We start from the raw sequence: 72,089 nt of genomic DNA, 5'->3' as shown, positions 1-72,089 counted from the left end.
AGCGCATACTTAACTTTTGAACTGTGAAGTCTGTCCGGGCTGTCTGGTTCCTGTCTTGGGTTAGCATCTGCAAGTAAAAAAAAAGTGCACATTAGTTCCACATTAATACGACAATTTTGGAAAAAGGGTCCATTAACATAAAGCGCATACTTAACTTTTGAACTGTGAAGTCTGTCCGGGCAGTCTGGTTCCTGTCTTGGGTCAGCATCTGCAAGTAAAAAAAAAAGTGCACATTAGTTCCACATTAATATGACAATTTTGGAAAAAGGGTCCATTAACATAAAGCGCATACTTAACTTTTCAACTGTAAAGTCTGTCCGGGCGGTCTGGTTCCTGTCTTGGGTCAGCATCTGCAAGTAAAAAAAAAGTGCACATTAGTTCCACATTAATACGACAATTTTGGAAAAAGGGTCCATTAACATAAAGCGCATACTTAACTTTTGAACTGTGAAGTCTGTCCGGGCTGTCTGGTTCCTGTCTTGGGTCAGCATCTGCAAGTTAAAAAAAAAGTGCACATTAGTTACACATTAATACGACAATTTTGGAAAAAGGGTCCATTAACATAAAGCGCATACTTAACTTTTGAACTGTGAAGTCTGTCCGGGCGGTCTGGTTCCTGTCTTGGGTCAGCATCTGCAAGTAAAAAAAAAAAAGTGCACATTAGTTCCACATTAATATGACAATTTTGGAAAAAAGGGTCCATTAACATAAAGCGCATACTTAACTTTTGAACTGTAGAGTCTGTCCGGACGGTCTTGTTCCTGTCTTGGGTCAGCATCTGCAAGTAAAAAAAAAGTGCACATTAGTTCCACATTAATACGACAATTTTGGAAAAAGGGTCCATTAACATAAAGCGCATACTTAACTTTTGAACTGTGAAGTCTGTCCGGGCGGTCTGGTTCCTGTCTTGGGTCAGCATCTGCAAGTAAAAAAAAAAGTGCACATTAGTTCCACATTAATACGACAATTTTGGAAAAAGGGTCCATTAACATAAAGCGCATACTTAACTTTTGAACTGTGAAGTCTGTCTGGGCGGTCTGGTTCCTGTCTTGGGTCAGCATCTGCAAGTAAAAAAAAAAGTGCACATTAGTTCCACATTAATACGACAATTTTGGAAAAAGGGTCCATTAACATAAAGCGCATACTTAACTTTTCAACTGTGAAGTCTGTCCGGGCGGTCTGGTTCCTGTCTTGGGTCAGCATCTGCAAGTAAAAAAAAAAGTGCACATTAGTTCCACATTAATACGACAATTTTGGAAAAAGGGTCCATTAACATAAAGCGCATACTTAACTTTTGAACTGTGAAGTCTGTCCGGGCGGTCTGGTTCCTGTCTTGGGTCAGCATCTGCAAGTAAAAAAAAAAGTGCACATTAGTTCCAAATTAATATGACAATTTTGGAAAAAAGGGTCCATTAACATAAAGCGCATACTTAACTTTTGAACTGTAGAGTCTGTCCGGGCGGTCTTGTTCCTGTCTTGGGTCAGCATCTGCAAGTAAAAAAAAAGTGCACATTAGTTCCACATTAATACGACAATTTTGGAAAAAGGGTCCATTAACATAAAGCGCATACTTAACTTTTGAACTGTGAAGTCTGTCCGGGTGGTCTGGTTCCTGTCTTGGGTCAGCATCTGCAAGTAAAAAAAAAAGTGCACATTAGTTCCACATTAATACGACAATTTTGGAAAAAGGGTCCAATAACATAAAGCGCATACTTAACTTTTGAACTGTGAAGTCTGTCCGGGCTGTCTGGTTCCTGTCTTGGGTTAGCATCTGCAAGTAAAAAAAAAGTGCACATTAGTTCCACATTAATACGACAATTTTGGAAAAAGGGTCCATTAACATAAAGCGCATACTTAACTTTTGAACTGTGAAGTCTGTCCGGGCGGTCTGGTTCCTGTCTTGGGTCAGCATCTGCAAGTAAAAAAAAAAGTGCACATTAGTTCCACATTAATATGACAATTTTGGAAAAAGGGTCCATTAACATAAAGCGCATACTTAACTTTTCAACTGTAAAGTCTGTCTGGGCGGTCTGGTTCCTGTCTTGGGTCAGCATCTGCAAGTAAAAAAAAAGTGCACATTAGTTCCACATTAATACGACAATTTTGGAAAAAGGGTCCATTAACATAAAGCGCATACTTAACTTTTGAACTGTGAAGTCTGTCCGGGCTGTCTGGTTCCTGTCTTGGGTCAGCATCTGCAAGTTAAAAAAAAAGTGCACATTAGTTACACATTAATACGACAATTTTGGAAAAAGGGTCCATTAACATAAAGCGCATACTTAACTTTTGAACTGTGAAGTCTGTCCGGGCGGTCTGGTTCCTGTCTTGGGTCAGCATCTGCAAGTAAAAAAAAAAAAGTGCACATTAGTTCCACATTAATATGACAATTTTGGAAAAAAGGGTCCATTAACATAAAGCGCATACTTAACTTTTGAACTGTAGAGTCTGTCCGGACGGTCTTGTTCCTGTCTTGGGTCAGCATCTGCAAGTAAAAAAAAAGTGCACATTAGTTCCACATTAATACGACAATTTTGGAAAAAGGGTCCATTAACATAAAGCGCATACTTAACTTTTGAACTGTGAAGTCTGTCCGGGCGGTCTGGTTCCTGTCTTGGGTCAGCATCTGCAAGTAAAAAAAAAAGTGCACATTAGTTCCACATTAATACGACAATTTTGGAAAAAGGGTCCATTAACATAAAGCGCATACTTAACTTTTGAACTGTGAAGTCTGTCTGGGCGGTCTGGTTCCTGTCTTGGGTCAGCATCTGCAAGTAAAAAAAAAAGTGCACATTAGTTCCACATTAATACGACAATTTTGGAAAAAGGGTCCATTAACATAAAGCGCATACTTAACTTTTCAACTGTGAAGTCTGTCCGGGCGGTCTGGTTCCTGTCTTGGGTCAGCATCTGCAAGTAAAAAAAAAAGTGCACATTAGTTCCACATTAATACGACAATTTTGGAAAAAGGGTCCATTAACATAAAGCGCATACTTAACTTTTGAACTGTGAAGTCTGTCCGGGCGGTCTGGTTCCTGTCTTGGGTCAGCATCTGCAAGTAAAAAAAAAAGTGCACATTAGTTCCACATTAATATGACAATTTTGGAAAAAAGGGTCCATTAACATAAAGCGCATACTTAACTTTTGAACTGTAGAGTCTGTCCGGGCGGTCTTGTTCCTGTCTTGGGTCAGCATCTGCAAGTAAAAAAAAAGTGCACATTAGTTCCACATTAATACGACAATTTTGGAAAAAGGGTCCATTAACATAAAGCGCATACTTAACTTTTGAACTGTGAAGTCTGTCTGGGCTGTCTGGTTCCTGTCTTGGGTCAGCATCTGCAAGTAAAAAAAAAAGTGCACATTAGTTCCACATTAATACGACAATTTTGGAAAAAGGGTCCATTAACATAAAGCGCATACTTAACTTTTGAACTGTGAAGTCTGTCTGGGCGGTCTGGTTCCTGCCTTGGGACAGCATCTGCAAGTAAAAAAAAAAGTGCACATTAGTTCCACATTAATACGACAATTTTGGAAAAAGGGTCCATTAACATAAAGCGCATACTTAACTTTTGAACTGTGAAGTCTGTCCGGGCGGTCTGGTTCCTGTCTTGGGTCAGCATCTGCAAGTAAAAAAAAAAGTGCACATTAGTTCCACATTAATACGACAATTTTGGAAAAAGGGTCCATTAACATAAAGCGCATACTTAACTTTTGAACTGTGAAGTCTGTCTGGGCGGTCTGGTTCCTGCCTTGGGTCAGCATCTGCAAGTAAAAAAAAAGTGCACATTAGTTCCACATTAATACGACAATTTTGGAAAAAGGGTCCATTAACATAAAGCGCATACTTAACTTTTGAACTGTGAAGTCTGTCCGGGCGGTCTGGTTCCTGTCTTGGGTCAGCATCTGCAAGTAAAAAAAAAAATGTGCACATTAGTTCCACATTAATACAACAATTTTGGAAAAAGGGTCCATTAACATAAAGCGCATACTTAACTTTTCAACTGTGAAGTCTGTCCGGGCGGTCTGGTTCCTGTCTTGGGTCAGCATCTGCAAGTAAAAAAAAAGTGCACATTAGTTCCACATTAATACGACAATTTTGGAAAAAGGGTCCATTAACATAAAGCGCATACTTAACTTTTGAACTGTGAAGTCTGTCCGGGCTGTCTGGTTCCTGTCTTGGGTCAGCATCTGCAAGTAAAAAAAAAGTGCACATTAGTTCCACATTAATACGACAATTTTGGAAAAAAGGTCCATTAACATAAAGCGCATACTTAACTTTTGAACTGTGAAGTCTGTCCGGGCGGTCTGGTTCCTGTCTTGGGTCAGCATCTGCAAGTAAAAAAAAAAGTGCACATTAGTTCCACATTAATATGACAATTTTGGAAAAAAGGGTCCATTAACATAAAGCGCATACTTAACTTTTGAACTGTAGAGTCTGTCCGGGCGGTCTTGTTCCTGTCTTGGGTCAGCATCTGCAAGTAAAAAAAAAAGTGCACATTAGTTCCACATTAATACGACAATTTTGGAAAAAGGGTCCATTAACATAAAGCGCATACTTAACTTTTGAACTGTGAAGTCTGTCCGGGCGGTCTGGTTCCTGTCTTGGGTCAGCATCTGCAAGTAAAAAAAAAAGTGCACATTAGTTCCACATTAATACGACAATTTTGGAAAAAGGGTCCATTAACATAAAGCGCATACTTAACTTTTGAACTGTGAAGTCTGTCTGGGCGGTCTGGTTCCTGCCTTGGGTCAGCATCTGCAAGTAAAAAAAAAATGCACATTAGTTCCACATTAATACGACAATTTTGGAAAAAGGGTCCATTGACATGAAGCGCATACTTAACTTTTGAACTGTGAAGTCTGTCCGGGCGGTCTGGTTCCTGTCTTGGGTCAGCATCTGCAAGTAAAAAAAAAGTGCACATTAGTTCCACATTAATACGACAATTTTGGAAAAAGGGTCCATTAACATAAAGCGCATACTTAACTTTTGAACTGTGAAGTCTGTCCGGGCGGTCTGGTTCCTGTCTTGGGTCAGCATCTGCAAGTAAAAAAAAAAGTGCACATTAGTTCCACATATTAATACGACAATTTTGGAAAAAGGGTCCATTAACATAAAGCGCATACTTAACTTTTCAACTGTGAAGTCTGTCCGGGCGGTCTGGTTCCTGTCTTGGGTCAGCATCTGCAAGTAAAAAAAAAGTGCACATTAGTTCCACATTAATACGACAATTTTGGAAAAAGGGTCCATTAACATAAAGCGCATACTTAACTTTTGAACTGTGAAGTCTGTCCGGGCTGTCTGGTTCCTGTCTTGGGTCAGCATCTGCAAGTAAAAAAAAAGTGCACATTAGTTCCACATTAATACGACAATTTTGGGAAAAAGGTCCATTAACATAAAGCGCATACTTAACTTTTGAACTGTGAAGTCTGTCCCGGCGGTCTGGTTCCTGCCTTGGGTCAGCATTTGCAAGTAAAAAAAAAAGTGCACATTAGTTCCACATTAATACGACAATTTTGGAAAAAGGGTCCATTAACATAAAGCGCATACTTAACTTTTGAACTGTGAAGTCTGTCCAGGCGGTCTGGTTCCTGTCTTGGGTCAGCATCTGCAAGTAAAAAAAAAGTGCACATTAGTTCCACATTAATACAACAATTTTGGAAAAAGGGTCCATTAACATAAAGCGCATACTTAACTTTTGAACTGTGAAGTCTGTCCGGGTGGTCTGGTTCCTGTCTTGGGTCAGCATCTGCAAGTAAAAAAAAAGTGCACATTAGTTCCACATTAATACTACAATTTTGGAAAAAGGGTCCATTAACATAAAGCGCATACTTAACTTTTGAACTGTGAAGTCTGTCCGGGCGGTCTGGTTCCTGTCTTGGGTCAGCATCTGCAAGTAAAAAAAAAAGTGCACATTAGTTCCACATTAATACGACAATTTTGGAAAAAGAGTCCATTAACATAAAGCGCATACTTAACTTTTGAACTGTGAATTTATTCTGTCCGGGTGGTCTGGTTCCTGTCTTGGGTCAGCATCTGCAAGTAAAAAAAAAGTGCACATTAGTTCCACATTTATACGACAATTTTGGAAAAAGGGTCCATTAACATAAAGCGCATACTTAACTTTTGAACTGTGAAGTCTGTCCGGGCGGTCTGGTTGCTGTCTTGGGTCAGCATCTGCAAGCAAAAAAAAAGTGCACATTAGTTCCACATTTATACGACAATTTTGGAAAAAGGGTCCATTAACATAAAGCGCATACTTAACTTTTGAACTGTGAAGTCTGTCCGGGCGGTCTGGTTCCTGTCTTGGGTCAGCATCTGCAAGTAAAAAAAAAGTGCACATTAGTTCCACATTTATACGACAATTTTGGAAAAAGGGTCCATTAACATAAAGCGCATACTTAACTTTTGAACTGTGAAGTCTGTCCGGGCGGTCTGGTTCCTGTCTTGGGTCAGCATCTGCTAGTAAAAAAAAAGTGCACATTAGTTCCACATTAATACGACAATTTTGGAAAAAGGGTCCATTAACATAAAGCGCATACTTAACTTTTGAACTGTGAAGTCTGTCCGGGCGGTCTGGTTCCTGTCTTGGGTCAGCATCTGCAAGTAAAAAAAAAGTGCACATTAGTTCCACATTAATACGACAATTTTGGAAAAAGGGTCCATTAACATAAAGCGCATACTTAACTTTTAAACTGTGAAGTCTGTCCGGGCGGTCTGGTTCCTGTCTTGGGTCAGCATCTGCAAGTAAAAAAAAAAGTGCACATTAGTTCCACATTAATACGACAATTTTGGAAAAAGGGTCCATTAACATAAAGCGCATACTTAACTTTTGAACTGTGAAGTCTATTCGGGCGGTCTGGTTCCTGTCTTGGGTCAGCATCTGCAAGTAAAAAAAAAGTGCACATTAGTTCCACATTAATACGACAATTTTGGAAAAAGGGTCCATTAACATAAAGCGCATACTTAACTTTTGAACTGTGAAGTCTGTCCGGGCGGTCTGGTTCCTGTCTTGGGTCAGCATCTGCAAGAAAAAAAAAAGTTCACATTAGTTCCACATTAATACGACAATTTTGGAAAAAGGGTCCATTAACATAAAGCGCATACTTAACTTTTAAACTGTGAAGTCTGTCCGGGCCGTCTGGTTCCTGTCTTGGGTCAGCATCTGCAAGTAAAAAAAAAGTGCACATTAGTTCCACATTAATACGACAATTTTGGAAAAAGGGTCCATTAACATAAAGCGTATACTTAACTTTTGAACTGTGAAGTCTGTCCGGGCGGTCTGGTTCCTGTCTTGGGTCAGCATCTGCAAGTAAAAAAAAAGTGCACATTAGTTCCACATTAATACGACAATTTTGGAAAAAGGGTCCATTAACATAAAGCGCATACTTAACTTTTGAACTGTGAAGTCTGTCCGGGCGGTCTGGTTCCTGTCTTGGGTCAGCATCTGCTAGTAAAAAAAAAGTGCACATTAGTTCCACATTAATACGACAATTTTGGAAAAAGGGTCCATTAACATAAAGCGCATACTTAACTTTTGAACTGTGAAGTCTGTCCGGGCGGTCTGGTTCCTGTCTTGGGTCAGCATCTGCAAGTAAAAAAAAAGTGCACATTAGTTCCACATTAATACGACAATTTTGGAAAAAGGGTCCATTAACATAAAGCGTATACTTAACTTTTGAACTGTGAAGTCTGTCCGGGCGGTCTGGTTCCTGTCTTGGGTCAGCATCTGCAAGTAAAAAAAAAGTACACATTAGTTCCACATTAATACCACAATTTTGGAAAAAGGGTCCATTAACATAAAGCGCATACTTAACTTTTGAACTGTGAAGTCTGTCCGGGCGGTCTGGTTCCTGTCTTGGGTCAGCATCTGCAAGTAAAAAAAAAGTGCACTTAGTTCCACATTAATACGACAATTTTGGAAAAAGGGTCCATTAACATAAAGCGCATACTTAACTTTTGAACTGTGAAGTCTGTCCGGGCGGTCCGGTTCCTGTCTTGGGTCAGCATCTGCAAGTAAAAAAAAAGTGCACATTAGTTCCACATTAATACGACAATTTTGGAAAAAGGGTCCATTAACATAAAGCGCATACTTAACTTTTAAACTGTGAAGTCTGTCCGGGCGGTCTGGTTCCTGTCTTGGGTCAGCATCTGCAAGTAAAAAAAAAAGTGCACATTAGTTCCACATTAATACGACAATTTTGGAAAAAGGGTCCATTAACATAAAGCGCATACTTAACTTTTGAACTGTGAAGTCTATTCGGGCGGTCTGGTTCCTGTCTTGGGTCAGCATCTGCAAGTAAAAAAAAAGTGCCATTAGTTCCACATTAATACGACAATTTTGGAAAAAGGGTCCATTAACATAAAGCGCATACTTAACTTTTGAACTGTGAAGTCTGTCCGGGCGGTCTGGTTCCTGTCTTGGGTCAGCATCTGCAAGAAAAAAAAAAGTTCACATTAGTTCCACATTAATACGACAATTTTGGAAAAAGGGTCCATTAACATAAAGCGCATACTTAACTTTTAAACTGTGAAGTCTGTCCGGGCCGTCTGGTTCCTGTCTTGGGTCAGCATCTGCAAGTAAAAAAAAAGTGCACATTAGTTCCACATTAATACGACAATTTTGGAAAAAGGGTCCATTAACATAAAGCGTATACTTAACTTTTGAACTGTGAAGTCTGTCCGGGCGGTCTGGTTCCTGTCTTGGGTCAGCATCTGCAAGTAAAAAAAAAGTGCACATTAGTTCCACATTAATACGACAATTTTGGAAAAAGGGTCCATTAACATAAAGCGCATACTTAACTTTTGAACTGTGAAGTCTGTCCGGGCGGTCTGGTTCCTGTCTTGGGTCAGCATCTGCTAGTAAAAAAAAAGTGCACATTAGTTCCACATTAATACGACAATTTTGGAAAAAGGGTCCATTAACATAAAGCGCATACTTAACTTTTGAACTGTGAAGTCTGTCCGGGCGGTCTGGTTCCTGTCTTGGGTCAGCATCTGCAAGTAAAAAAAAAGTGCACATTAGTTCCACATTAATACGACAATTTTGGAAAAAGGGTCCATTAACATAAAGCGCATACTTAACTTTTAAACTGTGAAGTCTGTCCGGGCGGTCTGGTTCCTGTCTTGGGTCAGCATCTGCAAGTAAAAAAAAAAGTGCACATTAGTTCCACATTAATACGACAATTTTGGAAAAAGGGTCCATTAACATAAAGCGCATACTTAACTTTTGAACTGTGAAGTCTATTCGGGCGGTCTGGTTCCTGTCTTGGGTCAGCATCTGCAAGTAAAAAAAAAGTGCACATTAGTTCCACATTAATACAACAATTTTGGAAAAAGGGTCCATTAACATAAAGCGCATACTTAACTTTTGAACTGTGAAGTCTGTCCGGGCGGTCTGGTTCCTGTCTTGGGTCAGCATCTGCAAGTAAAAAAAAAGTGCACATTAGTTCCACATTAATACGACAATTTTGGAAAAAGGGTCCATTAACATAAAGCGCATACTTAACTTTTGAACTGTGAAGTCTGTCCGGGCGGTATGGTTCCTGTCTTGGGTTAGCATCTGCAAGTAAAAAAAAAAGTGCACATTAGTTCCACATTAATACGACAATTTTGGAAAAAGGGTCCATTAACATAAAGCGTATACTTAACTTTTGAACTGTGAAGTCTGTCCGGGCGGTCTGGTTCCTGTCTTGGGTCAGCATCTGCAAGTAAAAAAAAAGTACACATTAGTTCCACATTAATACCACAATTTTGGAAAAAGGGTCCATTAACATAAAGCGCATACTTAACTTTTGAACTGTGAAGTCTGTCCGGGCGGTCTGGTTCCTGTCTTGGGTCAGCATCTGCAAGTAAAAAAAAAGTGCACTTAGTTCCACATTAATACGACAATTTTGGAAAAAGGGTCCATTAACATAAAGCGCATACTTAACTTTTGAACTGTGAAGTCTGTCCGGGCGGTCCGGTTCCTGTCTTGGGTCAGCATCTGCAAGTAAAAAAAAAGTGCACATTAGTTCCACATTAATACAACAATTTTGGAAAAAGGGTCCAATAACATAAAGCACATACTTAACTTTTGAACTGTGAAGTCTGTCCGGGTGGTCTGGTTCCTGTCTTGGGTCAGCATCTGCAAGTAAAAAAAAAGTGCACATTAGTTCCACATTAATACTACAATTTTGGAAAAAGGGTCCATTAACATAAAGCGCATACTTAACTTTTGAACTGTGAAGTCTGTCCGGGCGGTCTGGTTCCTGTCTTGGATCAGCATCTGCAAGTAAAAAAAAAGTGCACATTAGTTCCACATTAATACGACAATTTTGGAAAAAGAGTCCATTAACATAAAGCGCATCCTTAACTTTTGAACTGTGAAGTCTGTCCGGGCGGTCTGGTTCCTGTCTTGGGTCAGCATCTGCAAGTAAAAAAAAAGTGCACATTAGTTCCACATTAATACGACAATTTTGGAAAAAGGGTCCATTAACATAAAGCGCATACTTAACTTTTGAACTGTGAAGTCTGTCCAGGCGGTCTGGTTCCTGTCTTGGGTCAGCATCTGCAAGTAAAAAAAAAAGTGCACATTAGTTCCACATTAATATGACAATTTTGGAAAAAGGGTCCATTAACATAAAGCGCATACTTAACTTTTGAACTGTGAAGTCTGTCCAGGTGGTCTGGTTCCTGTCTTGGATCAGCATCTGCAAGTAAAAAAAAAAGTGCACATTAGTTCCACATTAATACGACAATTTTGGAAAAAAGGGTCCATTAACATAAAGCGCATACTTAACTTTTGAACTGTGAAGTCTGTCCAGGTGGTCTGGTTCCTGTCTTGGGTCAGCATCTGCAAGTAAAAAAAAAAGTGCACATTAGTTCCACATTAATACAATTTTGGAAAAAAGGGTCCATTAACATAAAGCGCATACTTAAATTTTGAACTGTAGAGTCTGTCCGGGCAGTCTGGTTCCTGTCTTGGTTCAGCATCTGCAAGTAAAAAAAAAAGTGCACATTAGTTCCACATTAAAAAATCTAAAAATGTTTAGATTCAGCATATCAAAGAACTCCAAGAATTCAACTTTTATTGAACTCAAACTAAGTTTAGTTTTTGACACTTAAGACCTAAATGTAGACCAAATTGAAAACAGGACCCAAAATTGAAAATCTAAGTAAAAGCTTTGACTCAAATAATTTATTTTTTGAGGAAATCAAACATAGTTTAATTTTAGACCCTTTGAACCTCATGTGGACCAATTTAAAATGGGGCCCAAATTCCAAAAATTTAATATACGATTAGATTTAGCATATCAAAGAACCCAAAGAATTCAAGAATAAAACCTCATTGAAATTAGTCAAGAACCAAGAAATTTATACAAAATATTAGAAAAGTATTGTTTTTGGCCCCTATAATTCCTAAACAGTTTGGGCCCTAACACCAAAATTTAATCCCAACCTTCCATTTTTGGTATGGAACCTTGTGGTTCAATTTTAGAAAGATCTGTACACTTACACACAAGTTATTGTCTGGAAACTTGAAAAATGCTTATTTGGACCCCTTTTTAGGCCCTGAATTCCTAAATTGTTGTGACCATAACCCATAAAATCATTCACTTAAACTTAAATGATTGTCTGGAAACTTAAGTGTCTTTGGAAAACACAGACGGCTACAATGTTATACCAAAATTTGTTTGCTGAACATTATATATAACAATCTGTCAAAAAAATTGCTGTAAGAGCGCTAACGCAGCCATTTTCCATAAATTTGTAATTTTCAAGGGGTATAACTCTCTTCAAAAAAATTTGAGATCTCTGATGATTTGTGATTAGGATATTTTGACAAATCACCATCAAATTTTAACCCACTTGACACTTACTTATTAGTATGTAGTAGCAGAAAATGAATGCTTGACAACTGAGTTAAAGAACATTTCTACCCTCTATATAAGGGAACAGCAAGTCTCATAAACTACATAAAATTCAAAAACTGAAGTGAGATGAAAATTATCATGAAAGTCAGTGAAGTTGAAAATTAAGTAAAAATGATGTTTAAAAATGAAACATATTACTGTGTGTGTGTAAATACTGAGGCCAAATTAAAATCTGTGTGGTTCCAGTTACCCTACCTATTTTACATTTTAGTCTTAATAAGAGCCTATCCTAAAGATTTAATGGGGGGATTTTTTATTAAGTCAGAATAATTGCTCCCATATACTCAATGTAAAATAAAAAAAAACATCCCTACCTATCTACAACAGTCAGGGGCATTACTTAAACAAGTAACTTTTTTTAGTTACTTATATAGGTAATTTTTGTTTTTAAAAAATATAAAATTACTCAATAGAGTTATTTTAAATTTCAATATAAGCAAAAAATTAAGGACTAAATGTAGTTTTCATGAATTTTTACATCATTTTATATCATAAATTTAAGAATTTGTAAGATTTGAGAGGAGAATAGACATAAAGGGTTACTTTAAAAATAATGACAAATATGTTACTTGAATAAGTGATTTTGTACATGTATCTTTAAAAGAATTAGTAATAACACTTATTTAAGGAACATATGTAATTGTTTTGGGCTTCAAATTATAAATAACTTCAAGTCTTAATCAATTCATAAGTTTCTATCTATGCATATCTGTTTACCTTCAAGATTTTGAAGGAAAACGATATTTTAATAGTCCCAATTAATAAGAGCTCCCAAGAGACCAATTTTTGACCAAGAAGCATTAAGATATCAAAGATAAGTGCGTCAGAAAAGCAATTAGTGTTTCAGAAGGATTAGATTTTATATTTCATGGGAAAAATAACCAGATAACTGTAAAAATTCGTTAAAACTAGTAAAATTTGTATAATTTGTCACCTATAAAAATAATATTTAGAAAAGTTACTTATATAAGTAATTTTTAAAATAGCCTCGTTTTCAACATTACTTATATAGGTAATTTTAAAAGTTACTTGTCTTAGTAATGCACCTGACTGTACAATGTACCCTACCTTTTGTTTAGATGTAACAAGTTGGGCTGAAGTCAGAATAAATAGCTGTGCCATGAGTGCATGATATGCCCTTCGTCTTGTGTAAAAAAGTTTTATGCAATAAGCAGGAATAGTTTCTGAGATACAGCACGACATGTGAAAAAAAGAAACTCTAACTCTAAAATAAAATTTTGAATCATCACCAAAAAATATACAGATCTTTAGATTAATATAACTAAGAAGTGTGTAAAGTTTTAAGCAATAGTCATTAATGGTTTTTAAGATATGATGAAACACGTGAAAGTCCCACTTTTTTTACAAAAAACTCAATAACTCTAAAGTAAAATTTTGAATCACCAAAAAGTATACAGATCTTTAGATTAATATAACTAAGAAGTGTGTTAAGTTTTAAGCAATAATCATAAATCATTTATGAGATACAAAGTGACATTTGAACCCCCCCTTTTATACAAAAAACTCAATTACTCTAAAATAAAATTTTAAATCATCACCAAAAAGTATACAGATCTTTGGATTAGAATAAATAAGAAGTGTGTGAAACAATAATCAGAAATCATTTTTGAGATACAGCGCAACATGTGAAAAAAACACACCCCTATTTTAGTTCTAGAGTTCCGTTACTCAAAAAGTTTGAATCCTATTTTCACCAAAAAGTATACAGATTGTTTGACCATCATAAGAAACAACTGTCTTCAGTTTCATGAAATTTGGACAAGCGGTTCTCAAGTTACAGTGCGACATGTGGATGCCGGACAGACAAAAAAGTCATGTACGTAACGGACAGACGGACAGAGGGAAGCCAGGCATTTGTATTCCGTTATATGTCATGTCAAAATTTTGACGTGCCTATAAAAAGTGGGGTATTCCTAGTTTAAGAGTGTACCAGTGTTTAGAAAAGGTATACAGGGACTTCCTTTTCCTATCAAAATTTATGGTATGAAATTTACCTATGATCATTTAAATACTTGAAGCATTTCAGGAACAACAACGCATGATTAACTGAAGCATTGTTTTTTTTCTAGAACTAAAAAAATGCAAATATTTTATTTAGAAATCAATTGATCAAGCTACATGCTCCAGGTGTAACTGACCAGAACTGAATTATGTTCACTTCTATTGAAAAAAAATCTATTGGTCGAATTTAAATGTCTAAGTGATTAACTATCTTTTTGTCATCTCATAATTGATGAAAGATCAACCTTCTTTCCTATTGCTTCTTCTGCTTCTGTCAGGTAATAGCTATAATCAACGAACTGATTATACTGCCATGGTTTGGTGTGCATATTAGATCACCCCTCTCCCCAAAAATTTTTAAATTTGATTCAGCTTTGTCATATCATACATATACATGCCTCATACATTTCAGATCTTTTCATTCATTCATTTCATTCATTTATTAATATATAAAATTGTGCAACATCTTAAACTGTCTTTTAATAATGTTAATAATTTTAAAAAAAAATGAGGACAACAGAGTGGATTGGGCGTACTGTGTTTTAATATTAATCGGTTAACTTTCATCCTAGCAATTACCGGTCTACTCTACTCATTTGAATTTGTCAACTTTTATTGGCATGAGAAATTTGGACTTGAAATGCATATGGTGGATCGAAGGTAACAATAAAAGACATTAATCTAGCCCTAAACAGAAGGGATATGAAAAGTCTGCTTAGCAAAATACAGGTTAAAGTCGCTAAATATACTTACTTCGTTCTTCTTCTTTTTGTGGTATCCACATATCCATCAGATTGTTTGGTGTTTACTTACTACTGCGCATGCGTACTAGGATAAAAAAAAATAATTAAAAAAATATTTATAAAAGAATAGTACCAGCAAAAATAAATAAATCCTAACATGACATGTGGTTAAAACTATTTACATACCTACTAAGGTTTACTGTTCTATATTGTAGATAATTGTAGGTGTCAACTTTTCTCTAAAATATTTAGTGTAGCGGAAATTAACGTGGGAGGGGGAGGAGGAGGAGGTCACATTTGGAAGCAGTTAATTCCATTGAGTAATTGTTAAAGGAAAAAAGGAATAATTCTAACAGCATTTCAGGAACAACAACACATGATTAACTGAAGCATTGTTTTTTTTCTAGAACTAAAAAAATGCAAATATTTTATTTAGAAATCAATTGATCAAGCTACATGCTCCAGGTGTAACTGACAAGAACTGAATTATGTTCACTTCTATTGAAAAAAAATCTATTGGTCGAATTTAAATGTCTAAGTGATTAACTATCTTTTTGTCATCTCATAATTGATGAAAGATCAACCTTCTTTCCTATTGCTTCTTCTGCACATGCTTCTGTCAGGTAATAGCCATAATCAACGAACTGATTATACTGCCATGGTTTGGTGTGCATATTAGATCACCCCTCTCCCCAAAAATTTTTTAATTTGATTCAGCTTTGTCATATCATACATATACATGCCTCATACATTTCAGATCTTTTCATTCATTTCATTCATTTATTAATATATAAAATTGTGCAACATCTTAAACTGTCTTTTAATAATGTTAATAATTTTTAAAAAAAATGAGGACAACAGAGTGGATTGGGCGTACTGTGTTTTAATATTAATCGGTTAACTTTCATCCTAGCAATTACCGGTCTACTCTACTCATTTGAATTTGTCAACTTTTATTGGCATGAGAAATTTGGACTTGAAATGCATATGGTGGATCGAAGGTAACAATAAAAGACATTAATCTAGCCCTAAACAGAAGGGATATGAAAAGTCTGCTTAGCAAAATACAGGTTAAAGTCGCTAAATATACTTAAACTTCGTTCTTCTTCTTTTTGTGGTATCCACATATCCATCAGATTGTTTGGTGTTTACTTTAATACTACTGCGCATGCGTATTAGGATAAAAAAAATAATTAAAAAAATATTTATAAAAGAATAGTACCAGCAAAAATAAATAAATCCTAACATGAAATGTGGTTAAAACTATTTACATACCTACTAAGGTTTACTGTTCTATATTGTAGATAATTGTAGGTGTCAACTTTTCTCTAAAATATTTAGTGTAGCGGAAATTAACGTGGGAGGGGGAGGAGAAGGAGGTCCCATTTGGAAGCAGTTAATTCCATTGAGTAATTGTTAAAGGAAAAAAGGAATAATTCTAACAGTAATTTTTACGGCACTGCGACAATATGGTCACGTGAACAATTCAAACGAGAAAACTAAAGGCCTTTATTATGTCTGAGACTACTATAACACACTAGTAAATTAATCTCAGTTTATTAAGTACATTATGAATTTAGTTGTTTTGGGTTTTTTTTAAGTCTGCGTTGTTGTAAGAAAGGAAGGCCATTTAAGAGTATTTAGCATGCCTGTCGCACTCCAGGTCATCTCAAGTTTATTGTATTGTTCACCAGTATGAGGGTCCAAACCAAGCAAGCCGCATATTCTAGTGGTCGAACATGTACAAGTGTCGTAAGTAGGTATTCCTGAGACTTAATGACGTCCTTTATGTTTGGGATAGATGTTTTGATATTTCTTTTAACAAAGTCTATGCTTTGTTTGCATTTGCAATAATATTTTTTGTGTGTTGATCAAGTCCATTTTAAATCAGGTTGGAGAGTAATATCAAGATATGATGAAGAGATGATTTTATACAGTATGACTGCGACGAATGTAATTATGTTTGACGGTAGCTTTCTTGTTTGAGGCAGTGAGAACTGTATATTGTCAGGATGAAAAGCCATCAGCCAGTCATCTGCTATCAATGGTTGTATCATATACAGTATAGTCTTCCTGTGTTTTAGAGCTTTTTCCTAAAGCATGTAGTTTAAATGTTTTGTTGGCTTGTTTGCGTTGTTTGAATAAACTTTTTCTCAAGCATCAAATAACATGAAACAAGCTGCAGCCCCACCTATATATTGTAATGTGCAATGTAAATCTTAATTATAATGCTTGAGCAAACAGTTATACAAACAAATCAAGCAAGTTCATATCAAAACCTTTAAACTACATGTTTTTAGGAAAATAGCTGTACGACATTTAAGATCACTATAAACCTATATATATACCTTCCAAATACCGTTTCGACCCCTAACATCACTGAAGAGACATTTATTGTCGAAATCCGGATCTGGTGTATTAAAAAAAATATTGACACCGTATGTTTGTGGCATAACATCGTGGCCACAAGTTAAATTTTTTTCTGTTTAGTAGTAAATTTATATTAAGATCCATTTTGTTACATCTTGTGATTAATTTTATTTGACAATCGCCAATGGCAGTCAGCAGGGTTAAAGAACATCAGTTGTTCGACCTGTTAGTCAAATGCGTTTTGTTTAAATATACTTTTTCACTTTTTTGGTCTTTTAGAAAATGCTGTTTGTGCTGTTTTTAGACCCTTCTACAACGAAATTTGTTTTTACATGCACACGTATAAAAATTGCGGTTTTTATCCAACGCAATCATAGGTTTGAACGTAGTTTTCAATTTAGACTCGTTTATATATATACGTTCGCGTGTAAAAATCAAATTTCGCCGTAAGTTACAGCTAGGGGAAGAAAAAATAAGACGATTGATAATATAAGGAAGTTCCAATCATGACTTTTATAGTAAAATAAATAACCATTTACCCGACAAATACAATACTACTACCAATAAATAGATAGCCGGCCTTTATTAACCACGAATCGGGAAATTAAGGACGAACTATAAAACAGGACTTCACTAAAACTTTAAACTGGGACTAAATATTGAGCCATAGACTATAACTTATGTCAAAATTAGTTTGTCAATAGTCTAGGTCGACTCAGTGTATTCAAATAAGAGGGGGGAAATTACACACGGCTTCCGTAAGACAGGTAACGGTCAAGGATTTGGAAAACGGTCCTCGGACAATCCAATTTTGAGATTGAAGTGTACATGTGATACAGATACTTGTTAAAAGAGTTTGCAGCTGCGGACTAAGGAGAGGGGATCATGTTGCCCGTCCCGTTTTTATTGTGGGGGAAAAATGGTTGATTATTCAGGGAATCACTGTTAAAGCATGACTGGACCGGGCCTCCTTTTAAGCAGTCAGTAGGCTGTCAACGTATATTTGTTCCACCTAACAGAAGTTCCACTGGAAACTTTGTTATAAACAATGTTATAATACCTATTCCTGTTGGAAAACATATTCTATACCATTTATTCCATTAGGAACATATACTGTAATATGTATTCCTGTGGAAATAATATTTCAGAACATTTTTTCCTTTTGGAACGTTTATTATGAAGGAACTTCTATTCCGTGACAGTCGTCGTCTCTTCGTCCGAAGACACATTTAGTTTCCAATTAATAACTTTAGTTTTAGTGAATGGATTTTTATAAATTCTTAAACAGAAGGTTCAATACCACTAAAGGAAGGTTGGGATTGATTTTGGGGTCGTATAAAGCTGTACCCTGCGGATAATCTGGTTGTAATATGTACAACAATCAAATATCAACCCACACCAAACTGAATGTAATTGAAAGACATCTAGAGGTCAATATACAGTCTCTAACAGAAGACAAAAAAAAATGTATTCTTACATGTACATGCATTTGAAATATTTAAGTTATATTTTTTTAGTTTTAGGTTCCACCTAGTTACCATTTTAGAAAACAGGGATTTTAATGCTAGTCTATTAGAGGGATATTTGATTTTCATTGGTTGTACATGTAGATATGGAATCTAATTTTATCATGAAGTCAGATTTGAAAATGACTCGAGGAATGAAGTTGTCAGTAAAGACCGAATGTCAGTGTTTGTCTTATATATGTACTTTAAAATTTTAGTCTTACATGTATATAATTATGTATATAAAAAAAGAAGATGTGGTATGATTGCCAATGAGACAACTATCCACAAAAGACCAAAATGACACAGACATTAACAACTATAGGTCACCGTACGGCCTTCAACAATGAGAAAAGCCCATACCGCATAGTCAGCTATAAAAGGCCCCGATAAGACGATGTAAAACAATTCAAACGAGAAAACTAACGGCCTTATTTATGTAAAAAAAAATGAACGAAAAACAAATATGTAACACATAAACAAACGACAACCACTGAATTACAGGCTCCTGACTTAGGACAGGCACATACATAAATAATGTGGCGGGGTTAAACATGTTAGCGTTATCCCAACCCTCCCCCTAACCTGGGACAGTGGTTTAACAGTACAGCATAAGAACGAACTATAAAAATCAGTTGAAAAAGGCTTAACTCATCAGATGGGCAAAAATACAAGTGGACGTGGTCCGGTACTTATACATCCCGACACAAAAAAACACAATGAACAGATCTGAGAGTACTTATATCACTGATTCAGTAGCAATGGTAAATAGACACTGACAAGTCTTAGATAAAATTTTATAGTTCTGAATGTTTGTTCATCAGTTGACTAAAATTAGGTGGAAGCGTGTTCTTATTTCCAACACTGAGAGGGGCACTCCACCTATATCAATTTGTGCATGAAGCAAATTGATAGTTGCTAGATACTGAATGATTATACCACAAGAAAGTTTTAACCTGTGCATATATACTTAAAATACGATAAAAAAAAATCATGTCTTTTTCAGGACTTCCGATCCAACCATGTAGTATGGCATGTTATTGAGATATGGTTTTGGTCGATGGATGTTCGTGAGGGACCTGTAGTACAAAGTATATCACTGGATTTAGCTCTTTGTCTAAGTGTATTATTAAAGTACTTTGCTTTGAGCTCAGTTCATTGTTATGCAGTTTATTCTTTGTGAAACAAAGATTTGATTGACAACTCTCATGTACAAGGATTTGTCAAAGAAGTATCACCTATGTACAATGTAAGTAATAGGGAGATAAAAGCATTCTATTTCGATTGTTCGTTGACCAAATTTAAAAAAAATTAACTAATGATACTGATGATCCACCACAAAATAATATAAATAGAACCATACAAATAGTAAGTAAAAACATATAAAAAAGATGTGGTATGATTGCCAATGAGACAATTCTCCACTAGAGACCAAAATGACACAGAAATTAACAACTACAGGTCACCATATGGCCATTAGCAATGAACAAAGACAATACCCCATTATCAGCTATAAAAGGCCCCGAAATGACAATGTTAAACAATTTAAACGAGAAAACTAACGGCCTTATTTATGTACAAAAAAATTTTAAAAAAGCGAATATGTAACACAAACAAACGACAACCACTGAATTACAGGCTCCTTATATCATGTTATCAAATCTATTTTATCATCTCCCATTTAGAAAAAAACACATGAAAAATGAACCTATTATGTGTTGGTCTCCTAGCTACAAAATGAATCCAAAATCAAAGATGTGGAACATATTCTATCATAATCATTTGGTAACTAATGTAATTACCGTCTCTTCCATGCCCGTCTTGAACATAAAAACTAAATATTAAATAAACAATATTCCTAATGCTCAGGTTGGTTGTCATCGTGCAACGCAGTTAATAACACGATATAGGAAAACATAGAACTCCCTTTTGTCATAAGACACTGTCAAACATCCAAACATACTATCCACACTCATCTGTGTCCACACTTGTTTAGAATATTAAAATTCTATTTAGGTATTTGCCAAACCTCAGGTAAACAGAGTGAGCGTCTTCTGCTATACATGCCTCGTCCGACAAGCTAATCCATTTTGACTGAGTTAGTTTTGAATTATATGACAGTGAATAGTACACCAAGTTTTAAGATCAGACGTTTTCTTTTTAAATACAAATGTAGAAGACAATACAATCGTATATCAATACAGTTACATAGGCTAGCTATGTTGAGGGAACAACATGGGAACGGGATAACTATCTTGTGGAAACGACAAAACATCTTGAGGGAACAACATAATTGTTCTTTCATAGCTGCATTTTGCCGCCGTAGTTTATATAGTTTGATTGCAGTCAATCAAAATCTGTGCTTTAGCTTTTCAGACCTTTGTTGAATTTGAAAATGTAAATAAATAATAAATAGACGGAACATATCTTATTGAAAGCAAACAATATGTCTACTCTAAGCAGTACTGAATGTTCCGACATTTTTTACATCTAGCACAGATACGGCGTTGTTCTGTAATGTCCCCTGTAATATTGAGAACAGACACTTTTCTTTGAAATGGACCCTAGTTATAACTAGTCCACAACCTACAAAGCTGAAAGGGGCTGTAGGTTTGCACTCCGTCATGTGTCTGTCCGTCTCTCCGTCCGTTATCAGTCCTGTTAATCAGTTTCACGATTTTCCCCCTTTATTTTTGAATGTATAGATTTGATATTTGGTACATAGTTTATCCTGACCAATTATTGCAGATCAAGTAATTTAGTATGTTATATAATGTTGAAAGATTTGTTTAAATAGAAAATTTTAAATCTTGCTCAAAAACGCAAATGGAAATGAATATGCATGAAGAAACATATAAATGTAAAAAAAAACTGCTGTTCCTTGCGGGATAGAGTGCTCAAAAAGGATTCAGAATGAGATGAACAATTGAATAAATATTCCGTGACTTTATTCACTTTATTCTCTTCATTCACTTTATTCTCTTCATTCACTTTATTCTCTTCATTCACTTTGTTCATCTTTAAATGAAATAATAATTAATAGAAGATAATTGTTTGTCTAAAAATCAACCTACATGTTTTTTCATATATTTTCCTGACCATATGAGTATTTGGACCGTAATCGTATGTGTTTATGTAACAAAAAATGTGTTCCGGTGTGACATTTGTTCCACTGGAGCGAATAGGAAATATGTTCCACCGGAAATTATTTCACAGAAAATATGTTCCAGCACTAAAATTTGTTCCGGACCTAATTTTATGATTAAATGAGAAATAAGTTCCGAAACAAAAATCATTGCTCCGTGAATTTTGTTCCGATTAATATTAAGAGTTTTTAAAAAAAGTTAAATAAATTCCTGTGATATTATTTTTAAACAAACATATACATATTTTAAAAAATCAATGAACAAGTTCCGCTCAAACCTATTTTCATAGAAACTTTTGAGAATCAGAAAATAAGTACCTTTGCTTACTTCTAACAAAATTGAACCATACTTGGGCTAGAAGCGAATTATTTCACTATTCAACTTTCATCAATGTTTGGGTAAAAATCATACTTTTGTTTTGTTTTTATCTTGTAAAGCTAGTAGTGCAATACCAGTATGAATGACAGCTGCAAACATTTTTGTCAAGCCTGCGACTATTGGCACAGAAAGGTTGACAGTGATCCAGCAGTGGCGGTGTTAACTAACTTCTTTAAAACTTTATATTTTAGAAGGGTGAAGACCTGGATGCTTCATACTTTGTATATAAATCACTTATACTAAGAAGTTTCCGTCTGTCACATGTCCATTGTCCTTGACCTCATTTTCATGGTTCAGTGACTACTTGAAAAACAAGGTTGAGATTATTTGTAATAATTTCTCTTTTCTTGTGAGTAATTGAATAACTGTATTTGGTATATAATTGTGCGTACCTTGCAAGGTCCTCATGCATGTCAGACACATTTCACTTATAAACCTTAACATCATTTCATGGATCATTGCACAATGTTTAGTTTTGGGGTCAAGTCCATCTAGTATCTATAATACTGTTATAAGCAATAGGTTTAGTATATTTGGTGTATAATTATGTCAATCAGTTTTCCACACTTTTTTCTTTATTCTTGAAGACATTTTTGACCGGTGAACCGTGTATTGCCATGCAATACTCTCAGAATGCTTGTCTTTATTCTTATGAAATAGTTTTACTATGTATATACAAGTATTTGGTGTATGGAATGATTATAAGGTGTACATGTCCAACTGGCAGATGTCATCTGACCTTGATCACATTTTCACGGTTGAGTGGTCAAAGTTAAGTTTTTGAGTTTGGTCTTTTTTTCTAAATCTATATGCATAGGTCAACTTTACCGTCAATTTTATTTGGTGTATGAAAATTGTTTATGAGTAACATGTCAGTCTCTCAGAATTGTTTTTACCTTGACCTCATATTCACAGCTAAGTGTTAAGTTTTGTCTGTTTTTCTGAACATTAAGCAACAGGTTGAACTATATCTATTGCACAGAAGGATATTAAAGTCATATGAAACCTCAAATTAAAAAAAATTATGCATATGTTTTTTTAAAACTAAATGGATAGTTTTCATTATACAACTTATTATGTACATATACTTTTTTCTGAGGAAAATTCTTTAATTTGTCCACATTTAGAAGAAGTTTACTTATTTTTAATTGCTTGCTGCCAGGAAGCAATTCGCCGACATATTTTCCGTATGCATAGTGACCTAAGCGTGACCCTCCTCGTAAAAATCCGGTGATAGCAATACGCATGAATCTGTCATTAAAATAAAAAATTACCTGATTGTATATTTTAAACACGTGCTAAATACCCATGCTTTTTGTTGATTATTTACTATAAGGTGACAATCGGTAAACTTCGGCTTCAAAACACGGCATTTAATGAGTAGCCATATTTGTTAAATCTTAACAGACAGAGAGAAAAAAAAATTGACGATTATACGATATATTTGCGTAAAAAATGATAAAATCGTGCACAGAGGACTAAGTTTATGATATACACATGCATAATTGGTTCAAGAATTGGATAAACATTATTTTTCACCAGTCACTCGTTTCTTATGACTTTAAGCTGAATATGTCTGCTTGGCGTGGTTCAACTGACCTTGACCTCATTTTCATGGTTTATTGGTCAATGTTTAGTTTTCTTGGTAAAGTTTTTTTCTTAGAAACTATAAACAATATGTCAACTGTTTTTAGTGTATTGAATGATAACTTGTAAGGTACAAGGTAATGTGTACATGTATATATATTTTTCGTTTAAGGTACAAAGTAATGTGTACATGTATTTCTCGTTTGATTTTATTGACTTTGACCTCATTTCCATGAATCATGTTAAGTGTATGTGATAGTTGTAATAAAGCTTTATATTTAGGACAATCAATATTACATTAAGGCAAAATAGACACTGTCTAATATTAATGTTTAGTAAAGAAGGCGAGACAATTCAAAATGTGCACTCTGGACTTGTATAATAGTCCCAGGTGCACTCTAGTTTAGCAATTACACTCTTAGGTTAAGTGTGACGTCCATTTTCACCAAACTAGTACAGTTTTATTTAGGGGTGCGGGATTATTTCGCTGCGTTGAAAACCCAATGGTGGCCTTCTGCTGTTTTCTCTGTCATGTTGTTATCTCTATGATATAGTCCCCATTTCCATTCTCAATTTATAACTTTACTAAAATTGTCCGTTTATGAATTTTGAAATTATTAAGAAACTGAGGTTTCAACTCCCTCAGGCAAAGTTGGCTTTAGAGGAATTTGGCTATTCATTTTAGATATTTTAGACATATAGCTCTTCAACGGTTTCGGTACTTTAATATACATCTTCGGATTTCAAATGTTTGGACGGCGTGCACAAATTGAGTCCACAAACGTAACGTCTTCAAATAACTAAAACCATTTACGACGTCGTCATTTCCCCCCAGAAAACAAGCGCGTAACAATAATATCACATAACTTTAAATATTAACGTTCAACGTATTTATTTTTTTGTTTTCGAACAAAAAAGTGCAGCAAATGCACATTCTAGAAATATAAATAAATATATGCTAAGAGCAGTGAAATGGAAATAATTAGCGACTATGTCGTGAACCCTTTTCAGAAAATAGTGTTAAAACGTCATTTCTTTAAATTGTAACATAATAGCTGGATATTAAGGTGTTCAGTCTGGACTATCGAATCATTAATATTCTGCAGATTATTTTAAACCTCTGGTTATGCACATTTGGAATACCAAGTTATTTTGAACATAAAAAGATTACAACTACATATTTTTTTCTTGCCGATTCTTCCATTTCGATTAATAGTCCTTCCAAATTACTACTTCTTACACATAACGAAGATAATTTTAAACTTATCTACCATGATCGTTTTTGATTTTTTTTGCGATGAATTTCGTGTGATGTCCGGGTCCGAATCCGAACAATTCTATAATACGAAAATTCAGGAAATTATGTTAAATTTGTATAAGTTTTGGGTCAAAAACTCTAATTTATGCTTATTTATTAGCCAACTAAGTACATTATTGCCAAAAGTGACTGGTTATTAAAAATAACATATTTTCTGTAATGGCCCTGTTTTTCTGTAATGGCCCTGTTTTTCTGTAATGGCCATGTTATTTCTGTAATGGCCCTGTTTTTCTGTAATGATCCTGTATTAATGCCCAGCTTGTCTGTATTAAGCCCAGTTAGGGTTTTTAATAAAGTTAATTAAATTAAGCTGTAAAGAGTATAATACCTTTTTGTATTTTATTTAATTTAGTAACCAGCAACAAACATTATAAGAACCATATAAAGGGATCACTGTTCATCCTGTTTTTCAACACATAACTTCTTTCAACTTAATATCTTGGATATTTGGTATATTTAAAGCTTGATCATGGTGAAGTAAAAATTATTTTTTTTCAAACTAAACTGTCATTAAAAGAGAAAGAGAGTACATTAAGTTGGCAGCAACACACATACACTTTTTTCAGTTGGTTAATATATGTATTAAGAAATGGGTGTTTTTATAATGGCCCTGTTATATGTCCTTGGTCAGTAATAATGGCCTCGGATGTCTGTAATGGCCCTCGGCGTTGCCTCGGGCCATTACAGACTTCCTCGACCATTATAACAGACCTTGGACATATAACAGGGCCATTATAAAAACACCCATTCATTAATACTATAGTAATGTTACAAGTTACACCGTATTTTTGCCGTTTTCTCTATGTCCGTTTCATGCTTTATAGATTAAATTTACCTTACTAGTAATGTGGATTTTAATGGCATAACATTCATCATTTTATCATAAAAAGATCTTCCTCTTATTCTTATTCAAAAATATTAAAACACGGTTGTATAAAACTATTTAAAAAGCGCATTTTACAGTTGCCGTCAACTTTGTGCACGCCGTCTTGGCTTTGAGCGTTCCTGATGAAGGTAAATCCAGAAAAGCGCTTCGAACGCAAAAAATTGTGCAATAGGTATTGTGAGAGCTAATATCAACAATATTATTCACTCGATAATTTCTTCATAACTATACGAAATTGAGTAGAAATATCTGTGGCAACAATACACCTGAATGCCCTCACGGTCATCCGCTGCAAAATGTAGAAACAGACCAAGCCATTGCATTTACATTTCTCCATTATATATATATATATAGCGTATGTGTCTTGTGCAAATAATATTATACTATAGTGTTATTAACTGGCTGTTTCTGTATTGGTACTGGTATATTGATTCAAGGTTTGCTGTATTAATATTGGCCTCGAGACCCGTAGGGTCGAGGGGCGATACAGCTGACCGAGAATCTATACCAGTTCCAACACAGAAACAGAAACAGCCAGTTCATTACACTTCTATTAAATAATCCAACCTTTTCAATACAGACCTGTTCTGAATGCTGTATTACATACACTAAATGTGAATACAGAGCCGGCAATATTTGCAAAACGGACTGGCTATGAATCCTGAATTACATGCACAATATATGTTTACACGTAATTCAGGATCATCATTGCCAGTCCGTATTGGAAATATTGGACCGGGCCGTAAAGCAATATAGATCACGTGATTTATATGACCAGGACGACGTCACCAGTATGACACATGGCTGTTTTAATCGTATCATTTAATAAAGAACTCTACAAATCGATCTCGATTATAGTTCAAGTTACCGAAAAATACGGGGCAAACAATTAAAGGGCATTGTAATAGAACTACCCGAAAAAGCGTGGACAAAAGACAAAGTGCATTCATTATGGTCAAAAATTGTCTATAGAGGCTGACATGATTGTCTTAGTTCATCTTAAAATGGTTTGAGGGAAAAGAAATTTGATATCGGTCTGGTGGTTAAGAGGAACTCCATAGAAACCCGCATGGCAATATCTATTGACAAAATTTATTCTCTCAAAGATTACTTTAAATTATATATCTGTTTTTGTTTGGTTTTTTTTTGCAAACTGGCACTGTCTTTCTAACACTTGTATTGATAGCATTTTGAGGTCTTTGAATTTTCCGTTAAATTTCAAAAGTGATATTTTTATCATTATTTTTTAATAAAATTCATAATTTCTTTTGTGTATTAAATCTGAATTAAGACCGACAAAATGGCAAAACTCTAAATAAATCTAAAATAAAATATTCATCCCCTGTTTGTGGAAAAAGTCACCGTTTCATGATGAAATTGACAATGTAATAATAAAGCTGTGTTACTATATTTAGGAAATAAATACAACTAGATACTTCCAGTATAAAGCAGTCAATATAGATTGTAGGACGTCATGTCAGCAGTTAAGTTAAGAGGTTGCTGTAAGTTAAGTACTACGAATAAGTGCTTGTATGATTATCTGCCGGAATGTCTTCGTGATCTTACCGGTTGTTATCTGGAGTTTAACATTTGTTAAACGGTGACCTCCCCTACTTTTGGACGTCAAAAATAAACAACAGTTGAAAATGGGCAAGCTCAATGCATTTATTATTCAGCTTCAAAATCAGAATGCAATATTTTACCCAGGACAACCCGTTCACGGACAGGTGTATGTTGATTTGAACGCAGATATGAAAATGAGAGGTATTTTTCATTTTTTTTTCTCAAAATCTGATAGTTTTACAGGTATTGCGAAATGATTTTGATTTCATGTACATATGAAATCAAAATCATTTCGCAATACCTGTAAAACTATCAAATAATTTATTTTTATTTCGAAACCTATACGATAGCACTCATAGATTTTCAAGATTATCAAAAACCGTGTTGAGAATTTTTAGAGCTATAAATAACCAAGCAAACATATCTTGGTCAGTTTGCCCAAAATCACAATCGCTCCCCTTTATGTGCACTCCTTTAAATCATGTTATAGTACAAAATAAAGATAATGAGTTTTTGTATTGTTATAAAGTTAAGTGATATATACATGTATACATGGCTAATACAGTAGATATTAATTACCATGATTTCAGTTGATTAGCTTTTTTTTTAATTTTAATTTGTAATTATAAGTAGCATGTGGCTTACTGCGGGAAAGGCATATATGTCCTTTGTGTAAAAAAAAATGATTATTTTTTCCCTTTCGTAATATTTCTGAAAAAACACTTTCCTTCAATTATTGAATACATTTTATATATTTTATTCATCATGTGGTTATTATTTTTGTTGTTTGGTTTTAGTTCTTGTGCCCAACAATAAATAAATATTTAAAACAAATGTCCTTAACTCTTTTAGATTTGGAGGGACACATATATACTAAGTATTGAACTTGACGCTTGCCTTGGTTTTCTTACAAATTAATTAAACAACGAAAAAGTCTACGTTGGTAAATAAGTCTACAATTAATTTACCGACCCGAATTGTAAAATTGGCATAAAATAGCATTCTGCATTTAAATGGTTTTTTTTATGCATTATTAGTTATTATAAACTTTAGTTTATGTGCAAAAATAGATAGATACTATGGAGTTATTGAAAACCCATTAGGTGCAGGAATCAGCCAAATATTGAGAAAAGCCTTTACCGTAAAGACAGCTAGAGAAGGCCCCGACATGAAAAAAATGTAAAATTAGCATGAAAACTAATGCGGGGTTCACACATTGCCGATTATTGCTCCCGTTTGAGATCATACAGCGATACGACACGAAAAGTGAAAAATTGGATTAGTATCCGCAACAGATTCCTACTAGTCGGGAAGGGTCCGAATAGTTCGGCAAAGCACCCCGACAGTAAGGTGCGTCCCGTAACATTCGGGGAAACTCAGCCGATTTTGTCTAGTCGGATTACAATCGTGCCTATGTCGTGACAGATTCTGTTGTATCTGATCGAATTCCTAACTATGTTCTGTGTATTCGGGACGGTGTCCTGTGGAATGGGAATGATCTGGAGAAATTTTTCATTGCTGTTTTTCTGCCAATTGAGTCCAGATTGCATTCAGATCTTGTAGATTGCGAACCGTTTTTGCCGAAGCAGTCCCGTTATTAATTCTAAATTCGTCAATGATACCCACGTCAGAGTCCAGACAATTAATACAATACGACTGAGACCAGACAAAGCCGTTTGCAATGTGATATAGCAGACCGTAATAGGATTATGTTCCGACAGTACCTGATCATCCCAAGTATGCCGTCAGTTTTCGAACGGATAACTTCCGTCAGCGTCGGTTCACTGTCTTGTCACTATCTGATCTCTGTCGGATTACATTTGGTAAAATTGGGACGCAGTCGTGACAGACTCGGTCGAATTTTACCTGGCGAAAGATACAAATCGGATTAGAAGCGGATTTAGAACGGGATTATCTGGATAAATTCGCTTGGAAATGGTTGAATATCGACGATTCCTGAACAATATCTGATTGTTGTCGTGATTCAATTTTTTTTTTTTCACAAATTTAAATTAAAGTTTGAATTTCCATCCACGATTCATAGGATCTTGATCAGACTTTTGATAAATTTTAATCAGGAATGGTCCTGTCAAGGACGGCAGTAAAAATCGGGAATGTGTGACCCCAGCTTAACGGCATAATTTATAACAAATTAGTTTATGATAAAAACATATGTGACAGACATGATCCAACCACAACCACTGAATTACAGACTCATGACTTGGGACCTAAACAAAAGAGTGTGCTATCTTTATTTTTCCGGTCATTTTTTGCTTGACGAGTGTTGTTACCTTTTGAAATATTTGCTGCTGAAAACTTATGTCTAATTTAATCTATTTCCTGTTAAAGTTTTTTTTGTATCCTGCCTTTCAACCTTTTAAAACAAGTGTTCAAGATTATTATATATATAATTTTATAACGCGTGGATTGTAATGATTCAAAGTTACACCACATTAGAACAGTATTTACACCAATAGAAGATCAGAGTTTTACATTTTTAACGGCAAATTTTGAAATTCCTTTACATTTATTCAATGAAGTAACACCATACGATGTTTACATTTGAGACCAGTCAACATTTTTAAAACTCATATAATGATCTATCCTGCTGATACTGAATACGGTGCTTTAAACAAAAATCTATGTTTTCCTTAGTACAATTCACGTGCTATTTAATTTTTTTGTGGGGGATAAAAATCGAAAGATGTAATAAAATATCTTTTCTAAATATATGTGTAAATATTAGATTGAAGTAAGCATATAAATTCGGAAAGGCCCTCTAATTATTTATCCTAAAAATATATACTGTACATATTGATGTTTACAAATAGTATAAATATACCATTGAACAATAGTTATCAAAGAAATTAAGCAGTTATTAACGAAAATATTAGAACAGAACCTAAAAAAAATAAAAAAACACAAAACATAAACATGTAAAAATACAGCTAATTGCGCACACCACCCACAGATCCCAACACCTTAATGAAAAATAGAGGTATGCAAAGATATTACAGTTAAGAAGGGATTTTATGGTGGTAATTAGTAAGCGTGCAGGTACTAATGTGTGTTTGATTTGGATTTGTCATACGTCAAGCATCAATGTGATATAATAATGAATATGACAAATGAAATATGATATGAATAGATAAAGGAAGATGTGGTATGAGTGCCAATGAGACAACTCTCAATCTGAGTCACAATTTATAAAAGTAAACCATGATAGGTCAAAGTACATGCTTCAACACAGAGCCTTGGCTGACACTGAGGAGCAAGCTATAAAGGGCCCCACACAATTCTAGTTTGAAAAAAAACAACGGAAAAAATAACGATCTGTTCTATATAAAAATCGAGAAACACTTATGAACCACACCAACAAACGACAACTACTGAACATCAATTTATCATAGAAAATAATAAGAGTAGTAAACACAAGAAATATTACAAGTGATGACACTAGCGTCTGTGCAACCATCATCTACACAGAAAAGGGAAAAAGACGATTACAGTTTATCACTGATGGAGGATATTTACGGAGACTAATACATTTTACAGTATACAGAGCAAAACATTTCACAGTATTGACATATTTTTGGCATCTTTAAACATTTCTATTAAAAAAAGGATATATAAAGTGTGCATGTGTAAACACCATTTATCTTAAATGTGTCTTGCTTAAAAAAATTAAGACTGAAAACTAATTGCGTCATAGTTATAGCCAATAAAATGTTTTTTCTTTTTAGGTGTGGCGATGTTTATGTTGGGCACATACATCCTTTATAACATTATATCAACTTGGGCATAGTAAATCTAATAACACAGCACTATTTACATGATTTAACTCAGATTGTTTTGTATAACTTGTTCATCGTTTGGCCTTTAAAGCTTACCTATGCTTTGATATACAAAAATATGAGAACTTACTTCTTACAAATCAAAAATAAGTGCACAATCACTTGCTATTGAAACGGGGTGATACACAGTTAACATAAAGCACTAGCAACTGAAAGTTTCTGTAAATTTTGTGGAGATAACACGTAGAATATTGTGCGATGTCCTTTTATAATGTCCCCAATATAAAAACCTTTGGGAGAATTTATGTTTAAGTTTTCAAAAATTGATTAAAGTTGATGTTATCAAATCAGTATCATATTTAAATGATCAAAATAAAATGGCTGATGCCAACCAAATTTGTAAATATATGAGACAAGCATTTGAATATAAAAAAGGATATGTCAGATGTGGTGTGATTGGCAATAAGACAACTATCCACAACTTTCAAATGGAGTGGATATAAGTACATTGTAATTACACGCAACTGTGTATGTACGGTTATTAACAATGAGAAAACCACAATTTAAAGTTCAAAACAATGCTAAGTATCAGTAAGTTTACCATAAATAATGGAAGAACTATACAAAAGATAGACTTGTAGTTACAGATACAGCATGTAATAAATTTTCTCTTATTTTGCATTATGTTTTATTTACATTATTTGTCATGTTGTATATATGTCATGTTTGTTGAAGTACACTTGGCATACGCAATACCATCTTAATATATATATATATATATATATATATGTTTGCTTTATCCAATGAAATATTTGATTTGATCTAAGATCACCAACCGAAAATAAGTAAATCTGACTTAAAGCATAGTGCTGTTTTGCAAAAACTGAACGTTTTCTTCAAAACACTGCAAAGTGCTTGACTAATTGACAAGCGCGAAACTTCCTTAGGACGTGACGTGATCATCATTATGACGTTACGTCATGTCATATAAATAACATTATTTTTTGTTTTATTTTTTTTTATGTTTAGTAATTCTTCAATTATTTGAGTTAACATGCTGTTATACAAGACTGTATAACAATTTAATGTTTTTGATATTTTTTACTGAAATTGACCCGTTTCTGGACAATGTTTTGAAATTTAGCTACGCACTAAGAGGGTTAAGGGGGCTCGCAGGTATAAATCGATTTTTTTAAGTACAAATGTATAGGATTTCGCTAGTTTTTTCTATAAATGATCTTTGTCATATACTTAAATGTAATAGAAAATTGAAATAAAAAAATGGGGTCACCGTTCATTTAGGCTCACAATCTGCTTTCGAAAGAAGCAATCATTTTCGTTAAGGTACTTTTTATACTACCGCAAAACTTAAAATATTTTGGTCGTATATTGATATCATGTAGTTGTCATCTGCGTAATCATTGTCAGCGTTGTCCGAAGACGTATGATTTCTTGATAATAACTTTAGTATAATTAAATAGAAATCAATAAAATTTTATCACAAGGTTTATAACTACTTTAGGAAGGTTGGGATTGGTTTGGGGTTTTTGTCCTGAACAGCTGAGGAATAAGTGGCCAAAAGGGGCCAAAATTAAACTTTGTTTGATTTCATCAAAAATTGAATTATTGAGGTTCTTTGATATGCCGAGTCTAACCGTGTATTTAGATTTTTTTTATTTTGGGTCCTGTTTTCAAATTGGTCTACATTAAGGTCCAAAGGGTCCAAAATAAAACTTAGTTTGATTTGAACTAAAATTGAATTCTTGGGGTTCATTGATATGCTGAATCTAAACATGTATTTAGATTTTTTATTATGGGCTCAGTTTTCAAGTTGGTCCAAATTGGGGTAAAAAATTAAAGTTTGTTTGATTTCAACAAAAATTGAAAATATGGGGTTCTTTGACATGTTTGATATGTTAAATCTTACCATGTATTAAGATTTTTGATTTTTGGCCTGTTATCAAATTGGTCTACATTGAGGTCAAAAGGGTTCAAAATTAAACTTTGTTTCATCAAAAATTGAATTCTTGGGATTTTTTGATATGCTGAATCAATCCATGTATTTAGATTTTGAATATAGGACCATAATCATTGATTATAGGTGAAGGAGTAGGTCCAATTAGTTTATGTGAAAGATTTTAACCGATTTAGTCATTAAAAATGATCCGATTCAAGCTCAAATATGAAAAATCTACCAAATATGCCGAAAAATGTCACTTTTCAGATGGTTTTTGTCAAAAACAAAAGTGGCCGCATCCGTATTCATCCTCAACCTTTATATATATTATGTATTATCAGAAAATTCAACTTACATTTCAATATTAAGGATGAACACGAATGTTTCGTTTTACCTGAAAACTGTCTAAAATTTAACTAAAATGCTAGAATTGTGAAGAATTCAGTAAATTAGCATGACTTTATGGTTCTAGTACCCGATATATGTGCATTGTTATGTCGAAAACAGCCCATATTTATGTAGCAGAAGCATTCTACTGTCCAATAAATAACTAAAAGTTTACATTTTAACAACTTTGTAAAACTGCTATATTTTGGGGCCAAAAAGGGGTCTTACTGAACCTACTCCTTTAATTTTTTTAAGTTCATTAGACCACATTCATTCTGTGTCAGAAACCTATGCTGTGTCAAATATTTAATCACAATCAAAATTCTTAGATGTATCAAGCTTGAATGTTGTGTCCATACTGGCCCCAATTGTTCTGAGTTTGACCTCTGCAGTCGTATCAAGCTGTACTCTGTGGAGCATTTTATTTTCTGTTGAACTTATAGGAGAAATATTGGTAATATAAGATAAAAAGAGAACTAAATTACAGAGGTCGCCCAAATTTTACAATTGTTTAGTTTAAGTACAGCTTATTTGAAAATAGTAATAATAAAAAATAGGTTATGGATGGGTTAAAAAAGTTGTTTCAATTTGGTATTTTTGAACGGAGATACATGTAATTAAAATTATTTGGAGCTGTTTCAATGATATAAACATTTTAAAAGTGTTCCGGGGCCAAAATTAATTGATTTTTTTGTTGTCGATTTTTGTACCATATCATAAAGTAACAATTGATAGTGTAATAAAAAAAAGTTATAATGAAAAAAAAATGTTAAAAATTTTCTGAAAGTTTTGTACCGTCGAGCCTCCTTAAGTTATATTCTTAGACGTTTAAATATAATCCTAATAGAGAGAAAATTGTGGGATGGGAATGTGTAGGGTGCCAACATGAGATGGGAGGTAACAGACCTGGTAGCTATAAGCAAATGTTCAAAAATTAGATAAAATTCAAAAGCTTTTAGACCATTATTCTTCTGTACACAAGACTGTAGCTTTTTCCTCTTATAAGATATGCATGTCCTAGCAAAATCTATGACTGCTGTGTGTCTTGAGATTTAACCATCCCAAGGGTAGAAATTGAGTTTTAAAAAATTCTGAAATCTAATCTCTTTCCTACTTTCAATTTGGTCAAATCACTTCTTTTTTGTGCCCCATTTATGGGCAGCATGATTTCTGGTCTGTGCTTCCATCTGTTCGTCCCGCTTCAGGTAAAAGTTTTTGGTTGAGGTAGTTTTTTGATGAAATTGAAGTCCAATCAACCTGAAACTTAGTACACATGTTCCCTAATTCTAATACCAAAAATTTTAATACCAAAGTAGAGATTTTACCCTATTTTCACTGTCCACTGAAACATAGAAAAAGATAGTGCAGATGGGGCATCCGTGTACTTGGGACACATTCTTTTTTCGTTCAAAAATCAATTTTTTTGTCATACATGACATGTTTTACTTGTTTTATCAACCATGTTAACAATATGTACAAGTAAGGTAAAGTATCACTAGATAAGTAGGTAAAATCATTGAAAATGTTAAAACTTCAAGGCAAACAGTAGTACAAAAAATACAGGAAATAATACCCCATATTCACAGACCTTGAACGATATAAGAATAAAGATTCACCAAACTTTCGTTTTACTGCATGAAGAATTTTTTTCTCACAGTTGAAAAGACAGGAAATATTTTATCATTTAACAGAGTACTTTAACATGATTAAATTTATAAGTGATGAACCATAGTAATTTTGTTCGTAGTTTTTTAAATGAAACACAAATATAAAATCAACATTACACACATTATAATCTACGTATTTAAATTAATGTTTATGCCATGTAAAAAACGATTAATCATTTCCCCTTACAAAGCCAATTCTGTATCTATCCTCAGCATTAACCCTCTGTGTCAATTCTTTTTGTTTGCTATTTTTTTGCAGATGAAAAAAGAAAGATGATCTCTTTAAAGTGTTTTAACATTGCTAAATTATCATATCTCTAGTTTCACATAGCATATACCACAATGTAAAATGTAAAACTAGAATTCTCTGTTGGGGAAAAATTATTTTTCACTAAAAAATAGAATAAAATAAAATGTTTTTCCTGCCTGTCCACCCTAGTAATTTTCACATGTTAGGGGAAACCAAAAATTCATTTGTCAAAGAGCTTACATATGAACATGAACATGTAATATGTCTGTTTTTCAGATGTTATGTTAAGTTATGATAGTAAGGGGTGCATGTCTGTCTTGCAGAGTTCATCTGACCTTGACATGATTAACAATGTTAATTTTATGTTTACTTGTAGTTAAACCTTCATGATACATACTTTCAACATAAGTTCAATCATAAGAATTTAAGAAGACAAGACATTTCAGTAATAAATGTAGACCTACAAATTTGCTAGTGAATTATTTTAGAAATTTTCATGATTAGAAACATTTCACGAATATAATTGGTATTTTGAACTTGTTTTTTCCTATTTATCTCAATCAAGTTGTTTTAGAATCGTAAAATAAAATCGCCACGAATTGGGCTAGAAAGGGCTTCTAGCAAATTAAAATATCTTTTTTATTCTACCGAAATAAAGTATCCTCAAATAAAGTTGGTTTAAAATATATGTATGTAAATATGAAACTCATTGGTATTTTTTTGTCAAGTTTTTTTTTCTCCTACATTTATCAATGTGTTTTAATATTTATTTTACTTTTTTGTTCATATTTTCTTACAGAAGTTCGACTCAAATTTGAAGGATATGGCAATGTTCATTGGTCAGAACAACACTCATCAGGGTCTGGAAAGAATCGTCATACAAGAACTGTACATTACAGGGCTCGGGAAAACTACTTTGATATTACTGTCGCTTTATATGGACAGTGTAAGAAAAATATGTGCTTATAATATCTATAGCAGCCTTGTTTATTTTTTGACAATTACAAAATGTACATTCCAGAATATACTAGGGATTCATTTATTTTCATGGGTACTAATTTTGGTAGATAAAAAATAGAGAAAAATAGTCCAAAAATATTTTTAAAAAATAGAGATAAATAATTAAATATAAATATTGGATAAAGATCATTGTAAATTAAGAATAGAGAAAAATGTTCAATATAAATAAAGATATATAGAGAAAAATAGTCTAATTAAAAAAGAAAAGAGAAAAATGGTAGAAAAAAAAATTAAGAACAAAGATGAAGGACACCCCAAAAAACAAGCATGAAAAAAGACATGCTTGTAAATCTTGTTGAAATGTACATTTTATTTGAATATGAACAAATAAATTTCAACAAAATTAAGGAAAACTTTCAGCAAGTTCTAATATTCATTTATTGAGGAAATTAACATATGATTTGTATTAAGGACCCAAAGTATGCTCTCCTGGGATACAAAAGTAATTGTTATTTGATATTTGAAATAAATTGTAGTGAATTTAAAAAAGAAAATACATGATCATGTACACAATGGTATTGAATAATAAATGTGTTAAATTTGATATTTTATATTTATTACAATTATTGATTTGAACAAGGTAGTTTCTCGAGCACTGTATTAATTTTATATGATTTTATTGATTCTGGTTATGAGTTATTGAGAGGGGGGTGCATGGTTATTTTAGATAGATTCTGTGATGCAAAGTTTTATGTTTCGACCTTAGTTTCTGAAAATTTTAGAATACTTGCATTATTTCAGAAATTCGTCTCAGATTTCAAGGCAATGCTAATGTTCATTGGACTGAGCAACACGAGACAGGGACAGGGGATGATCGGAGAACAGAAACAGTTACATACAGTGCTCATGAAAAATACTTTGATATTACTGCTGCCTTGTATGGCAAAAGTAAGGCTTGAATCATGACCTTGTCCAACATCAATGTTTTTAAAAAAGCTAAATTTAATGAAATTTGTCATGCGATTAAAACATTTACATTTGCTTGAGAAATGTTAAAAGTGTTAATTCAAATATAAATTTATGATTAGATGCTTTGTTTAAGTTTAGGAATATGTTAGAGTATCATGCATGGAACAGTATTTCATTAAATTTTTTAAGCATTTTCAGTCCTGCTACAAACACTAACAGTTCTATCTTTGCATTTATAAACCCAATGTATCTAAAAATAATTAACATAAAACAAAAATGATTTTAAAGATATTTATAGTCCTTTATAAAGAGATTTGTGATTTTTTAAAATTTTTGCACAGAATGTTTTTCATAGTTTATATTTGTATGTTAGCTCTAGGACATGGTGAGAAGCTGCCTAGTGGACAACATAACTTTCCCTTCCAGTTTATGCTGCCACCCACCTTACCATCTTCATTTGAACACCAGTATGGACAGGTCAGATACATGTTGAAGGCCACCATTGACAAGCCATGGAAATTTGATCATCACACTAAACTACCATTTACAGTTGTTTCTCTGCTAGATTTGAATGCTATTCCAGAAGCTCCGGTAACACTTTTATATATATATGTTTTAATACTAGAATGAATAATGTTAGAATTTTAAAGCTATACACTGTCCACACTAGGAACGAGTATTCTATTTTTAGACAACGGAAATCAAAAGATGATAACTAGACCTATTGCCATAAGGGACTACATCAAAAGTTCAATGTAGGATAAAAAACTTAATTCATATAGTTTTTTCACTGACCCCACCCCCTCTTAACTTAATTTGGGAAAAATTGATTGACCCAAATGGGGTATATGTAAAAATCAATGTCGGATAACCAAATCTTGCAGCCGTTCAACCCCCCCACCCCCAAACTATTTGAATTAAGTTTTTTATCTTACATTGATCTTTTGATGTCGTCCCTAAAAGGTACACTGTAGTTAAAATAACATTATCTAGTAGCTAACAAATTAACAAATTTGATCAAAAACCGTTTATGTAAATAAAAAAAAAAAACAATTAATCATACAGAACTTTTATTCAGCAAATCATCAAAAATTTGAATTGCATCTGTATTATGCCCCACTTGGGAGCATTATGTTTTTTGGTCTGTGTGTCTCTTCGTTAGTATGTTGGTTTGTCTGTCTGTCTCACTTCAGGTTAAAGTTTTTGTTCTAAGTAGTTTTTCATAAAGTAAGTCCAATCAACTTTAAACAGTGCAAATGTTCACTATGATATGATCTTTCTAATTTTGATGCCAAATTAAAGTTTTGATTCCAATTTCACTGTCCACTGAACATAGAAAATCATAGATGGCATGGGACATCCATGTACTATGCACACATTCTTGTTTATAATATATAAATATTATTATTGTAGCGACCAATGCAGAATCAGGTAGCAAAGACTCTTTGTTGTTTATGTTGTGAATCAGGGCCAATAACTGGTGTTTTAAGAGTAGACAAAACTGGATATGTTCCAGGGGAAGCTATCTATCTTCAGGGGGAAATACAGAATTTGTCAGATACAGAATGTTCAGTGGAGGTCAGGCTTAATCTGGTAAGTAGTTTAAAAAAATTTTTTTTTTTTTAGCTCAGCTCCCTCAACAGACCAGCATACATTAATAGACACCATATGGGGAGAATGTATGATTTTTGACACTTTCGACCCATGAAAGAAAATTAAACCTACTAAGTACATTTATATGCTGTTTTTATCGCTAACTGACTATAGTTTGTTTTAATCAAGACAAATTAGTATAGAATGGTGACTTTTGATGTCTGAAGACAATTTTTATGTTACTTTGACTATTTCATTTCTTTTTAGAACATGCTGTTCCATGCAACATCAAAAACAAGATCAGTTCCCCAGGAGGTGACAAAACTAGTTTTAGACCGATCCCATCCTGGTGAAACACAAAGCTTATCAGGCAAAAGGATAGTTATCCCTCCTGTTGCGCCATCCTTTCTGGCTGGATGTTCCATCATAGACATCAGATATCATTTAGAGGTATAGTTGGCTCATGCTCTATACATTACTGTAAATTCGTAAATTATTGCAAGTTTTTAATACGACCACGTCATATATTGGTATGACGTTGGCGTCGTCCGTAGACATTTGGTTTTCGCACTATAACTTTAGTATAAGTACATAGAAATCTATGTCAGATCCCAAATAAGCATTTTTCTTGGTTTTTATACAACCGCAAAAATTGAAAATTTTTTGGTCGTATATTGGTACCACGTTGGCGTCAGCGGCCTAAGACATTTGGTTTTCGCACTCTAACTTTAGTAAATGTAAATAATAATAATAATAATAATAATAATAATAATAATAATTCTTTATTTAAAGAGGGTTACACAGTTAACTGTAAAGCTAATCTTCCCTGAGGCGATCTATGAAATTTAAACACAAGGTTTATGACCATAAAAGAAAGGTTGGGATTGATTTTGGGTGTTTTGGTCCCAACAGTTTAGGAATTAGGGTCCAAAAAGGGCCTAAATAAGCATTTTTCTTGGTTTTCGCACTTCAACTTTAGTAAATGTAGATAAAGATCTATGAAATTTAAACACAAGGTTTATGACTATAAAAGAAAGGTTGGGATTGATTTTGAGTGTTTTGGTCCCAACAGTTTAGGAATAAGAGGCCAAAAAGGGCCCAAATAAGCATTTTTCTTGGTTGGCACAATAAGTTTAGTATAAGTAAACAGAAATCTATGAAATTTTGACATAAGGTCTATGACCATGAAAGGAAGGTTGGGATTGATTTTGGGAGTTTTAGTCCCAACAGTTTAGGAATTAGGGGCCAAAAACAGGTCCCAAATAAGTATTTTTCTTGGTTTTTGCACAATAACTTTAGTATAAGTTCATACCGTAGAAATCTATGAAATTTTAACACAAGTTTTATGACCACAAAAGGAAGGTTTGGATTGATTTTGGGAGTTTTGGTCCCCACGAATTAGGGACCAAAAGGGTCCAAAATTTAACGTTGTTTGATTTCATCAAAAAATGAATTTTTGGGGTTCTTTTATATGCCAAATCTAACCATGTATTCAGATTCTTAATTTTTGGTCCTGTTTTCAAAATGGTCTTAGCGGTCTACATTAAGGTCCAAAGGGTCCAAAATTGTACTTAGCTTGGTTTTAACAAAAATTGAATTCTTGGGGTTCTTTGATATGCTGAATCTAAACATGTACTTAGATTTTAGCTTGGTTTTAACAAAAATTGAATTCTTGTGGTTCTTTGATATGCTGAATCTAAACATGTACTTAGATTTTTGATTATGGGGCCAGATTTCAAGTTGGTCCAAATGGGGGTCCAAAATTATTATATTAAGTATTGTGCTATAGCAAGAAATTTTCAATTGCATAGTATTCAGCAATAGCAAGCAATCTTCAATTGCACAAGTATTGTGCAATAGCAAGAAACTTTCAATTGCACAGTATTGTGCAATAGCAAGAAATCTTCAATTGCGAAGTATTGTGCAATAGCAAGAAATCTTCAATTGCACATGTACAGTATTGTGCAATAGCAAGAAATATCTAATTGCATAATAGCAAGAAATTTTCAAGAAATTTTCAATTGCACAGTTTTGCGCAATAGCAAGAAATATTCAATTGCATAGTATTGTCCCGTTTTCAAATTGGTCTACATTAAGGTCCAAAGGGTCAAAAATTAAACTTTGTTTGATTTCAACAGAAAATGAATATATGGGGTTCTTCAATATGCTGAATCTAACCATGTATTTAGATTTCTATACGACCTCAAAAATTGAAAATTTTTGGGTCTGATATTGGTATCAAGTTGGCGTCGGCGTCTTTGTCGTCCTCGTTGTCGTCGTCTGTAGACATTTGGTTTTCGCACTCTAACTTTAGTAATAGTGAATAGAAATCTATGAAATTTAAACACCAGGTTTATGACTATAAAAGGAAGGTTGGGATTGATTTTGGGTGTTTTGGTCCAAACTGTTTAGGAATTAGGGGCCTAAAACAGGTCCCAAAATAAGCATTTTTCTTGGTTTTTGCACAATAACTTTAGTATAAGTTAATACCGTAGAAATCTATGAAATTTTTACACAAGGTTTATGACCACAAAAGGAAGGTTTGGATTGATTTTGGGAGTCTTTGTCCCAACAGTTTAGGAACCAAAAGGATCCAAAATTAAACTTTGTTTGATTTCATCAAAAATTGAACTATTGGGGTTCTTTATTTACCGTATCTAACCGTGTATTTAGATTCTTAATTTTTGGTCCCGTTTTCAAATTGGTCTACATTAAGGTCCAAAGGGTCCAAAATTAAAGTTTGATTTTAACAAAAATAAAATTTTTGGGGTTCTTTGATATGCTGAATCTAAACATGTACTTAGTTTTTTTATTATGGGCCCAGTTTTCAAGTTGGTCCAAATTGGGGTCCAAAATTAAACTTTGTTTGATTTCAACAAAAATTCAATATATGGGGTTCTTCAATATACTGAATCTATACCATGTATTTAGATTTTTAATATTTAGGACCGGTTATCAAGTTGGTCCACATTCAGGTCTAAAGGGTCCAAAATTGAACTTTATTTTATTTCTTTGATATGATGAATCTAACCATGTATTCAGATTTTGGATATTTGAATACCAGAAAGGGATGGTAAGAATTGACTTTAAGAGTTATGGCTCAAACCGTTAAGGAATAAGGTGCAAAAAAGGGGGGGGAAAGGATTTCCATGTTAATGTACAAAAATTAATTTAAAAGCAGTGTAAGGTTGTTAATTGAAACTCATTTTAATAGCTCACCTAAACTGCTCTTAAATTATGTATATTGGAAATTTGCCCAAAACTTTGTTATTAACCCTTTCGCCGATGAGTCCCGGTTTACCGGGATTCACGCTTCAGACAGCTGACGATGAGTCCCGTTTTACCGGGATCGGAATACCTCTTTTATATTTCCCGCTCAAAACAGTGCAAACATGAGTTATCTTTCTTTGATGAATACCAGGATGAAAGTGTAAACATGGCGCTTCTGTTTGTTGAAAACCGTGTCAAGATCAGACGAAATTTACGGAATTTACGAGAATTTGAAATGAGGGAACATTTTTTTTGAAAGAATATGGAAGAATTGAAGCCAAACTAGTATACTTTTTTGACAAAAAATGTCGTTTTATGTACAAAACACGTGGAATGGACATCGTTCAGTGCGAGGAATTTGTACAGCCTCATAAAATTTTTCAAAATTATGCCGTTTTGGGTTAAAAAATTACGATTTGGGGTCTTAGAGCAGAATTTTGAGAATTTCACCTAGATAATGCCGAAAATTTGAAAATTTGAATATTTTATGAAGAATAAATTATCAAAACATGAACAAAACTGTGAACATGATGTTAGTGAATGAAATAAATACACAAATAACTACAAACAAGTTTTTATTGACATTTATTATGAAGATCTCCCACTTAAGTAATAGTAGCCAGGGAAGCCATCGTCTCAGAGTAGCTTCTGTCTGGGCAGCAATCGGTGAAAGGGTTAATAAATTCCATTGGAAATTTGCCAATATAAAATGTTGCATTGGAGTTATCTTTCTTTGTCCAGAATAGTAGTAAAATAAACTTAAATCATGACTGACATTTTATATTTTATGATGTATTTAAATGAGTAGTTATTGTTGAAAACTCATTAGAAATTTGAATTGAGATCATTTTTGAAATAAGGGAAAGAGGGAGGTGAAAAAAAATTGGTGGGGTTCAATTTTTCTTATTTCAGATTTCAGAAATGAAAAAGAAAATTTCTTCAAATATCATAGGATTAATATTCAACAGCAAAGTGAATTGCTCAAAAGTAAAAAAAAAACATTTTAAGTTCATTAGACCACATTCATTCTGTGTCAGAAACCTATGCTGTGTCAACTATTTAATCACAACCAAAATTCAGAGCTGTATCCAGTTTAAATGTTGTGTCCATACTAGCCCAAACCGTTCAGGGTTCGACCTCTGCGGTCATATAAAGCTGGAGGACCCTGCGGAGCATCTGGTTAATATTTGGGCCCGGTTATCAAATTGGTCCACATTGAGGTCTAAAGGGTCTAAAATTGAACATTATTAGATTTCATCAAAAAGTGAATTCTTGGGGTTCTAATTGATATGCCTGAATCTAACCATGTATTTAGATTTTGGATATTGGACCATAATAGGTAAATGTCCAATTTAAAATTTTTAAGTTTTTAAGTTTAAGTTCTTAGACCACATTCATTCTGTGTCAGAGACCTATGTTGTGTCAACTATTTAATCACAATCCAAATTCTGAGCTGTATCAAGCTTAAATGTTGTGTCCATACTTTCCCCAACTGTTCAGGGTTCGACCTCTGCGGTCGTATAAAGCTGTGCCCTGCGGAGCATCTAGTTGCACAATAAATTTATTAATATAAGTAAAAAGAAATCTATGAAATTTTAACACAAGGTTTATGACCACAAAAGGAAGGTTATGATTGATTTTGGGAGTTTTGGTCCCAACAGTTTAGGAATAAGGGGCCAAAAGGGTCCAAAATTAAAATTTGTTTGATTTCATCAAAAATGAATTATTGGGGTTGTTTGATATGCCAAATCTAACTGTGTATTTAGATTCTTAATTTTTGGTCCTGTTTTCAAATTGGTCTACATTAAGGTCCAAAGGGTCATAAAATTAAACTTAGTTTGATTTTAACAAAAGTTGAATACATGGGGTTCTTTGATATGCTGAATCTAAACATGTACTTAGATTTTTGATTATGGGCCCAGTTTTTAAGTTGGTCCAAATCGGGGTCTAAAATTGAACATTATTAGATTTCATCAAAAAGTGAATTCTTGGGGTTCTATGATATGCTGAATCTAACCATGTATTTAGATTTTGGATATTGGACCATAATAGGTAAATGTCCAATTTAAAATTTTAAAGTTTTAAGTTTAAGTTCTTCGACCACATTCATTCTGTGTCAATAACCTATGTTGTGTCAACTATTTAATCACAATCCAAATTCACAGCTGTATCAAGCTTAAATGTTGTGTCCATACTTGCCCCAACTGTTCAGGGTTCGACCTCTGCGGTCGTATAAAGCTGCGCATGCGGAGCATCTGGTTATTATTGCTAAAAATGCCACAGCGTTGTAAACTTAATTATTTCTAAAAATTTGAAATGTTTTATATGATTTATTATGGATTCTCAAAATCATAAAATTTAAATTTCATTTATTTTTAAAAAGTCTACAATGACAAAATTGCAATAATAAGTTTTCAAATTTACAGTATTCATTATTATTTGTAGAATACTGTGATTCATTATTATTGATTGAATACCAATTTTCTTGGATTATTTGGGTACAGGTGAACCACAAATTTGAATGTTCAAATAATTACTAATGGTCTATAAGGCTTGCATGCAGACATTGGTAAAATAGAAATCAAGTATCATTGAAAATGCACAAAATCTACTAAAAACAGAAAACAGCCCAAGGCCGAATGGGTGTTTGATGCAGCTAGAAAATACCACACCCAGTTTGCCCATAAACAATTATGTATACTAGTCCAGAAAAATGGACACCACACTTAACTCTGAAACATACAAATGAATCAAAAAAATTAAGAAACACAAGACGAACAAAGGCTTGAGGTTCCTGAAATACGACAGGATTTAACTATGCTAAGATGTCTTCTGTATGATAAGTTATTAATTTCTCTGTTTTTGTGTATAATAAATACACTCATAGGACAGACATAATTAGAAGTTGAAAACTAACAGCATAATGTACAAAAAAATTATCGAAAACAAATAATTAATACAGCAACAAAGGACAACCACTGCCTTACAGGATCCTGACTTGGGACAGACACATACATACAGTTTGTGGTGGTCTTGTAACATCAATATTTGTTTTTATGAGAGCTCTTTTTTAGCTCACCTGGTCCAAAGGACCAAGTGAGCTTTTCTCATCACTTTGCGTCATTCGTACGTTGTCGTTAACTTTTACAAAAATCTTCTCCTCTGAAACTACTAGGCCAAATTAAACCATAATTAGCCACAATCATCATTTGGGTATATAGTTTAAAAAATGTGTCTGGTGACCTGCCCAGCTAACCAACATGACCAAGATGGTTGCCATGGCTAAAAATAGAACATTGGGGTAAAATGAAGATTTTGGCTTATATCTCTGAAATCAAGACATTTAGAGCTAATCTGACATGGGGAAAAATTGTTTATCAGGTCAAGATCTATCTGCTCTGAAATTTTCAGATGAATCAGGCAACTTGTTGTTGTGCTACTGCCACTGAATTGGTAATTTTAAGAAAATTTTGCAGCTTTTGGTTATTATTTTGAATATAATTATAGATAGAGATAAACTGTAAAAAGCAATAATGTACAGCAAAGTAAGAGCTACAAATAATTCAACTTGCCCAAAGTGGTCAATTGACACCTTAAGGAGTTATTGTCCTTTATAGTCAATTTTTAACAATTTTCATAGTTTTTTACAAAATATTTTCCAGTCACTCCTGGGCCATTTTGATTATAGATAGAGATAATTTTAAGCAGCAAGATTGTTCAATAAAGTAAAATCTACAAACACATCACCAACACCAACACACAATTTGTCATGAATCCATCTGTGTCATTGTTTAATATGCTCATAGACCAAGGTGAGCGACATAGGCTCGTTAGATCCTCTAGTTTTTCGTACAGATTATTTTCACGATATTAATTGTAATTTCAGTTACACATCAACCTGTCTAAAGTGTCAAAATGTTTATTAGTTCCTGTTGATATCATCAAATTGCTTGTTATTTCAGTTACACATCAACCCGTCTAGTGTGTCAACACGTTTAATATTTCCAGACGATATCATCATATTACAAACTTATCTTCATGAGCGATTTATTTTCGCGACTAAGAAAATAACGCAAATATAATTTGTTGCGAATATGTGAAACTTAGATCTTTCCTTATTAAACCACATTAAGTTCAGTAGAAAATCGCGAAAATTAAATAGCCGCAAGGTGAAGTAGAAAAGATCAAACAAGAAATAAAGTATCCGTGAAAAATAAGTTGGTTTACAGCATTTGTTATTTCAGTTTCTCGTCAACCTGTTTAGTGTGTCAAAACGTTTAATAGTTCTCCTAGATATAATCATCTTATTTATTATTTCAGTTACACGTCAATCCGTCTAGTGTGTCAAAACGTTTAATAGTTCCCGTGGATATCATCATAGGATCAATACCATTAAGAAGTTCATTTCATAGTATCATGCAGCCTCAGCCAGCTATTGCACCCCATGACGTAAATATTAATGTAGTTGGTCAAGGCCCAGGAGCATTTCCATCAGCACCAGAATTACGTAAGTAGGATTTTATTTTTGGGGAAAAACAGCTTCAAGCCATCAATCAACTATGGGGTTGACCAGAGTGACATCCCCTCACATCATTCATTTTGTTTTTATAGTGTGGAAAAACCCCCCAACAAATCTTACTGATTGATGAGAAGGAGACACACAAATGAATAAATTGACTTTAAACACTTTTTTTTACAAATTTCTTTTCTGTTTCTCATGAATTGATCGTATCTTGAGCTCTCCTTTACACTATTTACATTTCTTTTACAATCTGGAAAAATCAGTATGACGAGATATTCTAAATATATCCCACCTACATTATATTATAATGATGTCATTGTTGGAATGCCACACTACGTAGAAGCAAGGATTATCCTTCACTGGTTATTTAAATCATTCTCAGAGATCGTGCACTAATTAAAAATTGGTATTTGTTAAATTTAAACATAATTTTGTTTGCTGTAGATGATTCAAACATTAACATTTATTCATAAAATTAACAAATATTTCAAAATGTAGGATCTGGAAACAAGCTTCTCACAGTATCAATCATATCGTTTTTATGCCCAACCTAAGATAGTAGAGGAGCATTATGTTTTCTGGTCTGTGCTCCGTTCGTCCGTCCATCTGAGCATGAAGTTTTTGGTCAAGGTAGTTTTTGATGAAGCTGAAGTCCAATCAACTTGAAACTTAGTACACTTGTTGCTTATGATATGATCTTTCTAATTTTAAAGCCAAATTAGACTTTTGACCCCAATTTCATGGTCCACTGAACATAGAAAATGAAAGTGGGAGTTTCAGGTTAAAGTTTTTGGTCAAGGTAGTTTTTGATGAAATTGAAGTCCAATCAACTTGAAACTTAGTATATATGTTCTCTATAGTATAATCTTTCTAATTTTAATGCCAAATTAGATTATTACCCTTTTTCACGGTCCATGGAACATGGAAAAGAATAGTGCGAGTGGGGCATCCGTGTACTTTTGACACATTCTTGTTTATACGAACCTGTATTCCTGTGATTAGAATTGTAACTAGGAACTTTTAAATCATTGGAAGTTTAAAACTGAATAGATTTTTCAGTCCTAACTTTCTTGAGAGAAAAATTAAAAATCTTAGAGTACTGTCATAAAAAAGTGTAAATGCATAGTATTAAATATTTATATCAAAACAACTTAAGAGCTTAACTTTTTAACTTGTTTTAGCATTTTAAATGTTATCATCTTCATTTGATAAAATGTTATCATTCATGATAAAGCAGTAGAATCTTTCTATATTGCTAAACTTTTGTTTTCTATATATTTTAGCTCCACCATCGTATGCAGAATGCGTTTTTGGAAAAACAGACATGCATGATGAAGATGACAATGAACATACAAAAGGTCAAATGTCATATGCTCCTGCATACCCATACTACAACTTCTCGTAAAAATCTAAGTTCTGAACAAAAAATTTATTGTAAATGCTTACAACAATTTAGCGATAAAATAAAGTAATATTTGTAAATGTATATCTTACTGTGAACTTTTTACAAATGTCATTGTTGTAATTGTTTAAAGAAAAATATGAAATCTTATTTTTGACTAAATGTGAATTGTCTCCCACTTATGAAAGAGTTATTGTTCTTTGTTATATTTTATCCATGACATTTTAGATACATATATTTTAGAATAATAGTTATTTTCAAACCTTATTAAAAGGTAATAGAAATTTACACTTGAATTTAAAATATTAAAAACTTAGATATTTTCAAAGAAAACAAATGTAAAAATTTGATGATAAAACTATATAAACATGATAACAAATGGGAGACAACCCTTTTCAAAACTTACTCCTGTGAAACAGGGTCACTTAAATTGTATTCAAAATTGAATATCATTAATATCCAGATACAACTTGTTATAAGATCAAATACCAAACAATGAAACTTGCTATCTGCTAAACTTTTTAAAGATTGTGATTTATTTAACTCCTTTAATTTGAAGAGTTGTGTATTTTTTATAGAAATATATATTATTTCGTTAAGACAAATAAAACAAAACCATGTGAAATAAATATTATTTTTTAACAAATAATAATATTATGTATGTTTTACAGTTTTCACTTTGATGTTTTTGGTACAAAGAAGTAATTAAACATTATATTTTTGATATTTTGTGTTGACAATCAAATATTAATTCAATAGAATGCACTGTAAAAATAGAACAAGAAAGAAAACTCAATATATTTCAAAAATTAAAATGAATGGAAACTTTTTGACATGTTACATGGCAATTATCTTTTGTGAACAGAGATAACAAATACATACTTATCTCTTTCAAAATTATTGCCAACTTTGAAATCGCAAAATTAATCAACCCTTTTGTAAAAAAAAGACTTCAGTTGGGGTCTTGAAGAAGAGAATTTCAAAATAAAAGTCCAATGAAAAGTCTATCAGATGAAAATTATTTCGTTTTACCAAAGAAAGAGGATAAATGTATAAAATTAGAAACTTAAAACTAATCTTCTTGAAATATATTTTGATGGGTATTAAATTATTAATAATTTATAGAGTTTGAAAGCCAGTTACCTACATTTTAGAGTAATATGCGGTCATGAAAAGTTCAAAAAATTGATTGAAAAAATAAGTTTTGCTGATATTTAATTTGCATACAAACTTGAACAGAAATATATCCTTAAGGTATATATTTTACATACAAATTTTACTTATAAAAGTTATATCTACAATGAAACATACAAACATGTAACTTTATATACAATATTACATAGAAATGTTACATATAAAATGAAACACACAAATGTTACATGTAAAATGTTACTAACAAATGTAGCATGTTAAGTTACATGTAAAATATAACTTACAAATATTACATGGTAAGTGTTACTTACAAATGTTACATGTAAAATGCTATTAATAAATGTTACATGTAAAATGATATTAATAAATGCTACATGAAAAATTTTACTCACAAATACTACAAGTAAAATGTTATTTACTAATGATACTCACAAAATATGTGCTAGGTGAATGTGCAATGTTTCTGTAGATGTAAAATGTATAGTTGTTTAAATAATTTGATATGTAGTTGTATGATTATTTGAAGATGAACAATAAGATAGTTGTTGTTAGTTAAAGTTGTTGTTGATGACATTTTGTTAGCATTTATTAATTACCTTCTAATTTTCCAATTGCTTAATTGTGCTTTAACTTAGTTATTATTTTGTATAAATGATTTTCTAATTCAAAGTTAAAATTATACCGGTAGATTTATTTATTTTTAAATTGAAGTGTTTTCTGTGAATTGAATAATGTAGTTGGAATTTGAATAGATATTATATTTTCAAGAAGTTATAATAACATTAGATATATGTTTCATTATAATACCATATTCTGATTGGCTAACTGCACATCACATGTTATTCCTTAAGCAAATTGCATTACACAATAAAACTTATCATTCGTGAAAGCACGAGGTCCCACAATAAAGTGCACAGGTGAATTAAATAAAAAATTGATAAAATTTGTGTTTTTATGATCCTAGCTCAACAATATAATTATAAGTATTGAATGCTTCTTTTTGTAACTTCATAGGGTTGTAAAAGCATTGACCGTGCCCACATTTTTAGAATGAAGCGCAGAAAAATGTACTTTGGTCAACACTTTTACACTCCAATGAAGTTACAAAAAGAAGCATTCAATTCTTAAATAAAAGACATGACAAACAAACTGACAGGACAGAACAGCTGAAACATAGAATTCAATATCTATTATATAAATGGAAACAATTTTACAGATCCAATTATTTAAACGGCTTTTAGAAAATTACCTAGTTTTTCAGTAGGAGATTTAAAATGAATTTGGAATAAGTTTATATCTATATTTAACTTAAACTTATTTGGCGTTGAACAGTTCTATTTAGATAACAATTATATACACACAGTTCTATTTTGGACAAATCAAAATAAAATGTTGTTTAATCTCTAAAACTCTCATATTTCTACATATTCAAAGTTCAAATTGTTTTTTGGTATTTTTTAAATGACCAACTTCATTATTTGATTTAAGTGTGCCAGTTAGTTAACAGTGATACATAACAATGACAATCTAAACACTTTTTAATACCCAATACTTATTTATATCTTCTATAAATACAGTTTAATTCATTCTTCTTATTACCAATGTTATTTCAACTGATTGGGCGGAGGTTATTTTTTAATTTGCATAAGGACAGTCTATTTGAAGATGTGTGTGATAAGAATGATTGCCATTATAATTAATATTGAATTCTTATCACCTATCAGTGTCGCTAAATGCATATACAAAAGAACTGAGTGAATGATTTGGGGCAAATAACTGGACACTTCATGGATGAGTTTATCCCAAAACTCTTGTCTATAGATGGACTGGTCTTTAATAAGTGAACTTCATAAAATCCGACCAGTCAAGTGAAATAAATCTAGTAATACACCATAGATTGTCTCTAATTCAACTTTGTAAAAGTTGGTTTCTAATATGTTTAATGACACCAAACACTTATTTATTAGTTCTATAAATACAGTTTTTTACATTTTGTAACATTTGACATTGCTTGAAGGCAATTTTATAAAAGTTGGTCTTTAACATGTTTTATGACAAATATGACAAATATAGATTTTTACCAGAATCTTGTGTAATCCAAACAATGTTATATCCAGGATAACAAAATTATTTATTTATGTTAGACATCTAATTTAGTTTGTATTATTTGCATATAAGATGTGTTTACAAATGGGGCAAATGCTACCAAATTTGTAAGAACTTTTTGTTATAAACTGAACAAATTTATTACATTGTTTATTGCTTTAAGAAGGAACTGCAAACTGGACAAAATTTCTTTTAGAATTCTTTTTCAAAAAATGTGCAGGAATAATACCAAATGGTTTTGGTAATTGATACAGTTTGTGTCACATTCAAAAATGGGTAAGTGATCTCAGTCTTCATTGATCATTGCAGTTACATGTACTGATATCCAAACATTAAATAGAGAACTATTTGAATTAAACCCTACTGTGAACATATTACCTTGTTTTGCTTTTTATTTATCAATTCTATAAGAAGGTGATTTTTATCATTTCTCTCTGCTAAGATTTTTATCAATTCTCCTGTGAGAAGGTGATTTTAATCATTTCTCTCTGCTGAGATTTTTATCAATTCTCCAGTGAGAAGGAGATTTTAATCAATTCTCTCTGTGAAGAGATTTTTATGGATTCTCCTGTGAGAAGGAGATTTTGGAACCAAAAGACATTTTTATAAATACACTTTTTTCTTTGAAAAATGTCTCAACTATCTCAGGAATTCTTTTTTCTTTGTTTACTTCTTTGTTTACAGTTGTTCTTTTATTTTTCTGATTGATTTTCTCATTATCACTGTTGTTAATATTATATATATGTATCTATGCATGCCTATTTTATATAACTAATATATTCTTTAACTAGTCGGCCTCAATTGTTTATCAATATGTTTGATATTAATCTTTGCTGCATTATTTTTTCCTCCCATGATGGCATTGTTATTTTGATATTCTTTTTAATATTTTAATTTTAATATTTAATGCATATTAACATCATCCTTTAACAGCCAGTTGTTGGCTGGTGTTTGTTATCACCCATAGTTGCTGTCCAAGGCACTGTTCATAAGTTAACAAAGTTTTTCTTTAACTGAGGTCTTCCGTGTTTGTTTTCTAATTTGTTTTCTTTTTTTATTTAATACTTTCTTTACTGCAATATTTCAGACAAAAGCCCGAAAGAAATGCTGGTACTTATGGCTTCTCATTCCTGTTAAACAAAAAATTATCTTGAAAGTGAATTTTTTAGAATTTGTGGAAGTGTTTATGTTTCATTATTTTTTGTTCAGAAATAAACATGTTGTAAACATATATGTGTTATATATACAGTACATAAAATTAATCAAAAGTATATGTAATCCCAGTGAATGTAAGTGTTTTAAGTTACAGTGAGTCACACGGACTCAATTCAACATACACTATTTTTATCATGATTTGTACTTTCAAGTACTGGAAAAAGATATTTCCTCCAAATACAGGTCAATACCATTTCTTTTCTTCAAATCATGAACTGTACTGTAAATGTGTATCTGAAATAACCTCATTTTATTGGTGCAAAAGAATTGAAACGTGCCATCTTGTGTTAAATTTATCTGATCATAAATGCCTTTTTCAATTGGTTCTTGGTTAAGTTATTATTTTTTAATACTGAAATAGTCATTGGTTTAAATAATAAACAGATCTTAATCTTGATCTTGCTTATAATTCTATTTAGCACTGGATAAAGATTGCCATAGTTAGATTTGACAAAATTTTGGAATTTTGTGTTTTATAACATATAGGCAAGACCTTTTTCTGGATGTCAGAATCAGGTGTTTTAAGCTTGGGATGGATTGATAGATTGATACTTTTGGGATCCTGGAATTCTTCTTTTTAAATTTCCGGATGTTTGATTTAAATTTCTTAAAAATCAGGACATCAGGATTTCAATTTTTTTGGTTTGGGATTTTGGGATCGGAACCCATTCGACACCCCCCCCCCCCTTTTTTAGTGGACTCCTAAAGCATGACAATTGACAATCAACTAAAATGCAATTACAGTGGTACTGATACTGTGATTTTATTGATGAACACATCATTCTGTTTCTTATTTTCATAAAATCATTACATGAAATATTTGATGTACAGTAAGCAATTAAAAAGGTAATTTTTTATTTTTAAATGAAACCTTTTGATTCTTATCATACAACAAATTGAGAAAAAGTTTTACTCTTTAAACTGTAAATTTTCGAGTATTTTATGGAGAGAAAAAAGTTCTTATATTTTTGCCACTGTTTCTGACTTTATTATGATTTAAAGATGCAAAAAGGAAAGATAATTAATCTAGAAAATTTATGTAAGTTAGTAATTAATGTTAAAAAAAAATATTATTTACTTATAAATAGCTTAATTATTGATTGTACAACATAAAATACACAAAAAATAAATACATTTTTAATCAAGTATGTCACTGAGTCCTGCATAATTGTTTTTGTAGTTTCAGCATTTATATTCATTAAATTTTAAACCTATTTTTTAACCTTATTCTTTTATATCCTCAACTTCTATTTATTTCATTGTAATTATTTCATTATATTTTTTATAGGCAATATATTAACTTCTGTGCTATAACATAATTGTATATTTGTTTGATTATACTAGAATAAACAAAACATATTACAGTCTGATACATTGTTTCTGTGCCTGTCTTAAGTCAGGAATATTTCTATTGTCTTTAGTTTTAAGTTATAAATTCTTTTCCTTAGAAATTTGAGCATGATTGAAGGTCTGTGTGTCATTTGATTACCACCTGAATTTTCGTCTGATCCTCTTCATATCTACATTAAGGTATTTGCTAAGCAAAACTTTTGATGCATACAATAGCTAGAAAATTCTCAACCAATTGTCTTTTGTGTTTGGTGGAAGACTTGTTAAAATATCGTATAAACAAGTGCATCGTTAGATCTGTAAATTTGTATTAACGAATTTTCAGCTCACTGTTCCGAAAGGAACAGTGAGCTTTAGCAATCATTTGACGTCCGTGGTTGTCCGTCGTCTTCGTCCGTCTGGTGTAAACTATTTCAAACATCTTCTCCTCTGAAACTACTGAACCAAACTTAAGCTGAATGATCCTTAGGGTATCTAGAATAAAGTTTGTGTTTTACTTTCCGTTTCGTCAAAAAAACATGGCCGCCATGGCTAAAAATAGAACATAGGGGTAAAATGCAGTCTTTGGCTTATATCTCAAAAACCAAAGCAGTTAGAGCAAATCTGACAGGGGGTAAAATATTTAGATGAATCTAACAACCCATTGTTGGGTTGCTGCCACTAAATTGGTAATTTTAAGGAAATTTTGCAGTTTTTTGGTTATTATCTTGAATAGGATGAATGATAAAGATAAACTGTAAACAACAAATATGTTCAGCAAAGTAAGATCTGCAAATAAGTTCATTATGACCAAAATTGTCAATTGACCTCTTAAAGAGTTATTGCCCTGTAAGGACAATTTTACACAATTTGAAGACATATTAAATGTCTGCGTTTTCTACCTGCAATTATCTTGTACCGTATTTTCAATTAATTGTCTCTAAAACATGCTCACTACCTCCTATCATGCCTATATATAGAAAAAAAGATAGCTTGTATGATAATCAATGAGACAGTTATTTGCAACAGATTAATCAATGTTGATGTAAGCATCTTCAAGTCAACTGCAATTTATCACCTTTTAAAAAAACCTAACAAACTTCAAAATCTCACACCAAACACCTTTTTCTTTTGCTTTTGAAGAAAGTATGACAAAAAAAAAACTGCATTTTTAAACACTTATTAATATACATTAAACAAAAACAAAAACAAAACTACGATGAAATTTGACACTTAAACTCTTAAATGACATATATTTACTTTTTAAATGAAAGATAAATGCCAAAAAATCAAGGTGAGCGATTCAGGCTCCTGAGAGCCTCTTGTTTGTTCTTCCCTTGCTGGGATTCAAACTCACGCTACTAAGATATCATGGCACCAAATCGCTTTATACTGAGCATGATGTGCTAATCCACTCGATCACCTTGGCGCGATGATAATAAAGCTGTTGGTGACCAGGTGCAACATATATATATATATATAATGAAACTTATAAGGAACCCTTTAATCATGCTAACATATTCGTATAATGTGACAATTTAAATTGGCCAGCCAGTTAATTGAATTAAAGTCAAAGAATACCGAAAAATATGTTACATATAGAGCTTTATATTGAATGATAAGACTGCCTTGGTGTACTTTTGATAGTGATCTCGCTGCCAGTGCAAGATTAGGGGATAGAACTTGGTTTCGATCCACAACCAACGAAAAACTTGAACATTTGTATTTGTTCCTTCTCTGTTAAATCACGGCATTAAGGAGTAGGACAGTCAGAATTATATGTCCTCGAGTCTCACTCTGTCCTGATGATTGCTACCTTTTAATTTACAAGTTATGTATCTGGTTCTGTGTATATATATATAATACAAAACAGGATTCATTTACACGGTGGGTATGGTTGTCCTGCGGGAGAACGTTCTGTGCTGGTGATTCGGTCCTGACGGGTGCTGGTGATCAATGAAAAAATGTAAACAAAGACGAAAATGATGATTTTTGACGTTTTCACTCATAAAAAAAGGAAGAAAACAGTTGAGATTTTTCAATTTTGTTTCTTATGGGTTCATATGTAAACCATTAAAAAGTTGACCCTCTAAACTGTTTCAGTAAGCGTAACACAAAAATGCTCATTTTCAGAAAATCTAGAACTGAAGGAATAAAACAAATATGCTCATAGAGTCCGCTTTCTATACCGCAATCAACACGACAAAAATATTTTGTGAAAAAACATTGCAATTTATTAAAATTTAGCATTTTCTCAATTTATTCATGTCCTGATACTGTGCTGGTGGGTCCTGTCATTGTGCTGGTGGGTCCTGATACGGTGCTGGTGATTTTGGATAAGAAGTTGGTCATATTTGAAACAAATGTTACAAAATCAATAAAATTTGGCAGATAATTGTTGTCAATAGGATCTATGACTCCTACTTTAGCTCTTGTGCATCCATTTGGCTGTTTAATATTTGTTTTCAAATGATCGTAACTTGTATTACATAATTACATAAAAGGGCAACATATTTCGTCCAATATCAGATAACAATATATTATAGTACAAGTTGTTCAGATGAAGTGAGAAATGGCTGTTACGGTTCCACCCTGATAAATGCAAAGTACTGCCAATATCCACGAAACAAACGAAGAACCAAGATGAGAGATACAAGATGCCAACATATGATGGTGCAGAAACAACTCTTGAAACTGTGGAATGTGAGAAAGATGTAGGTGTAAACATAGACTCTAAGCTTAAATTTGACAAGCATATACAAACACAGGTTAACAAAGCCAACCAACTAGTAGGACTAATCCGAAGGTCATTTAAGTATTTAGACTACAAGAGTTTCTGTTTACTATTCAAAGCACTAGCTAGACCCCATCTAGAGTATGCCAGCAGTGTTTGGAGTCCGTATAAGAAAAAGGATATTGAATCAGTTGAAAACGTACAAAGACGGGTTACAAAAATGCTTCCAAACTTGAAAGATCTATCATACGAAGACAGATTAAAACTCTTGAAATTACCAACACTTAGATATCGTAGACTACGAGGCGACATGATCGAGACGTACAAGATTCTCAATCACATCTATGATGAAAGGGCATCAAGTGGTATTTTCACATTAAGTAGTGGTTCAACAACAAGAGGGCATTCATTGAAGTTAGTCAAGAACAGGAGCAGGCTGGATGTTATAAAGTATTATTTTACCAACAGAGTAGTGGAAGTCTGGAACAGTTTTCCTGAGACAATTGTAACTGCCAAAAACGTTAAAACATTCGAACGAAGACTAGATAAATATTAAAGAACATCCTATGATTTATGACTACACAGTAGATTACAACTTCATGATCGGAGGTAGCACAGTAATCAACAGTGATAGTGACAGTGAAATAGAGCCAAATATAGAGGAGCAAGCTGATCTCCTGCGTTTGGAAACACTTAGGTAGACTTAGGTAGGTAGGTAGTATCTAAAATAAGAATAGTTTTATTAAGATATTAAATGCCCCTTACATTGATGCTTCAACAATGATCAAAGCCCATGCCGCATAGACATGTTTGTTAGCGCTCCGAATACCCTTCCCACTTCCACCCAACCAACCCTCCTCATTTCCTCCTTCATTGTTACAGTGGTGTACCAACACAATAATTTATCACATAAAATAATAACACAAAGACACACATTATTGAACAGGTACTGAAAGCTAGTTCAAAGCCGCATTTTCAACTAATAGATAAACCATGTTCTCATATACAAAAATCCCAATCGTGTCGATTAAAAAAGTCTCAAAACTTAAGTTCACATTTTAATGTTTGATGAAGCAGAACTTTAAAAGTGTGCAGTGAATCTTGTGCTCACAACAGTTATTGTCATAATTATGTTTACATAAAACTTATAAAGGAATTAAGAAGGTACCAAGAAATATTTTACAGTTCAATTTAATGATCATGAATGGAAGGAAATGGTACGGAAGTTTACATAGGACAAAAAGAAATTGAATTATAGTATTTTTTGGCGAAAGACTTAAACGCTTCTTTGCATTATATAGTACAGCTCTTCTATAAAAGCATGCAAAAAAAACTTTGATTGACTTGCTTGCTATGTTTGCTTGGATGTTTTCAAACAATAGGTAGGCGGAGTTTCAATACATACTGGGATTTGATTGGACAAATACAAACTTACAGGAATTGAAGTTAATGTTTATTGTCCAAACAAATTCTAGTTTATAGTAAACAGACTACTTACCTGTCGTTTACAAACATCCAAACAATCATAGCAAGCAATTTGATCAATGGTTTACTTTGCATATATTTATAAAAGAGCTGTAAATTCTAAAAAAAAATCTTGTTGTCGTAGATGGTTAAATCCTCAACAAAATTTCAATAACTTTGTTGGAACGAACAAAGGTTTTAAATCAAATTTTCGTAGACTTTTTAGCTTCCACCCTGACGAGGCATGTTAGCTGTTCGTATGCTGTTGCACCTGACGCACGGAAACTTTCACATTTCCATCTTCTTTTCTGAAATATTTTACCCACCTCATACTTGACAGGATTGTTATCCTAGTAAAAGGTGTAACCAATGAATTGAACACAAGTTAAAAATTCCACAATACTATATAATTCATTTTATGTGTCAATTTGTTCGAAAAAAAGTCGAAAAGAAGAGAGTTTTTTTAATGTCATGATTATCTGTCGCTTTCTAGATCTATGCTTAGCATTTATTTCAGATGACATGGACTCCTCACCCTGGTGACCCTGCTGCCTTTCATAACTTTATCCGTATACATATATTAATAGATAAACAAAAGGCTGCAACTGGTATTTTTATATTTAAAATGATTCGTTGTAACGAGAATATTTGTGGTGAATGGAAACTGTGAGGGTCAAAATCTTAAATTGCTTATAAATGTTGCTGGACCCAGTTTCGTTATCTGATCTGAATTTTCTGAAATGTGCAAGGTAGATAGACATTGGCCTTTTGATTTTTTTTACTCGGTAAGTTTTGCCCTAATTGCTTGAACTTTTGCAATATTAAAGCCGATTTCAATGAGTGTGTAGACAAATGGAATATCTTTGGTTATCTTGCTTGCTGAACTGAAAAGTCATTGTTAGGTTATGTAAACTACCCTACATTAAGAGTAGACTAGTCCGACAAATGACACATCTTTCTGTCTGTAGGACCAGGCTACTTCGAAAGGAGGGTAGTATATCTTACCTAACAATGACTTCACGGTTTAACTAACAAGCAAGCTAACCAAAGATTTTACCTTTGCCTACATACTCAATGGAATCGGCTGTAACTAAAAACTCGAATACATTTTAACAGACAGTGGTCATGTTTGTTGATGAATATTGTTTTTCCTAGATTCACTCTTGAAAAATCATTTGGTAACATTTGGTCAAGTAATTTCAGAAAAGATCTTTTTGTAATTGCGGACGTCAAGACAATACATGAACCTCACACGACCCCTCGACACAGGTGAGCTTATATATGATCTTATAGCGATTCGGGTTGATAACCAGTTGAAATTAAGCCAGTTTTTTGTGTGTGTAGATTTGTATTGTTTTAAACTGTTATGACCTTTTAAAGTTAAATGTAGGTGTTTAATCTAAGAATTTCTTTTTTAAACTTATATCCATGTACTTGTTTTATACTCAATTGGTAGTATGAAGCTACGAGATATTTTAATTTTTAAAATTCAAATATTCTAGTCTGCCCTTTCATAAAATAGTGATTTTTTTTATCGAACTTTCGAAAAAAAAATACCTGATAACCGTTCAGACAAAAAAATTATGTTGAAAAAATCTTACAGATACAGCAAGTGATCTTTAATAGCTATAAGATGCATTTTTCTTTTAAAATACAACTTTTAAATCTTACGGGAAACTATTCCAAGCTTAAAACTTTCACTGTGACCTCGCTCTAACTTATCCCCCATCCCCCCCAAAAAAAAAAAACAACAAACAAACAAGCAAACCCGCAATACTATTGTCATTCTTATAGTCAGTACTAAATTGTTCACAAACAAATGTGTTTTAAGCTGCTAAAGACATATGATTCAAACGCTCAGAAAGTCCTTTGTTCTATATTTTTGCTCTCCATTTTTATGCAAAACCTTTTACATTTTTATTTTATGGGTTATTGTTGAATGTCGTACGATGACGTATGGTTGTTAACACATACTTCCTTTGGTTTCTTATGGAAATTTGGCCATTGACAACAAACATACCACATCATCTTTAGTTTAGTTTAGTTTATATAAGTATTGTATAAATTACAACGTATTTTGGTGATCTTGCAAAATGATCGTAATCCCGAAAATCGTAAACATATTTTCTTATCTTAAAAGGGGGCAAGAAGGGTTCCATTAACAGGCCAATAAATAAGATTACAGTTAAATAAAAAAAAATAAATAAAAAAATTGGGGTATTTTTTCTCTCATAATAACGGTAAACAGATTCACAACAATGTCAATTTCAAGAAAGCAGACAACAGTTAATTAGTCAATAACAGTACAACATCAATGATCTTGAATATATGCCACTTTTAACTAAAATATAAAGGCACAGAACAAGGACATAGGAGCACAGAACCAGGACCGTTTTTCTTATCACCAGCACAGCGTCAGGACAATTCCGTTTAACGAACTTGCACGACTTTTGCAATATAATATTGTTGTAATATACTTTGCATGGTACTTATGACGCATCAGAGAAAAATTAAGCAACAAAACAGTCGTTTTATTGCCGTTCTGATACGATGTAAACAAACCCACCAGCACAGAATCAGGACCCACCAGCACCTGACAGGACCAAATTACCAACATAGAACGTTCTCTCGCAGGACAACCATACACACCGTGATTTATATTTTGATCAAATCAACATTTCTCGACCTTATATACTTATAAAATTTGTCGTTCTACCTTTGCTTGGTTTCACATCTTTTTATTTCTATATTTGCTGCAAACTTTAACTAGGTAATATCAATTTTGACTTGAAATGTCAAAACAAATAGGTGCTACCGTTTTGAAAATATAAAATAAAGAAATTGAGAACTTTTTAATATCATGCAAAATACGAAAATGGTGACCAACTTTTTGGAATCGCACTTTGATAATCTTTTCTGCGAGCAAATTAAAAGAAAGTACCAGTATAATGATTTAACACCAGATATGTTTTACAATTTTTAGCTACCATGCCTACAAGGATCCAGCGTTTTCTGAAATTTTTCAATGGATAGAAGAATCATGAATATAAAAAAAAGTCTTCGTCCTTTTGTACATGTTCACAAGAAGACATACATGATGCGCTAGTAGTGTGTCCAACATATTGAAATACATGACCGGTACAGAAACGATATATAGTTTATATCGGTTCAAAAGGTTTGTGCAAGCTTGTGGTTTTTGTCTCGCTTGACGGAGTCAAAAAAAGAGACATAGGTATGCTATTTCCGGCGTCGGCGGCATCAACAATCTATTAGTTTGTGATTAGGTCTAGTTGATGGTGAACCACTAGTGGTAAGTCAAAAATATTTGGTATGCAGTTTTATTAGTATTGACACATCTCATTACCATGGAGATTTTTTGGCCCCACCTCAGTTATGGTCTATTGACTTGAAATTTTGCCTATTTTTCATGTATTAGTTCGTGATTATGTCAATTTATGAGGATCCACTAGTGTTAAGCTAATGATAATTGTTATGCAGTGTTATACGCATTGGCATATCTCATTTTCTTGGAGATTATTTAGCCCCGCCCTCTCAGTAATGGTCTATTGACTGAAGCTTTTGCTTAGTTTTCTTGTATTAGTATGTGGTTAGGTCATTTTATGGGGAACTACTAGTGGCAAGTTTATAATAATTGGTATGCAGCTACATCAGCATCCAAGAAGATTGTTTGGTCCCATCCCATCAGTCATGGTCTATTGACTTTGTTTAGTTTTCAGGCATTAGTTTGTGATAAGGTTGGTTTATGGGGAACCACTAGTGGTAAGTCAATGATATTTGGTATGCAGTTGTATTAGCATTGGCACTTCTTATTTCCATGGAGATTATTTGACCCTGTCCCCTCAGTTATGATTTATTGCCTTTGAAATTTTGCTTAGTTTACATGTGTTAGTTTCTGTTTAAGTTTGTTTAAATGGAAATACTTCTGATAAGTCAATGGTAGTTGGTATGCGGTTGCATCAGTATTGGCACATCTCATTTCCATGGAGCTCTTTTAGCCATATACCTTCAGTCATGGTTCATTGAGTAACTTTGAATTATTTGCGAAACTTACATGTTAAAGTGTTGCCAATTTAATTTCAACATTTGCATTATCGAAATTACAAAAAAGCGAGACATATCTTTGTAATAATAGTTTATTTTCATTCAACAACAATATTGCATATATCTTCAGCTCTAACGCATACAAGAAGGACGTTATGTTCTTTTCAGCAATCCAGTTAATCTATCGCTGCTTATGTCACTGAGACATGACGAGATAGTAAGGAATGAAATATCGACCAAGATGCTATAATATAACTCATCGTGAATGTTTTACGTCTTATGTATATGTATGTTGAATTGACGTATTGTATTATTATCTACAAAGATAAACATGAAATATTTGATAATATAGATAGAAGAGAAGCTGTTGAATGGGTGCGAATTTAAAAACTCTCCACCCAAGTCACAATGTGTGAAAGGTAAACTATTTTAAAGGTCACAGTACGGAATTTAACACGGAGTCTTTGCTCACACCGAACAGCGAGCTCTTAAGGCCCACAAAATGACTAGGGTAAAACAATTAAATCAGGAAAACCAACGGTTTAAATCTATATAAAAAAAAAGAAACGGGAAACTATGGTGGTCGTTTAAGGCCATTTCGCATTTTCGCATTTTTGCGTTTTCGCCTTTCATATTCTATAGGGCGAAAACGCGAAATCGCGAAGTCGAAATCGCGAGTCAAAACGCGAAAACGCGAAGTCGAAAACGTGAAAAGGCGAAAACGCGAAGTCGAAAACGCGAAACCGATTTCGCGTTTTCGATTTCGCGATTTCGCGTTTTCGCCCTATAGAATATGAAAGGCGAAAACGCGAAATGGCTTAACCGGCCACCATAGGAAACACTTATAAACCACATCAACAAACGAAAACCAATTAATTACAGCGCCCTTGCTACGAACAGGGGTAACAAGTGAATCGGTCATAACTGTTTAAAAAGGCACGAACCTGCACTCTAACCTGAAATAGTAGTGTAACATTACAACATAGAAAGACACAATATGAAATATCGATTGAAATGGCTGAACCCCGAGAGTTTAACCCAATCAAAAGACGTAATAACAAAAACAAGTAAACATACACTGAACGAATGCATATATATCATTTAATTGACAATCAACTAAAATGCATTCACAGTGGTAAAGATACTTAAGAAATAATTCATGGAAGCCATAGATTATTGGAAATTTACACATGGCCTGGGCCGTGATATTCGAATTTTATCCTGAGCGTTAGCGAGGGATAAAATTAACGAATATCACGGCCCAGGCCATGTGTAAATTTCCAATAATCTATGGCTTCCATGAATTATTTCGATTCTAATAGGACAAATACGATCATTAAAAAAATGAAGCGAGGGTGGGTATGCTGTGTGTGCGGCTGTTCTTTTTTACTCCCTGTTAGATAAAGCTCGAACATTCTAATAAATCCGTAGCTTGCATGGATTATTTCGTGAACAACCGCCAAAAAAAATCTGTTTCATTCTCAAAACCAACAATTGTCATTTTGATTTACATGTTTTTCTCGTAAGCTACCGTAAAATCCAAAGTTGACATTTCGTAACTAAGGAGCCGCCATGTTGACTTGCTGAAATCAGTAAATATGTGAATAATGCATTAGAATAGAAAATCAAACAAAACCTACCTTGAGAATGAATTTTAATACAATAGTAAACGAAATTTAAATGGTTTACGTAACAGAAAACTTTCAACTCTAGCGTTTTCATTTGTATGACGTCATGTTTTGAAATGACTTTGATAGCGCCAAATACATGAATAAACTTTCGCGGAATTTTATTTTATTTTTATTTTGTTGGTTTCTCCGAGCTGTTTTGCATTACTTCTTTTTATTATGCATCCGAATAAGAATAAAGGTGATTTTGTCTTTTTTAATAGCAATTTTTAAAACAATAAAATCGGCAAAGGGTTTGCAAATAGGTTTCAATACATGTGGATTTACGTGGGAAGTATATTGTAACAGCCATTATTATGTACATCTCGGAGTCTGCGCTAAGTATAGATATATCGAGAATTTTATCACAGTGTTGTTTACAAAGCGAAAGAAGCACGTCATATTAGAATGTTATTTTATTGATGAGCACGTCATTCTGTTTCGTATTTTCATAAAAACATGAAATATTTGATGTACAGTAAGCAATTAAACAGGTAAAGTTTTACTTTTAAAGGAAACATTTTGATTCTTATCATACAACAAATTGAGAAAAAGTTTTACTCTTTAAACTGTAAATTTTCTAGTATTTTATGGACAGAAAAAATGTTCTGATTTAAAGTCGTTCAACTATTGCTTAGATATCACAAGTTTTAGAACCAATATCATGTTACCTTTAGTTCCAAATCGAGGAAAGAGTTTATGATTCCGTACATCATCTCAAAGGTGAGTTCCAACTCAAAACACTTTTATGAAAATTGAAATCCTTGGATATTCACATTACATACAGTCAAAGACGTCATACATGTAATCTGAACGAACTGAAAGTCTCAGATTTTGGATGTCTAATCGTCAAGAATCATTCATTTAATTGAATAAATGTCTTTTATTTACTCACATTTATATTTTAGGCATTAAGCTTAATGCCTGGACACATTTTCGGGATTTAAGCTTAAATCATAGGATTTAAGACTAATGCCTAACATCATTTAGGCATTAGACTTAATGCCTAGGCGTTATATAGCTTATTGCCTAGGATTTAAGCTTAATGCCAAATTTCACTAATTGCCGCTTACATATATATTGTCAACAGATCTTTAAGATAATCAAAAGGTTATAAACAAAATTAGTTATATAGACAAACAACAAATTAATGACAATATCTTAGCAACAGAACAAATTTTGTCTAAATTCTCTAATTCTTATCGTGTAAACTATCGGATCAATTATCCACGTTATTCGCTGCAACACAGCTGCTATTAGCATAAATCCAAACTGTCTGATTTCAGTAATTTGAATGTTCCCCCTTTGTTTCAATGTTACAACTGTGACAATAAAAGTCGGAAAAACAGAGATTAACTGAACAAAAACTAAAATTGTGATTGTCAACATTGCATGTATGTTTTGCAAATAACGCTTCTTGGTTATTTTAGTATGGTTGGTACCTGATGTTTGGCCTTGACTGCTAATTTCAGATAGATTCATTCCTATGACTTTCCGTCCCTGCCTCCGTAACTTGATAATGGTTGCGATGCACACGGGAAAAATTATAACAGTTATTTCAAGAACAGCTATTCCGTGTACAGAGGCGACTTGACGCAGATTGGCACAAGAATGAGAACTTGCTCCAAACATAATAATCAAACTGATAATTAGAGTAATCATTATGCTAAAAATGTTGACTTTGCGTAGATGTCTACTACGTTCCACTATTACAGATGTCGAATTAGGAAACGTTGCCATATATCGGTCGACACAAATGAAAACGTTTTGTGTCGTTGAGATTAAATCAAGCGGAACAGATATACCGAACGTAAAACAAAAAATAACCGTTCCATATATATTTTGAGATGTTACCATGTAAACTACAAGTATACACAATTGGTCTATCACCTGTATTAAATGAGTTAAACATAACAAAGAAATGAAACATAAATGAACATTTTGTCTCAAGGTCGGAGTCTTGATGAACACAAATAAAGAAACTCCATTTACCGTTAACGCGAAAAGTTGGAAAATACCATCTAGTATCAACACAATCGTTGTAGTTTCGTTTGATCCAAGATCTGAAATAACACTGTCAGAGGTATTCATTGCCGGTCTATTGAAATTTTACACGTGAAAAATATTCACGTCGTGTGTCTTCTTAATTATTTTGAAAATTTAATACTGTTGACACAAAATCATAAAGTCGTCCAACCATTGCTTAGATATCACAAGTTTTAAAATCTATATCTTGTTACCTTTAGTTCCAAGTCAGGGAAAGAGTTTATGATTCCGCACATCATCTCGAAGGTGAGTTCCCACTCAAAACCCTTGTATGAAATGAAATCCTTGGACATTCACAGTCAAAGATGTCATACATTTAATCTGAACGAACTGAAAGTCAGATTTTGGATATCTAATCGACAAGAAACATTATTTCTTACCATATATCCAATAGATAACTGTTCACATTAGCAATATAGTATAATATAAGTTCACAAATACTGGTGGTTTAATATTTATACGTTATTCAATATGATGTTAATACATCACTTAGTGATCTTTTTCGAATAGATTAAGGTGTTGCGTGCTAAACTCGTTTACCCTTTTCACAGTCCAGATTGTGACCAGTTGTAATTGATTGACGGGCAAAGACCGCTATTGTAGATTAAAATTAATTTAATCATTTTCACCTACAATAGCAGCAATCTTGTATGTATGAATCAATTTGGCTTAATGCAAACGTTCACAGCCGATTGGTGAGAAAGTTCAGTCTAGGTGTAAACGTACTTTAAAAGTAAAATTCTTCATCACTAACATAAAGATATTTTTTCTACGAAATGAAAATATGTACATACATTGACATATGTAGATAATATGACATCCTATTATGTTGAATCGAGCGCCACTGAAAGAGTCTTATGTAGAAGAAATGGACCTCTTGGATACTAAGATATAAACCTGGTATCACTGATAAGTTTTTGGATTTACTTGGTAGATGACCCTGCTGGGTGAAGTTATGTCAACGAGAGTATAGATAGTCCCCATTGACTTCTGTGCTTAGATGGAATATCATTGATGCTGTCATTTTATGTAAATTTAATGTGTTAAATAATTTGAGACGCTAGGGTTTTCTATCCCCAACAAAAATTGCCTTATAGCTAGGTCGATAATAGAAACATCCGACATAAACGGCAATTTGTTTCGGGAAAGTGACGTACAAATATCCCAAATAAATTATATATTTAAGCTTTCTCTTTAATAATCTTCTTTTCTCACTTCAACGAAATCGATGAGTCTAAAACAAGGTGTGCTTTTTCCAGCGGTGGCGATATTATACTATTAAAGAGAGAGAAAGGATACCAAAAAGAATATCAAAATCAAGCCGAAACGAACTTACAATTAAAAAATCTACCAGAGACTTTCATTGCAGATCTACTAAAGTTAACATGTGATAATTATTTCTGTCATTTGCCTATTTAATATAATTTGAAATATAATATTGGTTTCGCATTTGGGTTAATAACCACAAAGTCGCCCAATCTATGGAAGTTTTTGTACATGGAAACGGTGTTCCTTTTATCTCATAATCAGAAGAAGATGACTATGCACATAATTTCTACTGTAAATGCCAAATTCAAGTTAATTTGTGCAAGGAAACGATTGAACATTTACATAACAAATAGTAAAAGACGTAATACTTTAAATCTCAATGATTTCAAACGACCTGTATTTCTTATAATCTAATTCAAAAACCGATTAGTGCAAACTACATAACCTATCTGACAAATATTGCCCAATACATAATTAATGACAATATAGTATGATATAAGTTCACAAAGTGATAATATATTACCAAATGATTTATTGGAATATTATTAGTTACATAGTGTGCTAGTGACCTAATACGGTATATATGGGGTCAGTAAATTCCATATGGGGTGAGAGCGAAGCTCGAATCCCCATATGGAATTTACTGACCCCATATATACCGTATTACGTCACTAGCACACTATGTAACGAATTTATCTTACCGACTATCTTAACGTGTGAAATTAAGACTAGTGATTCTCAAAATGAGCAAGTCTTCAATACTAAGAAAATATTTCCATTGATCCTACAAAAACAGATGCCAACAATAACGACTTGTAAGGTTTAAATGTGTTTTATGAATTTGTTTTAATCTTAATCATCAATTTCTTCGTCTGTTGGAACTTTTAAGAATTTTTCTCAGTACCGTTTTGTTTTTACAAAGGGACATAACACCATTACTAACCGTGTATGAAATAAGCCCCGCCCCCTTCTTACCTAATAAGGAATATAAAGGGACGTAACTCCACTACTAACCGTGTATGAGATAAGCCCCGCCTCCCTACTAACCTAATATCAAATATACACGGTTTGCACGCGGACGCTTTTAACCAATCATATTCCTGGAAATGTATAGGAGGTAAGATAAATTAGGATATTGCGTGTCGTATTCTTCTGTCCTTTTCACAGTCCGGATTTTGACCAATACGTTGTAATTAATTTACAAACAAAGACTGCATTTGTAATTTTGTACATTTGTAAGTTAGTTCAACCATTGTCACATACAACAGCACAGGATTATATTTATCATCAGTAAATTATGTGCTAATGCATATCTATACAGAAGATTGGTGATAGTTTAGTTCAGTGCTAACGTACTATTACGGGTAAAATTCTGCAGCAATATTACAAAACTGAGTAAGTACAAACTGAAAAGATGAGTTTGCGTCGCTGGAGGTGTCAACAGTTTAGGTAAGTTTAAAGGAAATAACTAAAGGCTTGGAAACTTTTGCATAATTTTAATGCCATGAGTGATTTGATTAATATATATGCAACCACTTACACCAACGTTTTTTATACATCCCTGGATTTCGATTGTTGATGTGTTGCGCGGACCTGGTGAAGTTGTATTAAAACAAGCTTCGTACGCGCGACATGTATAAAGTTTAAATTGTATTTACTAGCACTGGGTCGAGTCAACTGCTAGTGAACTGTCAATTCCCCGTGAGTATAATTAGATCAATAGTTAGTATTTCGGGGGTACAGCTATGTTTTAAAACATACTTGTCTCAAATCACTACATGGTAAATTAAGAAATAGTAAAAAACTAAGGTTTCATCTGCTTCAAGTTAAAATGATTTAACAGCATTTAGCTATTCTTTCCATTTTCTTTTTTGTCATATAACTCCCAAATTGTTTGGTTATCAATACTGTCTTCAAACATTGTCACTAAAATCAGAACAGGATACTACAAGGAGCCTATATGGCTCACCTGGTGTTTTTGCTACAATGCAATAAGAATGTTTCCGGTCTTTCACTGCAAAACCGCATAAAATAGATTAAATCAAATGTCAAGGGCACTATAAGGAGTCTCCGGATAGTTTCCTGCAAATCGTATCTTTGAATCGTGGTGAACCGACAACTTTGACGAATTAGGCTTAAAAAGAAATATTTCAGAAGTTTTAACGAGATATGCTAAGACCATGGTAAATATAGAAGAGTGTTTCCGGACCACAAATTTTAAGACCGCATTGAACTTAAGTTGGTAGCGAATTTGCAAAAGCCTTATCTGAACGTACGCAAAGGATTATTGACCATCATGTAAATTAACGACTAAAATTATAAATAAAAATATTTGTTGAATTTAGGGGTAGATTTTTCCAAAAAATTGTCGGCATTCCTTTTGGAACGATCTGTGCGCCTCTCCTTACCGACCTCTTCATATTTTCATATGAATCAGAGTTGCTTCAGACACTTGTCAAAAACAAGAAGATCAAAGAAGCCAGATTATTTAATTTCACTTTCAGATATATTGATGATGTTCTTTCCATTAACAATCCGAACTTTTCTGATTGTGTTCCATTAATATATCCCCCAGAACTAGCAATTAAATAAAACAGACACGGCTTCCTCTGCCTCGTTTTTAGACTTATATCTCGAAGTTGACAGACACAGTAATCTCAGAACCAGAATCTAAGAAAAACGAGACGATTTTAATTTTTAAATTATAAATCCCCCCCCCCTTTTAGTAGCAATATACCTAGTTCACCTGCATATGGGATAAACATTTCCCAAACTTATTCGATATTCAAGACTTGCAGCACCTACTCAGACTTTGAAAAACGTCACCAGTGTCTGAGCAGAAAGTTGATGAACCAGGGGTATGTCAAAGAACGTCTCGTCCTTTTTCCTTTTCCATATTTTGACTATTTTACCTATTATTTCTGTTTTTGTTTTGTTCACGCATCGTTGTAAATATAACGGAATTTGATGCGACTGTCATACAAGTGAGAGGTTTAGCGCTATAATACCAGGTTCAATCCACTTTTTTATACATTTAAAAATGCCTGTACCAAGTCAGGAATATGACAGTTGTTGTCCATTCGTTTGATGTGTTTTATCATTTGATTTTGCCATTTTATTAGGGACTCTCCGTTTTGAATTTTCCTCGGAGTTCAATATTTTTGTGATTTTACTTTTTAAGCAAAGTTGTTATTCAAAACACAAGACAGAAAGTGTGGAGAATGAGATTGTGCAGGAGAATTGTTCACTATAAAAAAAATGTGGTCAGCCGAGAGGCCCAATAAATAATACACAACATAAAAACGCAGAAATGAAGAAAAAAGACTGCAAAAAAAGCATAAGCTTTAATAGGCATATACTGCATTGCATACATTAAACAATTTTTTTTTAGATCATTTATCAACTATTTTATAATTCATCAATGATTTTTTTTTCAGATGATAACATTAAGATTTGCGAGTAATTTCAAATAGTTACAATAACAGTTGCCCTTTTCTTTGACTTATCAACCCTAAATAAAAATCCTTAGCGATTAACATACGATACTTGAAAAATGTAGTAATTCTATTTATACTGCTGTTAATTCTCACATTTACTGTACACATTCCACCACATCCGATGCATATTTCACTGCCTCTTTACTAACAATGTTGTTTCCAAATTAAGATCTATTACAAATGACAAAATGGTTAGATAATAAGAATTTATTGATATGGTGCGTGTAATATCCTTTTATCTGTTTGAACTCAATAACGATCTATCAATGATTTACTAGCATAGGCAAAAGATGCATGCATTTGTCCTTCTACAGGAACACGATATCTATATGTACAAAAGTTCATAAAGAATTTCTTGATCACCTAACAAACAGGCACACTTATTATTTTTGTAAACGAAGTACACTTTCAAATAGTTTAGACTGAAGTAAACAGTAAATCAATTAAGACCCTTGAATTCCATATCACTGGTATATCCCATGTTAGAAATACTTTTGGATATATATGACAAAATTACACCGTTAAATATCTTGATGCATAAGATAAAATTCTTTTTATTGTTCTTCATCTAAATGGACCATGCTAGGAAACAAAAGATAAGCTAATTTATTTTTCAAAAACAAAAATGGTCACTGTTAACGTTGGATTTAGTATGGAATTTAGTTTGATATTATTTTTTTTTTATTCAGTAAAATTTAGATTGTTTACAGAGAATGTATCATCTAAAATTCTAAATGTCTGCAGAAACAGTTGAAAATATTTTTCAATTGGTGTTTCATAAGGTTTTTATAAAGTTTAGCCATTAGCTATGTTTCAGAATAGTAAATTGATACATGTATATCTGCAATGCGAGAAATGCCAGTAAGTGCCCATTTGTATATCAATTTCTTGAAATTATAGTTAATCTCCAAAACATAAATATTATTCCCCCAAAAATAAAATGACTTAATTCTTTCTTTACATGTGCAAAAAGTGGTTGTGTTTGGTCAATTTTATAACTAAAAAGGAAATTGTAACGACAAAAAAATTGAAATTACACCGAGATTTATTGAAAGATCATGCATATAAATAGCAAAATACGCTAGCGTAGAGGAGATTGAAATCAAACAAGCAACAGACACACATTAACCTTCAGGCGAAAGTCTGAGACTTCTTAAACTCGAACGTCCAGATGCTCCACAGCATTCATTTTAGCAGTAAGAACGATAACTCTGGTGTAACGAGACGATAGACTTCTGCAAGTTTTAAATATGTAGTCTACAGAAGTAAGTAACGCTGTGTACACTAGCAAGCTTTGTAATGTTTGACACTTAGTTCAATAGTGATTGTAAAATAGTACATGAAAATAT

General features: G+C 33.0%; 1 protein-coding gene across 2 annotated transcripts; it reads left to right on the top strand.

Moving 5' to 3' along the window:
* The first annotated feature begins 27,443 nt into the window (after nucleotides 1-27,443).
* Nucleotides 27,444-54,039, top strand: LOC143072195 (arrestin domain-containing protein 3-like). Of its 2 annotated transcripts, none has more exons than XM_076247019.1 (7): nucleotides 27,444-27,629; nucleotides 36,283-36,429; nucleotides 37,786-38,003; nucleotides 38,826-39,005; nucleotides 39,273-39,455; nucleotides 46,596-46,782; nucleotides 48,081-54,039. In XM_076247019.1, exons 1-7 carry the CDS (start codon nucleotides 27,512-27,514, stop codon nucleotides 48,200-48,202), a joined length of 1,155 nt encoding a protein of 384 aa, XP_076103134.1. In that variant the 5' UTR covers nucleotides 27,444-27,511; the 3' UTR covers nucleotides 48,203-54,039. The 2 variants fall into 2 exon arrangements, with proteins under 2 accessions (XP_076103134.1, XP_076103135.1); XM_076247020.1 differs by lacking the exon at nucleotides 36,283-36,429 and adding an exon at nucleotides 37,245-37,391 and having other exon boundaries at nucleotides 27,470-27,629.
* The last annotated feature ends 18,050 nt before the right edge of the window (nucleotides 54,040-72,089 follow it).

The sequence above is a fragment of the Mytilus galloprovincialis genome, chromosome 4, assembly GCF_965363235.1.
Source record: "Mytilus galloprovincialis chromosome 4, xbMytGall1.hap1.1, whole genome shotgun sequence".
Classification (NCBI taxonomy): Eukaryota; Metazoa; Mollusca; class Bivalvia; order Mytilida; family Mytilidae; genus Mytilus; species Mytilus galloprovincialis.
This window is presented reverse-complemented; position numbering and strand designations above follow the sequence as displayed.

Coding starts and splice junctions, on each gene's coding strand:
- LOC143072195 (XM_076247019.1), top strand. CDS start 27,512: ATGGGCAAGCTCAATGCATTTATTATTCAGCTTCAAAATCAGAATGCA. Junction 39,006..39,272: donor TGGAGGTCAGGCTTAATCTG/GTAAGTAGTTTA, acceptor ATTTCTTTTTAG/AACATGCTGTTCCATGCAAC. Junction 39,456..46,595: donor ACATCAGATATCATTTAGAG/GTATAGTTGGCT, acceptor TTATTATTTCAG/TTACACGTCAATCCGTCTAG.